At 34.5% G+C, this 72,089-nt stretch overlaps 4 protein-coding genes and 1 pseudogene across 4 annotated transcripts; 1 reads left to right on the top strand and 4 right to left on the bottom strand.

The window, feature by feature from the left end:
• Positions 1-13,416: 13,416 nt before the first annotated feature.
• LOC145010189 (uncharacterized) lies at positions 13,417-14,533 on the top strand. Its single transcript, XM_078968761.1, has 3 exons — positions 13,417-13,843; positions 14,175-14,239; positions 14,297-14,533. The coding sequence occupies exons 1-3, from the start codon at positions 13,417-13,419 to the stop codon at positions 14,531-14,533; spliced, it is 729 nt and encodes a 242-aa protein (XP_078824887.1).
• Positions 14,534-26,170: 11,637 nt separating this feature from the next.
• LOC145008014 (putative serine/threonine-protein kinase PIX13) lies at positions 26,171-30,305 on the bottom strand. The gene is made up of 6 exons (XM_078966623.1): positions 30,077-30,305; positions 29,515-29,834; positions 28,531-28,666; positions 28,309-28,451; positions 27,554-27,677; positions 26,171-27,128 (listed from the first exon to the last, which is right to left on the bottom strand). Exons 1-6 carry the CDS (start codon positions 30,168-30,170, stop codon positions 26,797-26,799), a joined length of 1,149 nt encoding a protein of 382 aa, XP_078822749.1. The 5' UTR covers positions 30,171-30,305; the 3' UTR covers positions 26,171-26,796.
• Positions 30,306-47,425: 17,120 nt separating this feature from the next.
• LOC145010188 (uncharacterized) lies at positions 47,426-47,986 on the bottom strand. The gene has a single exon (XM_078968760.1). It carries the CDS (start codon positions 47,984-47,986, stop codon positions 47,426-47,428), a length of 561 nt encoding a protein of 186 aa, XP_078824886.1.
• A 2,590-nt stretch (positions 47,987-50,576) lies between these two features.
• On the bottom strand, positions 50,577-52,272 carry LOC145011760 (uncharacterized). Its single transcript, XM_078970492.1, has 6 exons — positions 52,254-52,272; positions 52,125-52,169; positions 51,831-51,944; positions 51,398-51,505; positions 51,040-51,106; positions 50,577-50,831 (listed from the first exon to the last, which is right to left on the bottom strand). Coding segments are annotated over exons 1-6 (447 nt in total). The 5' UTR covers positions 52,256-52,272; the 3' UTR covers positions 50,577-50,720.
• A 12,273-nt stretch (positions 52,273-64,545) lies between these two features.
• Positions 64,546-65,489, bottom strand: LOC145008599 (ubiquitin domain-containing protein 7SL RNA1-like; annotated as a pseudogene).
• Positions 65,490-72,089: the final 6,600 nt, after the last annotated feature.

Genomic DNA, 72,089 nt, shown 5'->3' with positions numbered 1-72,089 from the left:
TATGTTTAACATCACAAAATATGTTATACTTGAATAAACATTAAAAAATATGTTATAACCGAATAAGCATTATTGTAACTTACGTTCTTAAAATAAGCACTACCGTCACAGGCGGATCCATAAGGTATCACGGGATACCCCTCAAAAACAATTTAGTAGTGTTAATTTTTTTTTTCGGAAAAATCGTTTTATGTTGTGGTTTTATATCAGAAAAAAATTAGGCTACCGTAAAAAATTCTAAGTTATTTCTAAAGGGACCAAAATACAAACTATCCCAAATGGTCCAAAATTTTTAATCCCACGCCAATTAATTTATTGAAACAAAGAGGTATTAAACCCAATAGTCCAATTAAAAAAAAGACATAATCACGATTCACGTAATTGGATTATTCGATCGTCACTTCGTGCGTCTTCTCAATTGCCAACTTCAAAATCGGAAATCGTCTTCTGCCTTACGGCCTTGCTGCGATCGTGGACATCGGACTCGGACATCAAGCATTCTCAATTGCAAAATTTCGAGCACATCCTCCACTCCTCGGATATTCCATCACAATGAAACAAGTTAGTATAACCAAAATACTCATCCCTATTATGTATTTAGGTTAATTCAAATTCAAATTTTTTGTTATTATGTTTGAAAATTTAGAAATTAACAATTACCTTTGTTAAATTATCTACTTAGGGTTAATACTTAATGATTATTTGTTGTTGAAACTTGAAATCAAGTTATGGTTGATATATTTTTATTGAAGATTGTTATTTGTTCATTTGTTGTTGAAACTTGGAATCGAGATTATAGTTGATATATCTTGATAATTGATAATTTGACTGTAGGTTATTAGGTTGTTATTTGTTAACTGTTGTTGAAACACGAAGTCAAGTTTATAGTTCATATATTTTGATTATAGGTTGCTATTAAAAGTTTTTTCAAAAGACATTTAGATGTTGGAGACAACAATGGTGAAGGAACTTTCAAAAAAAATAGGGCTAATGAAAGTAATCAAGTTCCACAAACTAATCAGCCAATACCAAAACCACAAGAAACACAATCTAATGAACCTACTCAAGTTCCACAAACTAATCAACCAATGCCAAAACCAAAAGCAACACAATCTTTTGATTTGAATGATCTTCATTCGGACCCAGGGGATAGGCCAAAGATTACTGTCACACCCCCAAACCTGAACGGCGGAAACGTTCGGGGGCGGATGACTTCATGTGGTAGCGTAACAAATGAATACATAGTAAAGAAAGCAATACAACCATCATATATATAATTGAAAGTTTACATTTGTCAAAAGTTACATGTTCAAAACCAATTACAATATGATGTCAAAAATATGAGATTAAACTGACTCCGCAGCATCTCTTCTTCAAAAGCATACTAGTACCTGAAATTTACTGAATCCCTGGGACATACAAGTAATTTTGAAAGAGTTGATCAGCATTTAAGCTGGTGAATTTCATAAGTATTTAAATGACAATGTTTAAATGAAATGAAATGTTTTATCTTTGTTTGTATGTATTTTAGAAAATCCTATATTTTCTACTAGCATAAAAGTAGTCTTCATTCAAGACCAATGTTTGTTTCCAAGATATATGTAAAGGTAAAATAATAAATGAGTTTGAAAACCTTGTAAATCAATGCGTTTTTAATACCCCTTGTGAGTTTTATAACCATACTATTGACTCGAAATGCCTATACATAACGTTCTTCAGGCGTTGGAATGTTATGACGTTTGTCACCCCAAACGGTGGACTGTAGCTAACAGTCAGGGCGCGGGTTGTCAAGCCCGTATAGATCTATACACAAACACCAAGCTCCCCCTCCAAGGGATTCTGGTATATAATATAGGACTTGAAATGTGTACTCGAACGTACATGAAGTTAGTGTCTCACAATCCCGTGGTATAAAAACAGATCTACTGGTTAAAATGTTACGTTTGTTCTTGTATACGAAAGTAAACTTCTTGAAATATATGTTTCTAGTACATAAGAGTTAGAAATCTGTTCGTAAAACTATACCTATTATAGTTTTACAAAGTGTGCCTTGTTTGTTTTTAGAAATACGTAGGAAAAGAATCATTTGTTTATGAAAGCATAGATTTTTGGTGTCGATTCTACGATAGAAAAGAATAATTTAAGAACAGTTTAGTTTTATACCTGCATTACAACAACTTTATACTTTAAAAGATTGAATGCTATTGTAACGTATGATATATATTTATATAATTAAAAGTTCATTTAAAGGTTTATAAATCGCATGTGATTTGAATATTTAACAGTATATAAAAGAGTTTCTTTATATAACACACGATAATACTCGTGTGTTTTACTTGTAATCCCCCCCTTTGAAAGCATATAAAAGTATTTAGAATAATTAAAACGGTTGATTAAGGGGTATGAAACTCACTTGAAAGTTTTGGAGATAGCGAGATGGAAAACCGGACAGAGTTTTGTCTCGGGAAACGGATTTTCCTCGGGATTCTCGGGAATCTCGGGAGTAAAATCGACCTTCGGGACTTGAGCCAAAAAGACCAGAGCTTCGGGTTTGAAAGGGCACGGAAAACGAGGCAAAGTAGAGTGAGAGAGAAGAGAAATGAGCCCCTTCTTTGGAAACCCTCGCATGCTATTTATAAGGAGGCTGGTCTGCCTCGGTATGCGGGGCGTACGCTAGTACGCAGCGCGTACGCGTGCGTCATGCGTGACCGAACCCGACCGCCTCTGCCTCGGATGGGACGGGTTCCTGGGTTCGCGGGTCGGATGGGACGGATCGCTGGCACGCGGGTCGGATGGGACGTCGGGTCGGGTCTTCGGATCGTGCGACGTGGACTGTTTGAGACCGAGCGTTCTCGGGTACGCGGGGCGTACAGCAGTACGCGGCGCGTAACGCGTATGCTGACTCCCCTTCGGATAATATCCGAATATTGTTTTAAATAAATAATTAATTTATTTAATAAACTTCAAAAATTCATATCTTCTTCATACGAACTCCGTTTTCGATGGTCTTTATATCCCCGCGTAGGTGAGACTACGCTCTTCAACTTTCGTTTAGACTCCGTCGGCAAATTCCAAAATTATTATTATTTTTTTATTAAATATAAATCTATCGTGTTTAAGGAATTTCTTTGAAAATTCGTAACTTCTTTATCTGATGCCGGTTTTTGCCAGACTTTTTATCGCTAGAATACCATTGTCGAGACCTTCGATTCTCGTTTAGGTCATTCCGGTCAAAAGTCACTCGATTTCCGATTCGAGTTTTTAGCTGTCTGTTGCTGAGTCGAATTTGGAAAAATCATAATTTCGCTAAATGAAGTCGGATTTGGGCGTTCTTTTCACGTACGATCATGGTTCAAAGACATTTAATCATAGAAGGAAAATAAATAGGACTTATTTGTACATTTATTATGAAAGTAAATTTTATTACTCATAAGTGGTTACAATACTTGACCCACTTTGATCGTTACAAAGAGTTGAAATATCGGGTTGTCACAATTACATCTTATAATCCTACTCAAATGGATGAAATAAGGAGGGCATATTTGATTAAAGGGCTTTGTCAACCAAAGGGGCATATTTTTTAATATACATTATTTAGTAATTGTTGGATTAATGTCTAAGCCCGTAACCATATTTGGTAAGTACTTGACTCGGTTGTCCATGGTCCTTTTGGGTTGCCTTCACCAAAGCAACTTGATTGGAGAAATAATACAGAAATACATTATTATGATTTATTAATATATTATAGGAATAATATATTAAAGGAGAAATCATATTTGTTTAATTAATATTGGTCAATAGTTAATTAAGAATTAATTTTGTGATCAGATGTAATTAATTAAACTACAGTGGATGAATTGTAATTATATGATAGTTGCAAAGTAGGGCAATTATTACCCTAGAGATAGGTTGGATGAATTCAAGGGATAAGGATCCTTGAAATCGTCCAAGGATAAGGCTTTCAAGGCTTATCTTATGGTTACTTGGTGGGCATGCAACTAGATAAGGATAAGGATTGAAACCCTAATCTATACCCTATATAAAGACCCCTAAGGCTAATGAAATTGACCACTTGTTCCCTAGGTTTCCTAGAGCCAATTTCATCCTCTCCTCTCTCTCTCTCTCTCTCTCTCTCTCTCTCTCTCTCTCTCTCTCTCTCTCTCTCTCTTTCCTCTCCAATTGCTTGTGGTGTTTGTGAGCCATTAGAGGTTCTACACTTGTGGTACTTACTTTCAAGACTAAGATATCGAAGATTAGTGTTGTTATTGCAATATAACAAGAGGTATATGATCTACTATTCTATATAAATTTCAAAATATATACCTGCTTGCTAGGGTTCTTATTGTGTTCATAAAGTTGTGTATCTAATAGAGAAAACATAGATCCAAATCTAGGGTTGCATGCACACATAGGATTGTTTGTACAAAACCCATCAGTGGTATCAGAGCCTTTGGTTGAATTGTTTTCAATTAGTATTATACAATTGTATGAATTTGACACTTTAGGGTTTATGGCCAATAAACCCTAGGAGGCAAGGATTTCGATTTTAGGGTTCTTGAACCCTTGTGTTCAAAATTTTGAAGGGTTTTCAAACCCTTTTCATTATTGCCCAAGATTTCGAGATCTAGGGTTTGCAAACCCTAGATTTTCGAGATTTGCCTCCTCCCCAAGATAAGTCCCTAAAGTCTAGGGATTTGAATAATCCCATATCTTGTAATTATCTTTTAATTGTTAAATATGGTAATTAAAAGATTTTGAATTATCCACTCCCATATTTTTGAAATTTAGAGGGATATAAGGGATTAGGATAAAATTAATTGTTTAATTTAAAATAATACTTTATGATTTAGTAATTAAAATTAATTGTTTAATTTAGATAATTATTAAATCAAGAGTTTTAATATTTAAAATTTTAATTTAAAAGTTATAAATTTCAAAAAATTTAAATTGAGATTAAAACCCTAGTATTTTTAAAATGTTTAAAATACACCCTATACTATTATATTATTACAAGATTTATATATATATTTATATATATATATATATATATATATATATATATATATATATATATATATATATATATATATATATATATATATATAACTAAAATGTTAGTCTTACCGTTAGTAGGCCTCATTCACGAAGCTGATCTATAAGGGGGGTATAAGGTTATGGTCTATAAAATGGCCGTTTAATGGGTCTCCACTCTTACCCACCGCTTCCTTGATTGGTAGAGTGTCGTTAGCCGAACGGGTAGGATAAGGTAATCCTCTCTTCATTAATAAGTATAATGAAACTATATAAAGTAACTGAATGTTTTTACAAAATTCTCAATCCTAGTTACTTTAGGCAAAAGTGAATTGATGCAATCCCATGAAATTACACTTTACACCCTTGCTAAGAAGTTAGTGGAGCATGTGTGGTTAACCGACACTCTAATTGGTTCTAAGCAAAGGTGGCAAAGGGTGACTCATTTTTTATCATAGTTCGATGGAGCGTGTGTGGTTAACCGGCACATCGAATAAGTGACTATAACAATGAGGGCAACATGTATATTTGCATGGTTATTCACACCCGCTTTGTGATCCTCAACATCCCAGTCATAAATAAGAGGGGCATATCGAGATTTAAACATGTCATTGAAAAGTTCAATGAATCTCAAGAAATCTAGGAATTCTCAATACATTTAAAACCTAAGACTTATGTTTTTCATGGTGAAGAATTAGTGAATCGCCATTCACTTACCTCCAAATTATTTGCATGTTGGATTACGGCATCTTTTTTCTAATGTGTAAATAATGTTGTTGGATCCTAGCCCTAATTTCTCATTTTGGGTGTTTAATTAGGGATTCAATTCTAATCAAACTTTATTCTTTTCTATTAGAGATGTCTAACGCAAACGCAAACAACGTTGATGCTGGTTCATTCTCGTTAATGGACCTATGTCAAAAGGTGACATTCGACGGATCGAATTTCAACAAATGGATAAGATACATTCACATGATTGCTCGCTACGAGAACAAAGAATATGTCCTCAAAGAGAAGCTTGAAAGGATCAATTCGAAAATCGCTACTCCCGAAGAAATGGCCGTCTTTGAGACCCATGAGCCTGATCAGTGGCGGATCCCTTTGGGGGCCGGGAGGGGCCATGGCCTCCCCGGTTTTTTGCCTGCTTTTTATCAAATGCTTAGCCAAAATATGTATGTTTTAGTTTATATCAAAAATGAAGGAGGAATGCAGACATTAAATAAAGAAATTTAGAAGATACTTAAAGTCTTCTAAATCAAAACAAACCCCGTAGAAATTTGGAATGGAAATCGAATCCCAACAAATCTTAATCATCTTGTTATTTTGAAGCTGTATCGTATCATCAATATAACACATTTAGTTCTTTTGAGAAACAAATCTCAAGAAAGTTCAAAAACAAAGAAAATAAGTTAGGTTCGTTGCCGGAAACCGTTGTTTCTGACCTCTTAGAAAAAATGTCGGTCGAGCGTCGCTACCGGAAATGACTGCTATCCGTCGTCTTAGAAGCCATGTCGACCTTTGTTGAATGTTATCTCCATCGTCTCCAGGTATCTGTGGCATTTACTCTCATACAACCTTCGTTCTTACCTTTTATTTCTATGGTCTCCGCTCTTAAATTGATCCTTTTTCTTATTGTGATTTTTATCTATAAGAAAATCTGATTTTTTACTATATTTTATCTACAATCATAGCCCCTACATAATATCACTGATAAAGGTAACTAATAGAGGTACGTGTGCTGTCAAAATTTTGAAAGAAAGATGATGCTCCGCTGTCAAAAAAAAAAAAAAAAAATATTTGTTTGATAACTCTTTTATTTTTTATTTTTTATGATTTCATTATTTTATAAACATAAATTAATTGTATTTCTTGGTCACTGTAATATAATTCATATTTATATCTTTCACTTTTCCAATATCTAATTATATACATTATTTATAAAAAAAAAAACCTTTTGCAAGTTCTAATTAGTCTTTCGATAACGACTTAATATATTTTTATTTGGTTCTATTATAAAGTTTTATTTCGGCCCCTCTAATTTTAATGTGTGTGTTCCGCCCCTGAGCCTGATGCAACGAAAGTCCATTGTATTATGCTGGCCACTATGAATCTTGAATTCCAAAAGTCCTATGAGGACATGTATCCCTATGAAATGCACCAATATTTACTGGAGAGGTACCACCAAAGTGAAAGGCAAGAGCGTTACGAGATCATTACCAACATGATCACCGCTAAGATGAGAAGTGGAGAATCCCTAACCTCGCATTTGCAAAAGATGCAAAGGTATGTTGATCGTCTTCGCAAGTTAAATGTTAACATTGGGGAAGACTTAGCTATCGACATCATTCTCCATTCTTTTCCCTCATGCTACAACCAATTTAGGATGACCTACCACATGAACAAAGAAGAAGTCACCATAAGCAAACTCCAAGGACTCCTAAGGACTGCTGAGAGCAACCTCAAGGACAAATCTATTGCACCAACTCCCTCAGAGGAAAAAAGAGGAAGGCTCCTTCAAAGAGCCACCACAAGGGAAATCCCCCAGATGGTTCCTCTACTAGTGGAACCAAAGTCGGTCCTGCTAAGCCCAACTCAAACCCTAAGGAGGCAGAATGTCACCACTACCACAAAATAGGACACTGGAAGAGAAGCTGCCCGGAATATCTCCAATCCATCAAGGATGGGAAGATGAAGCCGTCTTTCACGGGTATTTACACAATTAAATCTAATGATTCATCACGTACTATTTCTTGGGTTCTTGATACAGGATGTGGTTTTCACATATGTTCTAATATGCAGGGACTAAGAAGAAATAGAGATGTAGAGCAGGGAAGAATAAATCTAGTCATGGGAAACAGAAGATCGTCGCCTGTCACCAAGATTAGAGTGTATTCTTTAGCGCTTAGTAATGGATTAGGTTTAGATTTAGATAATTGTTGCTATTCGACAGATACGGCAGGAAACATCATTTCATTTCATGGTTTGTTTAGACAAGGATTTAGATATTCGTTTGATAATGAGAAAGGTTCAATTTATGCTTATCTAAATGGTGTCTTATATTTTGAAGCATTACCTTGTAATGGAATTTATGAAACTGTTATGGTTGTAGATAACTTAGGAAATGATGTGTTGTGTGTGGATTCTTCCAATGGTTTGGATAAAGCATGCTTGTGGCATTCTCGTCTTGGACATGTCAACAAGAAACGCATAACCCAACTCCAAAAGGATGGAGTGTTGGAGTCATTCGACCTTAGGGACGATGACATGTGCGAGTCTTGTTTACTTGGAAAGATTACCAAGTCACCCTTCACTGGCACTTGTGAAAGGGGTGAGGGTTTATTGGATATAATACATACCGATGTGTGTCGGCCCTTTAGATCCACCACAAGGGACGCGGACCACTTCTATGTGACTTTCACCGATGATTATAGTAGATATGGGTATATTTACTTAATCAAGCACAAGTCAGAAACCTTTGAAAAATTCAAAGAGTTTAAACAAGTGGAGAATCAATTGGGCAGGAAAATCAAGATGCTTTGATCTGATTGAGGCAGAGAGTACCTAGGTCTTGAATTCCACGACTATCTTAAGGAATGCGGAATAGTTTCGCAATTGATGCCGCCTAGGACACCGCAGTTGAATGGTGTGGCTAAGAGACGTAATCGAATCTTGTTGGATATGGTTCGTTCCATGATGAGTCGTGCTTCACTACCTATCTCATTCTGGGGGAATGCCTTAGAGACTGCCACCCATATCCTTAACTGAATCCCAACAAAGAAGGTTACCAAAACACCTCACGAGATGTGGACAGGGAAAGCTCCCTCGTTGGCACATATCAAGGTTTGGGGTTGCGAGGCTTTCGTAAGACAAGAGACTCACAACTAGCTCGAACCTCGTAGTGAGCGATGTATTTTCATCTGCTACCCGCAGAAATCCTTTAGGTATCTCTTTTATAGACCGAGTGACAATGTTGTCTTCGTTGCGAGGAGAGGGGTTTTCCGAGAGCGAGAACTCATAAACCAAGGAGACAGTGGGAGGCAAATCGATCTTGAAGAGATTCAAGAGTCGAGCGATGAAGGAACCTCTAACGCTGGCACTCAACCCGAGGAGGAAACTCTGGTTGAACCAAATTAACGAATCCTTACCTCTTAGACATTCCAAAAGAGTTAGAGTTCAACCCCAGTTGTATGGTTTTCATATTACTAACGAAGGGGACATGTATATTAGTGATAGTACACTAGTAAATCTAGATGAACCTAACAGATATAAGGAAGCCATGGCAGGCCCGGAGTCTGCAAAATGGAAAAAGGCGATGGACATCGAGATTCAGTCCATGTATGACAACCAAGTTTGGAATTTGGTTGACAATGTGCCCATTCGTAAGACGGTTGGGTGCAAGTGGATCTTCAAGAAGAAGACGAACATGGATGGGAATGTGCACACGTACAAGGCGCGATTGGTTGCGAAGGGCTTTACTCAAACTCCCAGAGTTGACTATGATGAGACCTTCTCACCAGTTGCTAAAATTAAGTCTATTAGGTGATGCTAGCCATTGCTTCATTTCATGACTATGAAATATGGCAAATGGATGTCAAAACCGCTTTCCTTAATGGGATGTTGGCTGAGGATGTTTACATGGCTCAGCTAGAGGGTTTCATCGATACGAAGCATCCCAATAGAGTGTGCAAGCTTGAGAAGTCCATTTATGGACTTAAACAAGCATCTCGTAGATGGAATCTTTGCTTTGATGAGAAAGTTAAAGCGTTTGGATTTGTACGAAGCGAAGATGAATCATGTGTATATGTCAAAGGCAGTTGGAGTATAGTTAGCTTTCTCGTGTTATATGTCGATGACATATTACTCATAGGAAACGACATCCCGACACTGCAAGAAGTTAAGTCCTGGTTCAGGAAGTGTTTCGCTATGAAGGACCTTGGAGAGGCTTCCTATATTTTGGGAATAAGGATAGCGAGAGACCGAAGTAAGAGACTAATAGGACTTAGTTAGAATACTTGCTTGGACAAGGTACTAAAACATTTTAGTATAGAGAACTCGAAGAAGGGAGAATTATTGATCCAAAGTAATGCCAAGTTGAGTAAGACTCAAAGTCTGAGTACCGAAGCCGAGATAGCTGAAATGAGCCGAGTACCTTATGCTTCCACAGTAGGCTCAATCATGTATGCTATGACTTGTACTCGCCCTGATGTGGCCTTCGCTTTGAGCATGGTCAGTAGATATCAAGGGAACCCCGACAGAGCACATTGGACCGCAGTCAAGAATATCCTTAAGTTCTTTCGGAGGACCAAGGAATGGTTTCTAGTTCTCATAGGGAGTGATGATTTAGAGGTGCGAGGGTATAGTGACACCAATTTCCAAACTGATAGGGGCAACTACCGTTCACAGTCGAGATGGGTCTTTACATTTAATGGAGGAGCAGTGACTTGGAAAAGTTCAAAGAAAGAAATCATAGCTGATTCAACGTGCGAATCAGAGTACATTGCAGCGAGCGAAGCATCAAAGGAGGCAATATGGTTAAAGAACTTCACTGGAGACCTTGGAGTTGTGCCTACCATAACGGAGCCTATTGAAAATTTTCTATGATAATGAAGGAGCGGTTGGTAGATCTCGACATATCGATAGAAAATATCATTTTATTAGACATCGGGTTGAAGAAGGACTCCTCATAGTTAAGAGGATATCGTCAGAGGATAACCCAGAAGATCCGCTTACGAAGGGACTGATTAGGGTTAAGCATTTGCAACACGCTAGGATCATTGGGCCGAAGGACGATGTTAGATTAGATTAGATAGTTTAGAAATGAGTAATAGATAATTGTAATTGACATTTAATGATTAAATAAAGGAGTGTTATTTATTAGTATAGCTACTGTCTTATGTTAATTGGTTGACTATTATTTTGCTTTGCATGTTTTGACTTCCTGAATAATTGAGTTAATTAAGAATAATCGAATTATTCAAACGATCCACGGTTGTTCATATGTTGGAAGTAGATATGAATGAAGACTATCATGAATTGGTGTGTAGATTGTCTAAAAAGTATTAGACACAACAAAGGTTTGTTACAACATTCATGAGTGCTTATAAATAAGTTTTGAGCATTGGAATGAACCCGCGCTTGCTGGAATCACTTCATGGAATCTATCACGAGTGATCGCAAGACGATAATATCATATGGTCTTAAAACCAATATATATGGTTTATTGGTTGCTAATTAATTGTACATTGATAATGCGAAACCGCATCAGTAAATTGATGTCATAAAACACATTGTTGTGTATAATTAATTAGTGAGTAGTAAATGCAAATAAGTCGAAGTTTATCTGTTTCTTTTATCCTAAGAGGGTAAAAGCGATATCAGGGCTCTTCGATGATTTTGATTCGAATTATGTGTCAGGCCCGGTCATGACTGAATTGATGTGTTTAACTAAGTTCTATGTCAAATGAATTTGAGATCGAAAAACTAGCTGCTGGACAATAAGTATGACTATGTTCCATGAGATTGTCCGCATGATATCTAAAACAGAGGACTGTATGATCCCTTATCTAAAGGACTGGTTACTAATAAGACCAGAGTTCGACAGCATCTTTGAGAGCTACGATTGCTAATCGAGTTATACTTACATTTGTGGTTACTAGACTTATCCAAGTGGGAGACTGTTGGATTAGTGTCTAAGCTCGTAACCATATTTGGTAAGTACTTGACCTGGTTATGCATGATCCTTTTGGGTTGGCTTCACCAAAGCAATTTGATTGGAGAAATAATAGAGAAAGAGGTTATTATGATTTATTAATATATTATAGGAATAATATATTAAAGGATAAATCATATTTGTTTAATTACTATTGATCAATAATTAATTAAAAATTAATTTTGTGATCAAATGTAATTAATTAAACTACAAGGGCTGAATTGTAATTATATGATAGTTGCAAAGTAGGGCAATGGTTACCCTAGAGATAGGTTGGACGAATTCAAGGGATAAGGATCCTTGAAATCGTCAAAGGATAAGGCTTTCAAGACTTATCTTATGGTTACTTGGTGGGCATGCAACTAGATAAGGATAAGGACTGAAACCCTAATCTATACCCTATATAAAGACCCCTAAGGCTAAGGAAATCGGCCACTTGTTCCCTAGGGTTCCTAGAGCCGATTTCATCCTCTCTCATCCCTCTCTTTCTTGCCTCTCCAATTTCTTGTGGTGTTTGTGAGCCATCAGAGGTACTACACTTGTGGTACTCGCTTTCAAGACTAAGAGATTGAAGATTAGTGTTGTTATTGCAATATAACAACAAGAGGTATATGATCTACTATTCTATATAAATTTCAAAATATATACCTGCTTGCTAGGGTTCTTATTGTGTTCATAAAGTTTTGTATCTAATAGAGAAAACATAAATCCAAATCTAGGGTTGCATGCACACATAGGATTGTTTGTAAAAAACCATTAGTAATAAGCCAAGACGTTTTGTTGTGCAATGGTTTACTGATTTTCCATGGTTAGAGTATAGCATAAAAATAAGAAGGCATATTGTTTTTTTTACTTGTTTGGAGATATTCTAGGGGAACAAGGTGGAAGAGATGCACTTAGAATCGAAGGCTTTGACAATTGGAGTAAAAAAGGCTCATTCTGGAAACATATGGGTAATATTCAAATTTATCACCATAAGGCTCAAGAAAAGTGCGATTTGCTATTGAGAAAAAACCAATCTATTAGTAAAGTCTTGCATAAGTAAACATAACTTAAGAAAAGTAGTTATGAAATTCGATTACGTGCCACAATCCGTAATTGTAGATTTTTATTGAAAAATGCATTACCATTTCATGGACATGATGACATAGAAAAGTCTAATAATAAAGGACTTTTCATTGAAGTATTATCTCGGATTAGAGAAGATAATGAGAAGATTTTTAAAGTTACTTTAGAAAATGTTCCAAAACATAAAAAGTTGACTTCTCCCACGATTCAAAAAGAGATTGTCGATTGCTTTCATAAGAGATAATCAAGTTTATTTGTGATGAAATTGGTAAAGATGTGTTTGCTATTTTAGTTTATGAGTCTAGTGATGTTTTCAAAAAAGAACAAATGGTTATAGTTTTAAGATATGTTGGTAAACTTGGGATTGTAAAGGAAAGATTTTTTTGGAGTTGTTCATGCGTTGGATACATCTTCTTTGACTCTTAAAGCCACCATTGATACCATATTTTCCAACAATAACTTGAGTATGTCCCAGGTGAGAAATCATAAAATATTTATTCCTTTAAATTTTTATACGATATTAGTTTCATTTTTATTTCTTATAGTTTTTTTTATTAATTTTTTTAAATATATATGTGAGGGGACAAGGTTATGATGGAGTAAGTAATATGAGTGGTGCATTCAACGGTTTGAAATCTTTGATTCTAAATAAAAACAGTTATGCACATTATATACATTGTTTTGCACACCAACTTCAATTAGTGGTTTTGGCAGTTGCAAAGAAACATGATGATGTTGATGAATTCTTTGAACAACTAGCTTTGGTGGTTACTATCGTTTGTGGGTCTTGTAAGAGAAAATATATGATACAAGAGATGCAAAAAGAAATAGTGGCAGCTGAAATTGGTACTGGTGAAACAGAAACAGGAAGAGGGTTGGATCAAGAGATTTCTCTTGTTCGAGCTAGAGATACTATATGGGATTCACATTTTAGAACAATTGTAAGTTTGGTGAATTTGTTTGCAGAAGTTTTTGTGGTACTTAAATATGTTAAAGAGGAGGGGTCTACTTTATCTAACTGTAATCAAACAAATGGTATTTTGTCATATTTCAACACACTTGATTTCGTGTTTCTTTTACACTTGATGTTGGAAATTCTATGCCTCACGGATACCTTGTCAAAGCATTTAAAAAAAAGATCAAAATATTTTGGAAGCGACTTCATTAGTAAAAGGGACAAAGAAAGCATTGTTAGTTTTTAGAAAAAATGGGTTTCCGCATATTTCGAAGAAGGTATGTGCTTTTTGTGAAAAACATAGTATTGGAATTGTGGACATGTCGGAATATTATGTTACCTCATGCAAGCATGGGACCAATAAGACTAATCAACATCATTTTGAAGTTGTGATTTTTAACACAATTTTAGATATGCAAATTCAAGAAATTAGGGATAGATTTAGTGAAATTGGCACAGAGTTGATAGAGAACATGGCAACACTGAGTCCTTGTGACTAATTTTCTAGTTTTGATAAAGTAAAATTGTTAAAGCTAAGCGAGATATACAAAAACGATTTTGACAATTCAGAAAGGGCGCAACTTAATGAACAACTTGATATCTATTATCATTCTTTGCTCCATGATGAGAGATTTTTCAAATTGAAGGGAATTGTAAACCTCTCTCATTTGTTGGAGGAAACCAGGAAGCACCTCTCTTTTCCTTTGGTTTATAGATTATTAAAACTAGTTTTGGTTTTGCCCATCGCAACTGCAACCATTGAACGGTGATTTTCTGCAACGAAGTTCTTGAAGACCGATTTGCGTAATAGAATAGGTGATGATTTTATGAATGGTGCTTTAATTTGTAGTGTAGAAAAGGAAGTACTATAGAATGTCAAGACTGAAAATGTAATTACCCGCTTTCATAAAATGAAAGATCGAAGAGGTGAAATTTAAAATGTAATTTTGTTATGGAAGCACCTCTTTATATCTAATGAGATTGCGGTTTTTTTTCTTATTGTATATTACACAAAAAAAAATCGGGATGCCCCTTTAGTTTGACCCTGGCTCCGCCACTGACTACCGTAGTTGCACCTCCCTCCACGATTCTAAACTACTTGCTTCTTCTAGCATTCTTTGTTTTCAACAGATTTTTTGATGCTTTTCTGTTAAGAAGTTGTCAATAGAATCACTCCAACGTTGCAGATCCATACCCTCATGGGATTAAGCCCTTGCTGCCTCCATATCTCCTTCAAACCTAGTAAAATAAGTTTTTGCAATATTTTTGCAGCCTCTATAACGTGCACATATCAGATTGTTCAGTGACCCCCAATAAACTAATGCCATGGGATCATTTGAAATCACTCCAAAATCAAACCATATCTACAAAATATTAGAGAAATTAATAATAAATCAAAATTAAACATATTAAATTTATAAATTTATAAATAATTTACCGAAAGATACTGGAACATGCCAACCCTTTCGGCTTTAGAAACTTCTTTCCATGTGTCCTTATCGAAAATGATGTCGCACCACATATAGCTCCCAACTTACCGAATGAAACATTCGTATACTTCCCCAATTGGCATGTGAGTATTTATGCTAAATATTATCTTCAGAGTTTGTTTGTCATTAGCTGCAAATAACTTGTACATTTTTTTGTTTACTGTCATGCCTCTTTGTTGTGGAGGCACCGCTGCATAAAAAAATATTAGTCAAAATAATTTTTTATATACATAGAATATGAAATAAAATGAATTAGAATAAATCTCAATTACCATCGATCTGGTGCACACCAAAACCTCCATGGAACGGATGTGGTGGCTCGTGTCTCACACCCGGCTGTCGGCGGAAATGCCAATGTGCGCGACATAAACCAGTAATCACAGTTATTGAACATACATTAAACAGTACAAATATAATCTTCTATTATTACTACAATAGAATTACATTGATAATGACTATTGCTAAATCGAGACACACGTCTAAAAATTTGGCATTTACAACGGTATAATATAAATAACGAAGAGTCTGTGAGTGAACACTTCTGACGTACTAAATAACCTAAGAATACATGCATTAAGATACGTCAACAAAACTGTTGGTGAGTCCTATAGGTTTTGACATAAAGTATTTTTATATCCAAAAGTGTTTTATAATATTTAGCAAGTTGACCAGCTTTTATAAATACTTACTTTTCTATCAAAAGTATAAAATAGATGAGTTATAAAAATGTATTTGGTCTCATTTAGAAACATCATACGTTCAAATTTAAAAGTACAAAATTTGGCAAGATACATCTAATAAGTCAAACTTATATAGAAAATATGCATTTTAATTTAAAGATTTTGAATACCAAGTTATATAAAAATGAGGTATATTACCCTTTGTGAGAGCATAAAATAACCAATTTTACTCCTGAAGTCTCATACATGAATTGGTATGGCTTATATGTAAAACTCATAGGTTTTGAGTTTATACAACTTGTAAGATTGTGTCGTTGTGATTATTAAGTATTTTCTTACTTAATTTATGAAACTGAAACTTATTATTTTGAGTTCCAAACTATCCCACTACATACAGTCTCTGTCAACTAGAGTAAGTGAACAAAAACATTATATAAACCAAATATCGATTATATATGGTAACGAACAAAACTGGGATTTTATGATGAACTCGTAATCGAACTAATGACAACACATTTTTTGTACTGGCTCCATAATATGGCATGCTTAAGTCATTTACCCCATTATAACACGTGGTAATGTTCAATGGTACTAACATCAACGCCAAAATTTGCCTTATAAGATGTAGTTGTAGCTAACAACTCCAAACAGACTGTCTAACCGTACAATATCAATAGTATGACACTTATAATGGGGTATTTTATAATATCATAACGTATGTGAAAAGTAAACAGATCCTTAGTAATAGGTCTATATCCCCTAACTAGATACTATAAAATTATATATAACTTAGAGATCATAGACTTAGAATCTGTGGTTATTGCCTTACCTCCTTTTCCTTGTTTAGATGTGGACCTAGGGTAGGATCAGTTATTTGAAGGTCTATCATATCTTATTATATATAATTAGTATGCACTATGTTATGATAGAAGTAACTAATGAGGATCAAACCCCTATAAGTATTTCTAGGAATACGACTAATATATGCTTCCTCGCACGTATATCATGGAAAGATTCTACTTACCATGCGACCCCTACTTTGCCAACCAGGGAAATGGTAGATGGTTAGGAGAAGAACCCGAAGAAGACCCTAATGAAGATGAGGAAAAATTAGAAGAGGAATCGAAGATGATCAACCCTCCATACATAGCCAGGGTTCCCGCGAACCATTTTGACTACATCGAACCTGTGCCCCGTTGGGCAACCATGATTGAGGGTTATAGTCGACAACAATGACATCGATCACCATTTGGAGTCCAACAAGGTTGCCACGACCTCAAACACGGGGGACCGACTGACAGATCGTGAACATCAGGGATCAAAACAGGGAGACTGCGAATCAAGTCCGAGAACTGCATGCTACTATGGATGCTACCATCTCACAAACCCGAAACTTGGGAAGAAACTATTATTTCAGAGACCAACTTCATAAGGACTTTATCGCCACTCGGGCGAACGCAAGAGAGCGTCAGGATATGCACCCAACACTCGAAGAGAGAATGGTCGCAAACAAGCGTCAATTGGTAGAACTGCAAGGTGCATCGACTTTGTCTCAGGCATCAAAGGGGATGGATCGTTGTTAGTAGAGTTCATACTGCTCACAAGACCTTGCAGATTAGGTTCAGGAGTATGCAAGGATGCTACTCTATTCTATATGTAAGCTCAACCCTGCGATTTAAGTGGTCACACTAATCGGGGGATTTATTTGCCGACAAAACTTTTCCCTACAATGATGTGGTGTTGACCTGCATCGAGGTCAAAATTTTCTCTAAAACCAAAAATTACTAGAATCACATTAACAAAAGGGGCTTACGGCAGGCCCATTAGAATTGAAGGTCTATTAAGTCTTACTCATACAACTGAGCATACATCAAGTGGTCGTAAGAAGGACTTAGCTTGGATCACATTACAAGGTTTCACTTGGATACAGAACTACTAAAATACATGGGTTTATTATGAACTCTTAGTAAGAATTGCTTTCAGAACACCATAAAAATCGAAATACAATACACTTATAACTAAGATAAACGTAGTTAGATAACTCGCGACACATAGCCCTTCTAATGACTCATTATCGTTTCACCTTTAAACATTTTAGTTGAAAGATGCTTTTTTCGTGGGCATATAGGGTGCGATCATAGTAACACTAATGCATCAGATTCCATCAGAACTCCTCAGCTAATCATATTTGGACAAACATAATCCTAGGATGGGAAAACTTAACGCTCGTACAAAACCTACTTCTACCCACTACCATAACTCCGTCTCAGGAATGTTAGCAAAAACATCGAGAATAGTTCAGTAAAGTGTGAAATTTATATATGTGTATATAATTGGTAAGGATATAACTAGAAATAATCATCCCCACTCATAACATCGTTTCTCCCCATGCAACATGATTATGTCTTCACAAAAAGGTAACCAACCAATAAGCAAGGCAACAATCCTGCAGATAGACTCTGCTACTTTTCAAGATGCGGTCACGGAAGCTGTGACAGCCGTCATGGCGCAACTCAATGCTAACAACGCTCACAGAGGTGAAGATGGTGTCGCCAATACTAACCGCAGTAACATTCAAGGACACTAGCGGGTGTCCACCAAAGAAGATGTCTTAGACCACAAGCCAAAGAGCAAAAAACGAAAGTTTTGGGACAAAAAGAATCGCACTCTAACTCAAAAACTCGCTAAAAGACAACAATACGTGGCTGCCCTACGATTAAGCCAGCGATCACGACGCATTCCTCGACCTTTGCCACAACACCTATCACTCAAGCACTAGCCAAACGGTATATTGGAAAACTTCCAAAGTGTAACAAGTGTAGCTACCACCACAATGGGGCTTGTCAGGTATTGCACTGTAAAAAATGCAATAAGAATGGACACACTTCCCACTCCTGCAGAACCCAGACCCGACTCATCGCCTCAAGCACCAACACCGATGTAATTCCAGTATGCCACCTATGCAGCAAGATGGGACACTTCAAGAGAGACTATCCGACTGAGAAGAATGATGGGGGAGCAGGAGGAGTGTGATAAACAAACCAACAGGAGCAATAAGGAATCTTATTAGGACTTTTGTAATGTTTCCAACAAACAAAAATGTTTAAGTACCATATGGTTGTAATAAATTTGGTATGTTTGCGAAAATTACCGTCTTTCAAAAAGTAGTTAAAATATTCTCTCATTCAATCAAATCAAGGACACTCATATATGACCTTAGGATCATTACCGGCGAGCTGTGATGAATTGATGTATGCATCAGGATTAATTATAATCAAAATACTATATAATTAAAGCGAATAATTACGTCCTAATTCCTGTTCCATGTCAAGTGATGGTATTCGGATAGAGCGATTCACCTGTCGATTTCATGAATGTCAAATGACATACGACTTGCATATGTCGATCGATCATGGAATGATCGGTCGGGGATTACAATATAAAGTATCATCACTAGCTACTAGAACACACTTACTACCAGCACCAGCTACGGTGGTATAAATCATTTGCAGTAACAATAACATCGATCAAAACCAAAACACTAAAAAGAAACACATGATGCACTACCACTCTAACGAATGCCTATTACGAATATGACTAATACAGGTGTTATCGAGAAAACTAGGGTAGTCATTCAATATGGATTGGTTTGGATCATCACCTTATTGATTTCATATGTTACGAGAAGACCCTCCACCTAACCAACTGGATATCGAAGCCCTCGTCTCTCATAACCTTAAATCTAATTCTAACCCTCAGGTCATCCTTCGTTGCAAAACCCTGAAGCACTCTCTGGAGGTGTGTTATACCTTTTGTAACCTTTTCAATTTATTCCTAGTAAACGTTTCAAGGATATCACTCGTATAACAGGTTAAGATCAAGCATGGAAGCTTGGGACGAATACGGTTAGACTATCACTACTGAGGGTATATGTGAGGATAATATGTAATTAAGATTCTACGGGCATTGGATGCGTGCTTCCGCCCTAATTCCTGTTCCTTGTCAGGTTGTGGACTTGGGGCAGAGTCACCCATCCAACCGTCCTACCAACCCTAATTATATACAACCTATATACGCAAGTTAATGATAGAAGGACCAGGTACGAGTCCTACCAGGAGCTTCGGGACAAGGCTTCCTAGGAGTGTAAGTGGATGTTCTACCATTAGAAGTAATCTAGTCATGTAAATTGAACCTATATGCTCCCCCACCGATCTAAACGACAAACGAGAAACACTACAGCAGGCCCTACACAACGCTCCGAGGAGAAGGTATTACTTATGACTTAAGACAACTAAAAGACATACGGGGTCGGCTAGGTCACGCATGACCTCAAACTAGGAGCGGTATTATTCGCCCTAGAGATCTAGAGACACCACCTCTATGACACAAGATGTACAATCTTTACCAATCATAAAAACCTAGAAGGCAAGAGCGGCAGGGCATGTTATCTCATGAACCGGATCTGGACACCGAGGTTGATGGATTCAGAAATAATATCACAAAAGAAGCACATGAAAACTCTTTACTCCCTTCATCCAGGCTCGGACAAGATGTGTCTGGACCTCAAAAAGTAACATCGATGGAAAAATGGGAAAGCTGACATCGCTACACATGTGGGTAAGTATCGGACTTGTGCCAAGGTCAAGGTAGAATAAAGGAAGCCTTCGCATTTCCTACAACAACCAGTGATACCCAAAAGGAAGTGGGAGCGGCTAACCATGGGATTCATAACTAAGCTCCCTAAGACAATGGATGGTCTCGATACCATTTGGGTAACCGTCAACAGACTGGCCGAATCCGCACACTCCCTACTAATCAAAGAACTGACAGGATAGAGGAATCGACTTGAACATACATCAAAGAGATTATGCGACCACATGGCCTGTCAATATCTGTTATCTCGAATAGAGATAGTAGATTCATTTTGAGACTCTGGCAACCCTTACGTGGAACTAGGCTATACTTGAGTATGTCCTACCACCAGCAAACCGACGGGCAGAACAAAAGGGACAGTTCAAACTTGGGCGACATGTTAATAACTTGGTTGATTGACTTCGATAAAGCGTGGGAATGCTCACTTACCACTCGGTGAAATCAAAATGAACGAGAGTCTCCACTTTGTAGAGGAACCGGTTGAAATCATGGATCGGGAAATCAAGAGAATGAAACAAAGTCGCATTTATATGGTGAAGGTCCGTGGGGATGCTAAACGAGGACCCGAGTACACCTGGGAGTGCGAAGATCAGATGAAACAAAAATACCTGCATCTTTTCCCCAACCCTTGAAGTCCCAGTCGGAACACTAATTTCGGGATGAAATTCCTTCTCAAGGGGGGATGATGTGACAATCGTCAATTTCTGGTCAAGTCAAAGTCATATAAAGTCAATGGGTCAAACCGATCAACTCATCTAACCCTTGTATATTAGGTTTTTCCTTATGCTTAAAGTTGTTCAACTCGCTATTTTAATAAGAAGCTATCACTTGGAAAGTTCGTATGTTCAGAAATTCTAAACCCTAATCAGAGCAAGTGATGGATCTATTCGATAAAACCTTATTCCTTAACCCTCGGTGGCATATAACAATCATAACGAGACTTAACGGGATGTACAAACCTTGTGTTACGAAGCCAGACACTTAAAAAGGCCGCAAATGAAGTCTCTCTCAATCTCTTTCACACTATCTCTCCAAGTATGTGAAATCTCTCCCAAATCCCTCCAAGCATGTGAAATCACTCCCAAATCCCTCCAAGCATGTGAAATCACTCCCAAATCCCTCCAAGCATGTGAAATCTCTCCCAAATCCCTCCAAGCTTGTGAAATCTCTCCCAAATCTCTCTCTGAATGAGAAATCTCTTCCAAATCTCTCTCTCTCTCTCTCTCTCTCTCTGTATGAGAAATCTCTCCAAGTATGCGAAATCTCTCCCAAATCTCTCCCGTATGAGAGATCTCTCCACATATGTGAAATCTCTCCCAAATCTCTCTCGAAATCTCTCTCAACTTCTTATAATCACTCGAGGCATCCCGACCCTCGAATTAGACGAAAACCGCTTGAAAACGGAAGTCTACGTGAAAAACAGTCTTAAGGAGCCGAGCCCTCTTAAGGAGCTGAAACCACCTCCTGAGAACCGAACCTGCTAAGGGACCGAGAGGTCACCTTCGGTTCGAGAACTTGACCTTCGGTCCGAGATTGCTACTTTCGGCTCCTACTCCACTTTCGATTCCCTCTACTTCGGTCCTCAGACCACACAACCGAACCTTACCTTCGGTTCTATGCTCCTAAGGAGCCGAACCTTCGCACCTTCGGTCCTGAATTTCGGATTTTGGCAGTTTTTGCCCGGTTTTCAATATTTTTTAGCGTTTTGAGCCCGTTTTTCATTATTTTGACGCGGGATTTTCACCTAAACTCGTATTTTAACATAATAAACCCTAAATATTCATATTCTAATTATATTTTGGGGAAAATCCTTGCCTAAGAATAAAATCTAGTAGGTAAGATTTATGGGTGGAGTGTCGACTTTGCCTTAGTGTATGACACAAGCAACCACCCCATACCCACTAAATGACCAGCCATTGTCCTTCCATTATACCTGGTTATTTCATTGTCCTTTCCCACCATTTTTCCAACTACACTCTTGGTCAAAGGCTAGAAACTCCCCTCTCTCCTCACATTTCTCTCATTTTCCACCATAGAACAAACTTCATTCTCTCTCACATTCTCTCTCTAAATTTCGAGATTCAAGGTTATTCTCCAAGCTTTTCTTCTACTTTTGGTAAGTACTATATCCTCCATATGATTATTTCACTCCTTTCTACTCAAATCATAGGTTTCTTACACAAACTTCATCATATTTGTGTTAGAACTTCAAATCTTCAAGCATCATCTAAGTGTTCTTGAGTTGAGCACTTCTTTCCTTCATCATCCATCCACTGAAATCACACAAGGTGAGTTCATACCTTTATATTTTCATGTTTTTCTCAAGTTTTAAGAGGGGAATACAAGTTAAAACCACCAAGAACATAACTAAACTCATCTAACAGCTTTCATCAGAAAAGTTTAACTCCATTCACAAAATGTTTTGGTCAACTTAAACATTTTAGTTTTCAAAACTGTATTAGATGAAAATAGTTCAGGTTTATACCTTTAACATAACTACTTGCACATGTCCATACGATTTTTCTATAATTTATGGCGATTTTTACAAAACTGTCTGTCACTGTAGCTACGAATTCGGACCAGTTTGTGAATATGGACATTTTAACACAAGTTAGAGACATCTAAAAATCATAATAAAATTTATGAACAAACTAGACAATTTTCTAAACATTCAGAGTTTACGGATTTAGTTTTTAACTTCGTATAATTATTCTGCGATTTTTCCAAAACAGTGCAAAAATGTCAAAAAAAAAACAAGTTAACAGCTTACAACTTTCATCACACTTTGTAACATGTTGAGCAAAGTGTTAATCTTTGATGATTTCATATTTAACGGTGTTTTCCATTGTGCTATAATTATGTAATAGAAAATACTCACTGATTGGTAAGAGCCCTTTATCATTACAATTAATACAAGATAAGGCATGATAAACACGATTATGTTCTTACTATACATTCGACTCGCATAAAATGGGGTTCATTTGCATTACAAACGTTTTGGATAAACTATAATAGGTATAGGTTATGTTACATATACATTACAAATAGTTATGTTAAACTATAATAGGTATAGTTTATGTATCATTTACATATCAAGCTCATTACCAAAGGTTTTCAGTTCAGTTCACATAAATCTGTTAATGAATAAATTTGTGAGACATTCGCTTCGCGTTACATTCAAAGTAACGAAATCAAAAATCCTGTAAATTGTAACCAGAGTCTCTTGTAGGAAGAACGTGATAATTGTGTATAGATCTATATTGAGTCTGACAAACCCACATCTGAGCTGCATGAAACAACTAGACCGACAGGTTTGGGGTGATAAGTGTCATTTAACTGGCGACGCCTAAAGAACGTCGTATTACGAGGTTGATTGGGTCATAGTATGTTTATAATAACTCGCATGGGGTATTAACAAAACATAAGATTTACGGGTTTTATTTTTAAATTTAACAAGTTTAGGTCGATTTAAACTTACATAAAATTACTTTAAGTATGGAAAAATACTTGTACATTTTAGTCTTGAATTTTAAGACTACAATGCATTTCAAAAGGAAAATATTGAATTTTTCTTGAACAAACATCACTTTTACAAAGAAAAGGATTTTAACATCACATTCAAAAGCTTATGAACTCACTAACTTAATTGTTGACACATTTTCAAAAATAATTGTATTCTCCGGAAATCAACGAAATCAAGTAACCACAAGCTTTTTAGGATGGAACACTACGACGTTGAACATCTATTTTATTATCGTGTTGTAATCAATCATTGAAATATGTAACACTTGAAACCATGTAATTCTTTTTCGATTATATTTATGATTGGTTGTATTGCTTTGATCAATATTATACTTGTTGTTATGATACTATACATGAAGTCCACCACCCCTGACCGATTTTTTTGGAAGTGTTCACATATGACCATTATATCCGGATGTAACCTGCTACAGTCGGTCATAATGGTCATATGTGAACATTTTCAAAAAGTTCGTTACTTAGATGTATACAAACAAAAAAGATAGTTACTCAGATGTATACAAACCAAAAGTTAATTATATTAATAAGTCTATTTCTCAAACATAAAACACAAAAGTTATAGAAAATTAAGTCTTCTTTATGTAGAGTTGTGAATCACCTCAATCGTGCTTACAATATGCAAGTTATGCTTGGCAGTTAAGTAATGTATCACAGGTGGTGTTGTGTGTGTGTGTGTGTGTGTGTGTGTGTGTGTGTGTGTGTGTGTGTGTATATATATATATATATATATATATATATATATATATATATATATATATATTCTTTCAATCTTTTGACCATTAAAGGTATTGATGTATCGATGTGGAGTCTTATTATGATGATAGATGCCTATGAATTCACTCTAGAGATAGAAAAATTAAGAGAGCATTTAAGGTGACTATTGTTGTAAAACAATGTTGGGGTGTTGCAAAGTTGTGCATATCCTCCACTAGAGTCTTACTTGAAATTCCGTGTCGAGGGCCTCACAATTGCAAGAAGTTTTGGAGGTGTTGAATTGTTTAATCATCGTGTTGTTGATGATATCTCAACCTATATGAAAACCGAGGAAGAACACGAAACACAATTGCAAGAAGTTTTGGAGTTGTTGATAAGGAAACGCTTTATGTGGAATTTTGTAAGATTATTATTATTATTATTTGAGAGGTGTAGTTCATGGGTCATACGGATAACAACAAATGTATCAAGGTTGACCCGGAAAAGTAGAAGCGATTATAAACTGGGAATCATTTAAAAGTCTTTGCAACTCGTAGGGTTTAACTTTTTACGTTTAGTTGGCTTATTATCAAATATTATTCTAGAATTTCTCATCTATAGCAAGACCTTTGACTGGAAAATGGGCTTTGTTTAAATGAACAAAAAATAGGGAACATACTTCGAGTGCTTCAATAAACTTTGACCAACAAACTCCCCCTAAATTTCTTCATTTCATGCATCATTTTTATCCATCAAATAGCAAGTTAGCCATTCGGAATGAAATATGAGTGTATGGGTATAAATTATAATACATATAGTATAGTAACTTAGAAACGTGAAGCTCTTAATCTTCCCTTGAAATAACGAAATCTCTAAACTATGGAATCGACTTTTGAAAGTATTCAATGTTTCAATGTTGGGCGTCTTAGTAATTTTATGAACTTATCTGCCTTCACAACTATATCTATAACTATTAACTAGCTTCATAACTCGTTAAAGCTTTGAAATATATTCTTTTCTCCCCCTATTCTCCTCAACTTATTCTCCCCTTAATATCTCTGATTCCTCCTCGTATAATCCATCTTTTGTATAATCCTTTTTTTTTTTTTTTTGCATCTGATTGATTATTTTTTTCCCCATCTGACGTTTATACATCTTGTATGCTTGCCACGTTGGCAAGGTCAAACAAATTAATTATTAGACTTTGTAAATAATTTGTAACAATCTAAAATGAACAAGTGGAAATTGGAATAGTTCGTTGTAAAAAAAATATATATTTAGTAACACTACCAAGTTATACAAGACTACAAGACATCACCAAAATACCATATAATTCTATTCACAACAGGCGCACTCGTAATAACCACATATATTATATAATCATTCACAAGAAAACATATAAAAAGAAACTCCCAAAACAACAAACAACTGGGGACCCAAAAAAAAAACACAACACAGCTGCAACTATCTATGCAGTTTTCCTGAGACAATACCCAAAACGACACAGTTTTGGGTGTTTAATTCTCTCTTTGTCTATGATCATGGCTATAAAATAATGGACAAATTTCAAAATAGCCCTTGCATTTTCAGTCTTTACCTGAAAAAGCCATTATGATTTTTTTTTTATTTATTTTTTTTTTTTTTGCAGAAAAACTATTGATAATTCGGATTTTTTTATTTTTCATTTAAGTTATTATTTATCTACTAAAATCGGTTAACAGTCTAAAACAATCTAGCACGATATACCTTATGCAGGTTAAATTATTGTAACATGCTAACCAATATTAGTAGGCAAATAACGATTTAAATGAAAATTAAAAAAATTAAATTACTAGTGGTTTTTCCGCAAGAAAAAAAAAATTGCACTAGCTTTTCAGGTAAAAGACAAAAAGCATAATTTCCCAAAAATAAATAATACAAAAAACCCAAAATGCTACAAAAAAAATTTCTATAAAAATAGGATGAATGAGTAAAATTTTAGGCCTTTCCTTTGGACTTAAGCTTCATAGAATTTATATGCTCTAGGGATTCGGTTACTTCTTTCATGGAAGGCCGTTTTCGGGGTTCGGGTTCAAGGCAATGAAGGGCAAGTTGGGCAAATAACATTGCTGCTTTACTTGAATATTGGCCTTCTATTCTTGCATCCATTAATGTTTTTATTTTCTTTCTATTTGGGAGCAATGGTTTCGCCCATTCCACTAGGTTGTGTTCTGGGCCCGCACGCTTTGTGTCAAGCGCCCGTAATCCAGACATCATCTCGAGTAACACAACACCGAATCCGTACACATCACTCTTCACATATAAATGACCTGAAATTTTCATATAAATATATAACTTTTAAGTTGATTCAGAGTTGATAGCTAGTATATAACTTTTAGTTTGGGGTGATAGCATTTGTATCACTCACCCAAAAACTGAAAGTTACATAATAGTTTATAACTTTCAGTTGTAAACTAGTTTGGCTAGTTTATAACTTTCAGTTTTGGTCAAACTGAAAGTTATAAACTAACTCTCAATAACTCTGAAAGCAATAGCCTAACGAGATGCGATGAGTTGAAGACTCGTGCATCTGTATATATGGGTATTGATTATAACTAAAAATAGGTAAATTTTGGTTTGTGTGTATTATTTTGGTAACAGTTAAATGGGTAACATTACAATTTTAGCTAAATCGGAACTTTTTAAAATAAAATTTGTGTTGTTAAAAATTACATAAAAAGAAATGAGAGGTTACCTGTAGCAATGTACTCAGGAGCCGCATACCCGTATGTCCCCATGACTCTTGTTGTTACATGTGACATTCCACCCGAAGGACCCAATTTTGCCAATCCAAAATCCGATAACTTTGCATTGTAATTCTACAAATACTCAAAAGATAAAATATCAATAATCAAGAAAATCTCCATACCACAAAAGATAAATCGCATGCTATATTTTCCAAACATGACGCTAAAAGAGGAATATTTCATATTTTATTATGCAAAAGGTACACACTACTAAAAAGATTTTAGGACGAGACAAAACATGTTGTACTGCATTTGACATTCATTGTAGGAATAATGTCAACGAGACAAACATAATAACTTTTTGTCCCACACAAAAACGGTGGGACAGGTACATGCGATCTCTTGTTTGTGAAAAAGACGTAAATGTCCTCCTCATCCTCATCCCCAGAAATAGCCCTAGAAAGCTTGTCCAGTTCAACAAAGTCTCATCTTGTCTTTTGTACAGGATGAGACTAGACAAGCTTTCGATTCCTATTTTCGAAGATGAGGATGAGGAGGGCATTTACGTCTTTTGAACAGATAAGAGATCGAGAGCAATTCCATGGTCCACCTTTTTGGGTAGGACAAAAGATAGCAATTTTTGTTCAATTGACATCAATGTCAGTGGATGACCTAAAAAGATGCAATCAAAAACCTAAAAACGAAAGAGTAAAAATTAAATATAAATAAAGTATGAGATTTATATAAATTATAAAACTCTTACCCCATCAAGCAATATATTTGAGGCCTTAATATCTCTATAAATCACATTATCATCCGAACTGTGTAAGAAAGCTAGCCCTCGAGCCGCACCGATGGCTATTTTAAGCCGAAGATCCCAAGAAAGCGGTTCAACCACCGAACTTCCTGCAAAACCAAACAAGTTTCAGCATTTGACGAAAATGACCCTCGGTTTTTGTTTTTCATCTCATGTCAAATTCCTTACGTCTAAAAAGATGGTTTTCCAAGCTTCCCTTTTGCATGAATTCATATACAAGCAGAAGGTCTCTATCCTCCCTACAATACCCGAGAAGCTTCACCAAGTTAGGGTGTGAAAGACGCCCCAAGAAGTTCACTTCTGACTGCAATTTATTTCAAGAAAGTTATGTAAATATATAGATAATTGAAATTTTCTTTTTATTTATTTCAATTAATATCATTTAGGGTAATTTGGTCTTTTAATAAGAAAAAAAAAACAATGGAATTGAATTTATCCCCATCCAACATGTAATTTGAAGGATTGCGACGGAACTGAATTCTATCCATTTGGCAACCAAACTCGCCATGGAATGGAATCTCGAATTCCAATTCCATTGGCATCTGTGAAAGCGCCAAAGTTATCAATGACATAAAAATAGAAAGGAAATGAGAAACAAAAAAAGAACTTAATGGAAAATGTTAGGGACATGAGACTTTTCACTTATTTTCTAATTTCATTAGTGGACTTAAGATGTTTACTAAAAGTCTAAAACCACCCAACTTTCCAAAAGTCTTTACAAAAACCCATCCAACTTCCATAAAACCACTATAAAAATCAATGGCAGTCAACTTTGTAAAGTCAGTGGGTTGACTTTTGACTTTGAGTATCGATTTTCATAGTTAAGTAACAAAATTAAAATGAAAAAAAAAAAAAAATAGTGAGTGTATGTTGCTATCTATTTCAAATTCATCATAAGGAAACCTAGTTGCCTTTGGCTTTCTATGTATAGCCTAAACCCTAAAAATGTCTTTCAAAGTATTATCATGTTTTTACCAAAAATGGAAAGAGTTTCCACATATTCACAAAAAGAAAAGACGCAAGATCACATCTTTTTGAGATTTTTAACACAACATTGTGGGAAACAAATACCCTTTTAATGCCAACCTTTCCTTAAATAGATTTCACTACAACTAGGAAAAAACTGCAAATTTTGTTCCCAAAATTACACACCTGCCATTCTTGAAAGCCTTGAACACTTTCATGATTCAATTTCTTGATAGCAACCATTATTCCTGTACCATGTTTGGAGGGCAACATTGTCTTTTCCTCCACCCAACCCTTGTAAACTGTTCCAAAACCTCCAACGCCCAAAACCATATCGGATTTGAAATTTCGAGTGCAAGATTTCAAATCTGAGTACGAATACACCTTCAAATCCGCCGCCGGCAACACTTCACCGTTTGGTGAAGTATCCTCCCAAAACCGGCTGTGGCCGGCGCTGCTACTTGTGGCTGAATTTCCAACACCATTACTCGTACTAATCGAAGTCCCTGAATAACCCAATTAAACAATCAAATAATCTTGGGGTTTTGAATTTTGATTGTGTGAGAAATTCCCAAATATAGAAGTTACCGAATTAAGTAGAAATATAAGATAAGGAAAGTAACATATCTAAAATCTGAACATCCTATTTGAGCAATAAATGAATAAACAGACAAAAACCCATATCATAAATTTATCCAAACAAGGAAATTGAAGATACGATAGCATCAATAAGCGAAATTAAACCAACCTGTAGTAGAAGAAGGTCTGGTGTTGGAGCTTTGATTAGCAGAGATGGTGGAATTAGCATCTGCAGCAGCAGATGCGTTCATACAATTTCCCATTATTGATGAAAATTCAGTTGCTATCTTTCCATGATGATATGGTGATTTAGTCTTCGAGTCTGCCTAATTTTGGAGAGAGAAACTGGGTACGTTATTTAAATATTGGTTTGTAAGGGTATATTTGCTTGGACTTTGGAAAGCGATGTAAATAAACAGTTATGAATACGGAATTTTCCAAGAAAATGAATTCGTTGTTTCACGGTGGGTGTCAAACTCTCAATGTATGGTCTTAGCTGGCCAATTGCCGTCACTTTTCTTTGCTCAATCAAAATGTGTTATTTTACGGATAATGATTTAAAAGGGTTGGTCAATTAAGTTTTTTTTTTTTTTTTACTCCTTCAATTTGTTCGAAGTATACATATTCAGTTTTTATAGCCGGTTATTCTAGATTATCCGGTAAAAATATCTTAATAAAGTAATATATTTTTTGTTTTATATACATTTAGTCATTAATATTTTTTATATGTATTTAGTTCTTATTTTTTTTTATTTGCAAAATAGTTTTTTTTTTTTGTATTCATTTAATGCTTATGAATGATTCCTTTAGGTTTTACTCACAACATCTTATGTGAGACAATCATTAACGAGGTGTTTTAGGCTTTTGATGTTTATGTCCATCGCGATCTTGACTACTTGGTTGTTTAGGTCGTGTCTTTTGAACGTCATAAATTTTTCATACTGTCTCGGATTTTAATGATCTTTATATCTATGTTTTTGTATTTTTAGTCTACTACAACTTTCGTTTAGATTACTCCCGTTAAAAAGTAATATATTTTTTACTTACGATCTTTATATCCATACGTTTTTTTTATGAATGCATGTATGGATATTTTTTTTATAAAACCATAAGTAAAAATATATTATATTTTAACGGGGGTAATATTAATGAAAGTTATAGCAGATTTAGAAAACGAATACGTTTGGATATAAAGATCATTAAAATCAGATATCGTATTAAGATGTTACAACTTCGGAACACAAAACCTAAGCCAAACCACAATACCTATGCAACCAAACAGTCGAGGCTGTGATGGACATAAGCATCACCAGCCCCAGACACCTCATCAATGATAGTGTCGTGAGAAAAATCCTAAATAAATCATTGATAAGTACTGAATTGGTACAAAAACAAAAATATATTTATTTTGAAACAAAAAAATATATATATATTAATGATAGTGTCGTGAGAAAAAAAAAACTCTAAATAAATCATTCATAAGTACTGAATTGGTACAAAAACAAAAATGGATTTATTTTGAAACAAAAAAATATTAATTGACTAAATGCGTACAAAAATATTAAGGACTAAATATATCTAAAATTAGAAATATATTACCCTAATAAGTCATTTTTCTGGCTAACCTGGAGTAACCGGTCATAAGGACTGAATGTGTACAGTTTAACAAGTTGAAGGGTAAATGTGGACGAAAAAAAAACTTAGTGAGCAAATGTTTACAAATCAAAAAAATATATTACCCTTTTAAGTCATTATCCCTTACTTTTATTCACTCGTATAAAAAAAATTACATTATTGTGAAAAAAAATATTTTTGTAATCCAATCATTCTTAAGGATTTCGACCCAAAGAAAATTTGAGGGTTTTTTTTATGTAATATTAATAATTAATCCAAATACATATCATATCATATGATATTATACTTATAAATTAGGTATTTTTCCTATCTTGTAACCCCCACACAAAATTTCAAGCATCTCATCATTTGAAACCCTCATATCTTTTCACCTTCAAAGTAATTAATCACACATCATGAAAAGTTTTATAACTTATATAATATGTTTAATAAGCAATTAATTGATAGTCTAGTATAAAATCTTATTCTCTTTTAATAGACACACAAATACAAATCATATATAAAATTCACAAAGAAAACAAGTTTAAAGGTTTTGTGTTGGTTTGAAGGATTTGAACTATTTTTCGAGCCATGTTATTATGTTAAAGTTTTTAATTTGTATGTTTGTTATATATTAATTTTTTTCTTATTTTTTTTCTTGGTTTAAGTATTCTTTTAAGATAATTATAGTATTTTATGGTTTAAACCTTAATGTAAATTAGATTAGATTTATGTTATCGACAGTAATATAGATGATATCTAATTAAATATTGTATATATGTTTGTATATTTGTGTTGCTTCAAAGTAATAATTAATTAAAATCATGGATATACAATATTATCATAGTATTCATGTAAATCTCTTTTAAAATGTAAATTTTCTATCTTATCACTTTATATTTTAATATATGTTTGATAGTTTAATAATAATGATATAAGTATCTTTTAAAAGTTTTCTTTCATTTATTAATAATAATAAGTTGTTTTAAAACTAATGAACTATAATTATAAATAATAAAATTAAATTATAAAAATCATGGATATATCATATCATCTATACAAGTCTCTTTTAAAATACAAATTGTCTACTTATCAGTTTATTATTGAATGTATGTTTCACATTTTAATAGTAATATTAAGTGTTTCTTAAAAGTCTTCTTTAACTTATTAATAATAATAAGTGGTTTAAACTAAAGAACAATAATTTTAAATGATAATAACATCAGTTTATAAATTACATCACGTTAACAACAAATAAATTATATTTAAAGTGAACATTATTATTAAAGTTAGAAAATAATCGCATAAGTAAAAAAAAAATTAATCAATTATAACAATTGTTATATTAAATAGATAATTATATTTGATTTTATTAATGAGGAATGTGGGTTGATGTCAATGAATAATATTATTCAAAATATCATGTCAAAGTTAATGTCAACTAGGTGAGTAACCCCGTGTTGCGGGGTCGGATACGAGTTTTTTTTTTCAGTTTATTCTTTGTAAAGTCTACGTGTACATGTTACAGATCTTGTTCCATCCAGTATGAGAGTTCCCTTTGAATCCAATATATGTCACTCCTCATGTTGCTCCTGTTGCTACAGTCACAATAGCTACACCAAAGCCATTGATTTCAAGTTAATTCACTTTTTACAAAAGTATAAATACATTTGTTCGACCACCTAGGCTTACATGACCTCAATTGACAATCTCACACCTAAATCAGAAAAAATTAACTCATATGAAAAATTGATACGTAACATTTATAACACTATATACCATTGATAACATAGACAAATTAAAGAAATTGTAATATTAATCAGAATATACACAAATAAAGAAATTAAAAGCAAAATTCAAATTGACCGACATGTGATGCATCAAAAATTAATAATGTATACCCCTTTGGAAGTATTCCCAACAAAAATGAAATGAAGAAATATCGATATTCATGTTGAAAAAAGAAAATATTCAAATAGTCTAAAATTTGATGGTAACAGAAACAATCTTCTTGATCATTGAATTTCTCTCAAATAAAAAAACATCATATACAGGGAATAAATACTTGAGATAAAACAAACTAAACTAAACAATAGGAAGAGATTATTACGATAAATACAAAGACTATCATTATCATATATTATTATTATCCTATACTCCCCCTCAAGATGGAGCATAAAGATTCTTTATACCCAACTTGCCAAGAAGAAAATGAAATTGGTTCGTACCAAGGCCTTTTGTTAGTAGATCTGCAGCCTATATTTTGCAATCGATCTTCTTTAAGGTGATTTCTCGTGAAGCAACTCTTTCATGAACGAAGAAACAGCCCATCTCAACATGCTTCGTCCGTTCATGATAAACAGGATTGCTCGCAATGTGTCGAGGTACTTGATTATCACAAAATAAGATTGTTGGGGAATCAATGACAACTTGTAAGTCCTTGAGAAGCCATTTAACCCACAAAATCTCACTCACGGTGGAAGCTATGGCTCGACATTCTGCTTCAGCAGAAGAACGAGACACTACTGATTGTTTCTTGGACTTCCAGGAAATTGGAGCACCTCCAAGCATAAGAAGATAACCTGTCCTTGATCGCTTCGTGTATAGACATCCCAGCCAGTCAGAATAAGAAAAGGTAGTTAAAAGCGGTTCTCCATCATGTGGAAAAAGAATGCACTGTCCTGGTGTTCCTTTCAAATAATGTAGTACTCTCATGACAGCTTGCATATGACTAGTTCGAGGATCACCAACAAATTGACTTAAGATATAAATACAAAAAGCAACATTAGGACAAGTGGCCTGAAGGTAAAAAAAAAAAGTCGACCAACAAGTCTTCTATACACACCAGCATCAACTCGAGCTTCTTCCTCCCGTCGATCCAATTTTAAGTTATGTTCAATAGGAAACGCACTCGGCTTACAACCCAACATCCCACTGTCCTTAAGAATATCTAAATTATATTTTCTTTGACTTAACACCAAGCCACAAGGAGTTTTTGCCACTTCTATCACGAGAAGGTATCTTAGTTGCCCAAGATCTTTGAAACTAAAAGCTTTATCAAGTTGAATTTTTGTTTGTTTAATATGATCTAGATCATTCCTAGCTATGATAACGTCATCTACATAAATTAAGATGCTAGTGTAAACTCCTTCTTGATTTTGTAAAAATAAGGAATGATCCGCTTTGGATTGGCGGAAGTTGATGCTCAAAAGAAACTTCATGAACTTGTGATACTAGTTACGGGAGGCCTGTTTCAAGCCGTATAGTGACTTATGCAACCGACAAACATGAGTTTTGCCTTCTTTAGAGAATCACTGTGGAACTTTCATGTAAACCTCTTCGTCCAAGTCTCCATGCAAGAAGGCGTTGTTAACGTCCAATTGGTGTACAAACCAATTCTTATTTGCATCAAATGACAATAAAGTTCGCATAGTGACAAGTTTTGCCACCGGTGCAAAAGTATCGTGATAGTCTACACCCTCCATCTGTGTAAACCCCTTTGCCACTAGTCTGGCTTTGTATCGTTCGACTTTGCCATTTTTCTTGTATTTGATCTTATAGACCCACTTTAAGTCTATGGCTCGTTTGCCATTTGGAAGGTCAGTGAGAGTCCAGGTCCCATTTTTCTCCAAAGCTCGTATCTCCTATTGCATGGCATGTTGCAACCTTTTATCCAGTGCAGCTTGTTTAAAAGATTGAGGCTCATCATTTGAGGTGATGGTTGTCAAGTAAGCTTTATGATTTTCAAAGAAAATTTCATAAGAGACAAAATTAGAGATAGGGTGTACCGTTGAGGCTTCTTGATTGGAATCGGTTTGCTGCTGGTTAACCGAATGGGGTAATTTGACAATGTAATCTTTGAATTTTTGTGGCTGCGATTTTGTTCCAGCGCTTCTTCTTAGACTCTGTCTTTCAGATTCATTACCACATGAGTCCTGTTGCGTGAGTTCTGTGGTATTATCTTGCGCATTGGTTGTATCATGATTCAACTCCCCCCATTGGACATCTTTGTTATTATGCTCATCATTTTCATGTCCAATGGAATCAACATGATCATTATGGATGTGAGCCTCATAAGTTGGTTCATTCATGGAAACAGATTCTAAAGTTTTGCTTATGGTATGTTCTTCGCAACACACATCGTTGTGAAGTTTGATCGGCTCTTCATCTCCACCATATTGACTAAGCTTCTCATTCTAGAATGGGAGAGTGCTTTCATGAAATAAGACGTCCCTGCTGATGATAATTTTTCTTGACTCAATGTCATAAATTTTATATCTTGTAGTACCTTGTGGATAACCCAAGAACACACTGGGCCTTCCCTTTTTCTCAAACTTGTCTCCTTTTGTATCCGTATTTCTATAATAGGCTAAACAATCCAAGACCCCCATGTGATCATATTGAGGCTTTTGATTCCAAACAATTTCGTAAGGAGTTTTATTCTTAATGACTTTAGATGGAAGTCTGTTGATTATATAGGATGTTGTTAAGATGCATTCTCCCCAAAACCTTTTTGGAAGATTGGCTTAAAAACGAATTGCACGGGCTGTTTCAAGCAAATTTCTATGTTTCCTTTCAACCTCACCGTTTTGTTGTGGTGTATGGGGACAAGTCGTCTCCAACAAGATTCCCTACTCATTGTAAAACTGAAGCACGTGGTTAGAAGTAAACTCACCACCATTGTCACTTCTAACCCTCTTAATGTGTTTTCCAAATTGAACTATCACCATTTTGTGAATGTCAACTAGGCACTTACTAGCATCACTTTTTTGTTTGATAAGGAAAACCCAGACTGCCCTACTAAAATCGTCGACAATAGTAAGAAAGTAGTTTGCTTTTGCATAAGAAGGTAATCGATACCCACCCCAAATATCACAATGAATTAAATCAAAATTTATTTGGTTTTGATTGAACTAATAGGAAAGGGTGTTCGGGCAAGTTTTGCCTTTGCACAAGAATCGAAAACTTGACTATTAAAATTGATGGCATTATTTCTAGCTAAAATGAATCTAGAGAGTTTATCTTTGGAAGTGTGACCCAATCTCTTGTGCCATGTGTCTACAACAGTCGTCATAGCTTTCCCGATCTTGGTCATCCCCATTCGATATAAGTCACCATCACATTTACCCTCTCCAATCAAGTTCCTCGTAAGTAACCCCTACATGAAAAAAAATCAGGAAAAAATGCCACAACACATTGAAGGTCCTTGCTTAAACGAGTAACTGAGAGTAAATTGCATTTAAATTTTGGTACGCATAGAACTTCATTCACTTTTACTCCCCGTGGGTGTAACGACCCAAAAATCCATACCAAAAATTCCATTTTTAATTTGATAAACAAACCACAAATTGTCAACCATTCATAAAAATATATCACGTCAGAGTATCATGACCAAAACATTATTTTATTTTATCAAAGTAAACATCCCAGGTTGAATAAAAAATGGTGTGTGTCATGCGATCACCCCGAGCTCTTCCTTCCGCTACTGGAAGTACCTGAAGCCAAAACTAAAAACCGTAAGCACGAAGCTTAGTGAGTTCCCCAACCTACCACATACCATGCATAATCACATACTGCAAGCACTAGGCCACGTCCGCTACATCGGGCCCTGCTCGATCCCAGGCCCCGCCTGGCTTCGAGCCCCGCTCAATATACAGATCTGTTTGACTTTAGGCCCCGCCTGTCTCTGGGCCCCACCCGCTAAACGCATGCAAACATATAACCATAGCACATAACACATAAACTGAACATACCCTACTGCACTACTGTCCTAAGGCCTCACCCATGTCCTGCTACTAGTGAGCCATGGAACCCCATCCAAGCTCCTACTGTTAGTGAGATATGGGCCCCCACCCACACTCACCTTCTTCTTATCTCGGGCCTCGCCCCTGCTCTACTACTAATGAGATATGGAATGCCATCCACACTCCGCTAATGGTGGGGTACATAACCTCGCCCACACCTACCTCCCTTCCAGGCACATACAAGTATCACACAGACAACAAGTATAAATTATCATGCATACATTCCTTAGGCACCCGCCCGACATCAGATCTTAATCTAGAATCACATACTAGCATACAGTGCCGAGGGATAACCCACAAGCTTTCCTACTCATAAACTACATGGGTCGGCATTGTGGCCGTAGACCCATTCACATAATCAGGAGACTCACCTCGCACTGCTGAAACCCTGCTCGTACACTTCTGGCTGCTATCTGACAAACCCCGCACTACTGTTCCTCTAGCTCCCCGAACTATCAATACCAGAATAATACTTAGCCCATTACAATAATCCTTCATAGGATAGAATGAACATTCTACCCCTCCTAGTCTAACTTGATACATATTCAAAGTCCAACACTAGGTAAGCTTCCTAAGCCCACTAGTGACCCACTAATGCCCCAATTTGCTATATTGGGCCCAATCCCTTAATAGGCCTTACCCTAAGCCCAATTATATATTCTTTGGCTCATATTAATTGACTCTTGATGGCTCATAATGGCCCAAAGGCCCAAAATCCAAAACATAGCCCATAGTGAGGCCCAATATGCACAAAGCCCAACTGGCAGAGTATGCGGTGTGTACTCCTAGGTACGCTAAGTGTACTGGCTGATGGCTTGTACGATGTGCGCACCTCCTTGTACGCCCAGCATACAGCCCTGTTAAGCCACTTTTCCATTAAGTGCTTAATACTCTGATCCAAAGGCTACAAACTCAGATCCAAGTCCTCTTCCATGTCTTAATTCGTAAAGTCACTAACTTGGTGACTTGCAATCCACCAAATAAGTCCAAACTCAAAATGTGACAACATACTTTCATTCCAAGGGCTAGATCTCAAGCATGAGCACAAATAAGTCCTAAAGGTTGGAACTTTACTACTTATAGGACTCATATGACTCTAAGGGAGGCAAACCTGGTCTTAGAAACGTGCTTGAGTCCGAAAGATCCAATCTTGGGACCAAAAGAGTCCATAAACTTGAACTAAAATAGATCTAAGAGATTAATCATCAAGTTTAAAACTGTATACCTTAAAAAGGTCTGAAATGAAGAAAATATCCCAGATCTAAATCTCCTCCTTCAGCTCACCACCTTCCTTGTTCTTCACTTGTTGAGAAAATGGCTTTACAATCACTAGAATACTCTCTAAAGGCCTCCAAAGCTCCAAAAACACTCAAAGGAGGGTTAGGGATTCGTAGCAGCTCTTTAGGGTGAAATGGAGGCTGAAACTTGAGGATATAACATTCCTTATATTGTGGCATGCGCTGAAATTAGAGTTCCTGGACACTGAGCGTACGCTGGGCGTACGCCAAAAAGCTCCCGCATCCACCACCTTAATACGTTGGGCATAACCCAACTTACGTTGGGCGCACCCACGCACCACCTACTTTCCGTGCATGGCCCTTCTTTGCCAACTTTTCCATTGAGGGGCCATAAATGACAACAACTTCAAATTGTTATAACTCCTTCATCCTAAGTCTATTTCCGACGAACTTTATATCCACGAAAAGGTGGCGAGAAGCCCTACGCTTCTAGCAACACACCCCGACCCGAAATCTTCTTGACTAAGACTCAAAGCCCATAAATGACCAGAACGCCCCTAGCCTTGGCTTCTAAAATCCCTAAATGAATATTTTCAGAACATGGTGTTACACTGGGAGTGTGCAATCCCCTCTCCCCTCAACAGGAATAGAATCACCATTAGGTATGACCAATGGTGACTCAAAAAGTACTTCCTTCTTTCTTTCTAGTAGACTAGGCAAGAAAGTAATGTGTTCGGTACAACCAGAGTCAACAATCCACTCACCTTTACTTTGTTCTTTACCTGTCATGTTTGTGATGGGTTTTGGTCATAAGACATCCTATGTGATCATACAAACCCTAATGCTTGGATATAGGTTTCTCTATTGTACATGCTTTGAATCCAAGACTATAAACCCTAATTCTAGTGTATGAAATTGATATTAACATATGAATGGGTTTAAGAACATACCTTGATTGTTATAGAGTAATAACAATCCTAATTCCTCCTTGAATTGACTTTGGAATGCTTAGAGTCACAAGTGTCACTCCTCTAATGGTTCACAAACACCATAAGCAAATGGAGAAGGTATAAAGAGAGAGGAGAGAGATTAGAATTCATCCTTAGGGCTCCTTGGGAAGGGATACACGAATTCATGAGCCAAGCGGTGTTTATATAGGTGTAGAGATAGGGTTTCAGTCATTATCCTTATCTAGTTGCTTATCCACAAAGCAACCCATAAGATAATCCTTGAATCCTTATCAAAGTCGAATTCTAAGGCCTTATCACCTCAACTTCGTTCACCATATATTTAAGATAATCCTTACCTTATTTTGTAACTATCACATAATTACAAATCAGCCCCTCTAGTTTAATTAATTACACTTGATCACAAAATTAATTTCTAATTAATTATTGACCAATATTAATTAAACAAATATGATTTCTCCTTTAATATATTATTCTTATAACATATTAATAAATCATAATATCCTGTCTCTCTTTATTTATTTCTCCAATCAAGTTGCTTTGGTGAAGGCAACCCAAAAGGACCATGCACCATCGGGTCAAGTACATACCAAAATAGTTATGGACTTAGACACTAATCCAACAGTCTCCCACTTGGATAAGTCTAACAACTATTCTGCGTATGACTTCAGATCCTGATCTGCAATCGTAGCTTTCCAAAGCCGTTGTCAACTCTGATCATATCAGATACGCGTGTCCTTAGATAAGGGATCATATATTCCTCCATTCTAGATATCGTATGAGATATGATTTTTAATCATTCTCTTTGTACTACTTCTCGATTTCTGATTTGTGGCGACAGACTAATTGAACAAATCAAATTAGCCCTAGCCCGGTCGAGCATTTACGTTTGTCATCACTAAACCATCGAGGGGCCCAAAGATATCGCTTTTATCCTACTTGAATAAAAGGAACGGATAAACTTTGATACAATGCTTGCTTGCACTCACTAACCAAATCACACACAACAATATGTTTTATAACACCAAGTTACTAGTGCGTTTACATATTATCAATGTGCAACCGATTAGCAAGATACAACTCACACATCTCGGTTTCAAGAATATAAGATGTTATCGTCTCATCAATCACTTACAATTCATGGAGTGATCCAAGTGAGCGTGGGTTTAATCCAATGCTCAAATCATATTCATAAGCACTCATGAACGTTGCAGCAAACATTTGCTTATGTCTAATACTCTTCTAGACAATCCACACACCAATTCACGACAGTCTTCATTCATATCTACTTCCAACATATGAATGACTGTGGCCCGTTCGAATAATTCGATTATTCTTAATAAACTTAATTATTCTGGAAGTCAAAACATGCAAAGTGAAACACAAGAATAATACTAATCCCATATGGCCTCAAACCTTTGAGCATAAATAAAACCCATTTTATTTATCACCATATTGATTACTCATTATTTGTCGTTTCGGGTAATCAACTTCTTACTTGAATTATTACAGTTGTCCCATGCTCCTAGCATGCACACAATGTTTACCTATGGTTCTTACTTTGTGAAATAGATCACATTGAACACATTTCCAATCATTCTCATTTCATAACTGCAAATCCTTTTTCATAAGTGAAAGAATATCAAATTCTTGCTACTTATAGAATATGCTAGATTCTAACACTTTATGCAAAGATCCTTTCGTAATGTCACTGCACCAAAGTCACAAAGACTATTGGTAATGATGTTACAAAATCTTCTATCGGAGATTGTTACAAGACAATTCCTTAGATACGATGTCTCTCACTCAAAGTACATTCCTTTGAACATCCTTTTGCATAAAAGTTTCTAATCTAGTCATAAATTTTCAATATTTACTTCCCAATATGGACACGCTTCCATATGTTCCATATGACGACTCATTTCTTAATAGAATCTTATCTATTCATAATAATGTCAATATGGTCCATCCAATACCATGCTTCCAACTACTCACAAGCAACCAATCCTCGTCGAACTTTGGATTGTCCTTTGATAGTTGTTTAATTATTTTAGTCAAAACTGATTCTAGTCCCTTTTCCCTCTAAATGCGCTAGTCATTTGGAAAATTTAAGAATGGTCAAACATTAAAGCATTTGCAATCGATCCTATACCCGAAGCGTATGGGACACGATGCACAATGTTTTATTTGCTATGTTCTCAAAATTCGAATTGTGAAGAGGAATATCGTAATCATAATCGAAATTTTAAGAACACACTATGTACCTTTGACTAAATTTATTAACATTTCTCAACCTAAGCCTTTAGATTTGAAATGAAGCATAATATTCTCTCCCTTAATTATAGCAAAACAACTTTACAACCCTTACGACTTTGCAAGGTATAACTCTTGTTTTTCTATAATTAATATTGCCAACTTGCAATACTTTCCATAATAATCATACAATCATAACTTTTATGCTCCCACTATCATGATGATTATTATAAAACATAACACTTATGCTCCCACTAGCTTCGACATGTATTCATAAACATCTTAACTTTCAGAAAAACAATACCTATTGAATTTCTTAAGTCCATGTTTCTAATACTTAATGCTTTGATAATCTTTTATCAAGGCTTCTTGAACTTATACACCTTTGCCTTTAGATAGTTCATATGTGTGTCTCAACAATTAAGACTAATTGCCAAACCTCACAATTCAAACTATGGAAAGGGATATCGTAACCATAATCGAATTCGAGAATGCAATTTTACAATCACTATCTTCTTAAAATCTTTCTTAGTGAAAGCATTTCCTCACAATCATTTTCATGAAAGAGGAAATCTTATGACACTTAGATTTAAAGCGGTGTATTTGTTCCTATCCATGTGAATTTGTTAAAACCAGAGTTTACGAAAAATTCAAATTCATATGGACCGAACGTTCTTAATCTTGATTTCTTGCCTTATGGTAGCACAGCTGCCCACCACGTCTTCCAAGTAGTTAAGCAGCTCACCCTTTCCTATCAATGTACCTTTCATTGATTAAGGTGCTTTGCCTTTTATGCGTTCAAAATGACAACTCATAGAACTCACATGCATAATTAACTCAATTGGAATAGCACAGAAATAAAATAATGTCAACACGATAGGTTGTAAACCTCAACTCGTGAGCTAGTGATGATCGATAAGGTTTATTTGATTTGTTCTTGAAACCTTTCAAGACCATTAAGACTCCCACTGACTCCTTGACATATAATATTCTCTTGTCAATAAACATTTGTTGACAACCAAATATTCAAGAGTTAGTGTAGATTTTATCAAAACACTTCATAAATTGGTCCAAGTTGGTCTTTGTCTTATCCAAGACATCACAACTTTCCACATTTGATGAATGTTATAAACCTTTAATACTTTTCACTCATTGTCACAATCTTAACTTTAAGACTTGTTATTGGAACGAAGTATGATAGACTTCTTGATTTAACCATTTCTTCAATCCTTGATTCCTCTTCTTAAACATACAATTGTACTAAGACTCACTTAGAGGATCAATTGAGATATGGTTCTTAATCATTAAGATCTATCATAAAGTATAAAAGCTACTCTCCCTTCTTCTTAGAATGGAGAAACTTTTATTTTTCTGCCTACTTGATTCTTCTTATTCGTTCTACTATTGATCTAAACCCTTTAATCAATTCAGGATTACACTTAATCTTGTAAGTATAATCATATTTACTAATCCTTTAGTAAATCATGATGAATATCTTTGTTACTCTTATGGTGAACTTGATCAACACACAACTTTGTGTACTCGATCTCCTAGTCCTTCACTTGACACTTTGTCAATGAATTAGTCTAATTTCCAAAATATGAAATTTCTCATTCATCGTGCAACCAAGTTGCATGATTCCAAGTTTCTGTCCAATTGAAACTTGGGCGATGAGAAACTCTCCCTATTTGGTAAATTTTCGACATTTCCATAAATAACATAACTAAGAATCATATCCATTCGTTGTAGAAATATGCAAACATCAATTTTCATAACAATTTCATTGCAAGGAAGTAAACAAATAAATAAATAAGTCAAACAAAATTTATTTTATTTATAAAAGCAGCGGAAAAACATTTGTCCTTACAATGCAAAATCTATTGAAAACTATGTAAAAGGAAAATTTCTAACAACTCTATCATAACTATTTAAGCTCAAAATCCAATCTTCAAGTACATGCGATCGAGATCCATCTCTTGTGATTAGATTCATCTTGCTCTCTTATCAAGATTCCTTTCTTTTCACCGATCCTTTAAAACATTCAAATGTAATATTATCACATCATGTACTAAGAATCAATGAATAGGAACTTAACGAAGTTAGATAGTGGATTTTACCTGAAGCGTAGTCATACTTTTGACTCTCCCATCTCTTAGATCTCTTAGGTAAATAGGGCAACTTCGTCTCCAATGCCCCTTCTCTTGGCAACAAAAGCAAATTGACTCTTTTGGAACAACACATGGAACTACTTCAGACATCGCCTTTCTCTTATGATCAAAATTTTCGATCATTGCATGTCTTTCATTCCCATTGTCTATATCCATAGACGTCTTGAAGGCAGATTCACCAATCAACTTTGCTTTTCTATTGCGCCAAACCATTGCTGATTCAACATCAATAAGCATATAGGTGAGATCAATAAGGGTCATGTCGTGGTTTATCATATAGTACTCTCTTACGAACTCACTATACGAGTTAGGAAGTGACTGAAGAACCCAATCAACAGCCATCTCTTCACCGACAATGGATCCCATCATTCTTAACTTATCAATGTGTGACTTCATCCCTAAGACGTGTGCACACACCGACTTTCCTTCTTTATGTTTATTTGCCAAAAGGGTTGAGTGATATTGAATCTTTCAATTTTACAATCTTGTGGGTTAGGGAGAATAATTGGAGGGGGAGGAGGAAGTGAAGCATGATTTTTTGTTCCTCGATCGAATCATGGAATATCATCTTCATGTGGAATGCTTGTTCCACGGGATTTGGGAAGACCATAGTTGTTGAACTTTGACATCTACAAAACGGGAGAAAACAAATTCAAGTTAGTTGATCGATTGAGTCCTTAGTAAATCACCCAAATGAGATACCAAGGCTAGGACCCAACACAATATGCTACAACCTAGAAAAGGGATGCCGTAATCTAGTTGCAGAATATTTGAAGGTAAGTGAATGACGATTCACTAATTTCCACCATGAAAAACGAAAAAGAAATTTAAGTTTTAAATCTATGAAAACGCCTAGATCCTTTGAGATTCATTGAACATTTCAATGGCATGTTTAAATCTCAATATGCCCCTCTAGTTTGTGACTGGGATGCCGAGGATCACAAAGCGGGTGTGAATAACCATGCAAACTTACACGGTGCCCTCACATGTTACACTCACCTATTCGATATGTCGGTAAACCACACACGCTCCACCGCACTATGACAAACATTGAGTCACCTTTGCTACCTTTTCTTAGAACCATTTAGTGTGCCGGTAAACCACACACGCTCCACTAACATCTTCGCAAGGGCACAAAGTGTAATTTCATGGAATTGCCTCAATTCACTTTTGCCTAAGTAACTAAGATTGGGAATTAGAAAAACATTTAGTTACTTTGTATTTCATTATACTTATAATGGAAGGTTTCGTCCTATCCTACCCGTTCGGCTAACGACCCTCCATTAGTCAAGAGTGCGGTGGGTAAGAGTGGATACCCATTCAATCGCCATTTTATAGGCAATTTCCTTAAACACCCCTTATAGACCAGCTTCGTGAATGAGGCCTAGTAACGGTAAGACTGACTTTTACTCATACATACATATAATGTTAGACTTTTAATGTTATATATATATATATATATATATATATATATATATATATATATATATATATATATAGTATAAGGTGCATTTTATACTTTTAAAATACTATGTGGTTAACTTTAACAATTACACTTTTAATTCAATTAAATGGTTAACCTAAACTTTTATGGATTTATTAAATCTCTTTTAATTATACTCCTTAATTAATTAATAAAACCATAAGGGTGTATTTGAACTTTTCAAAACATTTCTAGGGTTTTAGAATTTAACATTCCTAATTAACTTTTAATCAACTTTTAAATTCCAAAACTTGAGGGCAAGTTTTGAAATATTTCAAAACATTACGGTTAGAATTTAAATATACATCAAAATTAAACTTTTTAATCAAAATTTAAATTCCAAAACTTGAGGGCAAGTTTTGAAACTTTTTTCAAAACATTAGGATTTTAACTATTTAAATTTCAAAACAACAAAACTTTTGGGTTCAAATTTAAACTATAAAACCTAAAGGGTAAAATATGAAACTTTTCATAACAACAAGGATCAAATAACAAATAATCTAAACTAACATTTAATTACATAATTATCCATATTTGATTTGTTTAATGATTTCTTGCAAAACAATTTATCAATTTACTCAAAATAATTAATCAATTATCTTATAAGGAAACAATCATCTTATTAATAGATAAATATCTTCAATTAGATCAAAAATATAGTCAAATATATCATATAATCGGATTAATATTGATCTAACATGATAAGGTAACTATCCATATGCAAAAACAGCAACAAATCCCGAGATAAGCATTATCTGACGAGTTGACTCGTCGAGTCACCCTGGACTCGGCGAGTCCAGCCTCTAAAACATCAAAAATTGAATTTTTTTTAGGTATACAATGTATCAATACAATTGAAACCATCCTAGGCTCTGATACCACTAATGGGTTTTGGTCATAAGACATCCTATGTGCTCATACAAACCCTAATGCTTGGATCTAGGTTTCTCTATTGTACATGCTTTGAATCCAAGACTATAAACCCTAATTCAAGTATATGAAATTGATATTAACATATGAATGGGTTTAAGAACATACCTTGATTGTTATAGAGTAATAACAATCCTAATTCCTCCTTGAATTGACTTTGGAATGCTTAGAGTCACAAGTGTCACTCCTCTAATGGTTCACAAACACCATAAGCAAATGGAGAAGGTATAAAGAGAGAGGAGAGAGGTTAGAATTCGTCCTTAGGGCTTCTTGAGAAGGGATACACGAATTCATGAGCTAAGGGATGTTTATATAGGTATAGAGATAGGGTTTCAGTCATTATCCTTATCTAGTTGCTTATCCACAAAGCAACCCATAAGATAATCCTTGAATCCTTATCATAGTCGAATTCTAAGGCTTTATCACCTCAAATTCGTTCACCATATATTTAAGATAATCCTTACCTTATTTTGTAACTATCACATAATTACAAATCAGCCCCTCTAGTTTAATTAATTACACTTGATCACAAAATTAATTCCTAATTAATTATTGACCAATATTAATTAAACAAATATGATTTCTCCTTTAATATATTATTCTTATAACATATTAATAAATCATAATATCCTGTCTCTCTTTATTTATTTCTCCAATCAAGTTGCTTTGGTGAAGGCAACCCAAAAGGACCATGCACCATCGGGTCAAGTACATACCAAAATAGTTATGGAGTTAGACACTAATCCAACAGTTTGCAACATGTGGAGTGACTTCATGATCGTTATTTTCAGAAAAATGCTTCACGAAAAGTGGATACTACTCATGTGTCAATTCTCGTAATGGGCTAGATTGTGGCTCTATATGGGCTGCTCTTGGTTTTCCTTTTTTCTTTCTTTCTTGGCCACCACTCTGGGTATCCCACCAGCCTGAAACACCCTTCTCTCTTGTGTCCGTTCTTTCCATGAAATGTGCAATGGTCATTTTCTTTGCCTTTCTTGTTGTCTTTAGTGGTCCTGGTCAAGTTCCTCTCCTTGAACGTGTTGTGATTTCCGTCTTTCTTCTAAAATGCCTTGAATGTTGCAGCCTCTGGTTGGACTCTCTTATCATTAGATATTGACCTTTGCCTTTCATCTTTTGCCACCAGATGATATGCGTTACCTAAAGTAGGAATAGGTTTCGTTGCTAGGATTTGTTTTTTGATGACATGAAACTCAACATCAAGTCCCATAAGAAACTGATACAGACGCTCCTTTTCTTGAAACTCATCCATCCTTTTTCCGAGATCACATGAACAACCATCACAAGCACAACGTGGGAGTGGTTGAATAGATGCATTCTCATCCCACATAGATCTAAGATTCGTGAAGTATGTGGAAATGGAGGCCCCATCTTGTCGAGTTGTTGCTATTCTTTGCCTCGGTTCATAAGCTCTAGGAGAGCTTTCTTTGCCAAACAGTTCAAGAAGGTCTTTCCAGATCTGTGAAGCAGTGGTTGCATATTTCACGCTGTTACATATGTTCTTTTCCATTACAGTCGTAAGCCAAGCCTTTATCATTGCATCACATCTCATCCAAGCCATGTAATTTGAGGTTCCTTTTTTCTGGTTTCTTGATTGTGCCATCCACGAATTCAATTTTATTTTTGGCAAGAAGGAATCCATCTCCTGGGACTAGTCAATGTAGTTGATATCGATAAGGACGTTATTCACATGAAGTTGTTTTGGGGAATCTGAGGGGTGAATGTAATAGGGAGAAATATGATCGATTACAGAACTCTCTCCTGTGTCTTCTTTGTTTTTGGGTTCGTCTCCTGCCATTCTTCAAGATCGAAGCTGGAGGGGTTCTTGTGTTTAGTATCTTGAAACCTACTCTGATACCATCTAAAATATGATGGTAATAGAAACAATCTTCTTGATCATTGAATTTCTCTCAAATAAAAAAAATGTCATATACAGGGAATACATACTTGAGATAAAAGCAAACTAAACTAAACAATAGGAAGAGATAGTTACAATAAATACAAAGACTATCATTATCCTATATTATTATTATCCTATAGTTATCTCTTGTTTACACATTGAACTATAATTTGAAATCAAGAAAGTCAGACGAATCACCCGCATAGTTCTGTTATGGTATTTTTAAATGATGTTATAGCCAATAGTACCAAGAACCATGCAATTAAATCTTTCACCGCTGCACCGCCAAATGACAAAATCAATAACAAAGGATGCATTTTGTTGCACGAATCTGAAATGAGGTTGTAAAATCTTCATATGTAAGAAGCATACATGAGACAGAAGATAGGCAACATGAACAGTATTAGCCACCTCCAACTTCATCAGAAATGGCTTATATTTATGGAATTCTTAACATCATCTAAATAAAATAAATCAGAAAATAAATACTCATTTTAAGATCATTTTAGATCGTGTCAAACTTATTGTATCAATCTAACACCGTCCATACACTTTCTTGATAGAGCAATCTTATTCCATTTTCATAAAGAAACATACATTATTTGTGTGTATATATATATATATATATATATATATATATATATATATATATATATATATATATATACACACATAATATAACATTTTGTCGAGTCGCACTCCCATGATTTTTTACCAAAAAACATTATGTATGGACAGTTTGGGCAAAAAGTGTTGAAATGAATAAATTTTTTACCAAATTAATGGTATTTAGGGATACTTTTGTCAAAAACTATTAAAAAAAACTATGAAAACAGTATGCATAGACAGTTTCATCCAAAATTGTTAAATTCAAACTTTTTTAACTATAAAAACATTATGCAGGAGCATTTTGGTCCAAACTGTTAAAATCAAAAATTTTAACTATAAAAATAGTATGCGGGGGCGGTTTGGTCCAAACCTATTAAAATGATTCTTTTTAAGTTTAAAAACAACATGTAGTGGCAGTTTGGTCCAAAAATCTTAAAATCAAACTTTTTAACTATAGAAACAGCATGCAGGGGCAGTTTGGTCCAAAAATGTTAGAATCGAAAATTTCTAATATAAAAACAGTATGTAGGGGTAGTTTACAGAAGTGTTTACCAAAAAAACTTTGTATTTGATTTTAACCAAAAAAACTTTGCATTTAGGAACTGTTTATAGAACCCAGTGTCAGAAATTACTACACTATGTCATATTTGAGTACAGGAGCTGTATCCAGGGGTATTTTAGAATCCAAAGACATTTATATAAATACAGGTCAATTTGATTTATATTTATTGACATGGGTCAAATAGGTAACATTTAAAAAATAGCTATAAAGATGACCGCCCAAATAGTTTGAATTTCACACAATCAATTTTAAAGCATTAACAAACTTGTAAATTGTTTTTGTTAAAATCACTGGACCATTAGTTTAATAGTAGCTTTTATAATTATACTTGATATACTACAAAAATTACAACTTTTTTATTCTTGCTTTTTCTTTCCCTGTAATGAAAAGATTGTAAAATGTGAAGGAGAATAGCAGTCTAACAAAATAAAGGAACGTATTCAATCAATTGAATGCTACAAATATTTCATACAGATTAAAAGATGATAGATTTCACCTCAAATCTAGAATTTTCTTCAATTGTAGTCTTTTGATCCATTGTTGGTGCTATATGCATGATTTAAAACCCAAAAGACCCGATGAGTTGGTTAAGACGTCCACAAAAACCAACAATCACCTAACCTTTACCCTTGTGTGAGAAAGGAGTATATTCTCGAGAATTACCATATGGACCATAACAATTATGATGTGCGTGAAAATGTAATTCTACCAAAAAAAAGATTTTACTGGTAAATATAATGACTGAACACTAACTGACACAACATGCATTTAGTCCATGGAAGCAGTTAAAAGAAAAGAGAAGAAAATGAAACTCACCTAATCTTTCTAAATAGAACTCACCTGATTCATGTGGAAGAGCAAAGACTAGTCAGAAAAGAAAAGAAAATGAACAAACAGACATAAACATACAGACAACATGCAGCACAATTCCATCACTATCTATAAATGATGTTCAATTTAGCATAATTCAAATCAACAGAGATTGGATATCAGTCATAAAAAAAAGGCTTACCTGATGTAGAGAATTTGTAGATTCTTGTACTTAGCTGCTAAAAAAAATTAAAAATAACATACATATTGTTGCCCTATTTCATAAATCCAACAAAAAGAAAATTAATAACACACAAAAAAAGGATTAATAATAATAACCCCATTAGAGCCATGATTCATACATCCAATAAAGTTTGTACATGTGAATCTTATTATGATAGAAATTGAAATAGTCACGAAACAATAAAAAGTTCTGATTGTTATTCTACAACAAAGTCAATGATAAATATGACATGTCATGGCGATTTCATAGTGTGTTTTCTTCTCGATAACTCTGTAATTCTCCACTTTGTTGACTGTTGCCATCTCATAATAAGGACCTTTCTCCTATGTACAAAGATAATTAATATACTCAACAACATTACACAAGTGCTATATATGTTTGAAAATAAAGTGGATGGAAGTTTTATGGTGATTATATATTTAAATTTTGTGAAGAGATGTTACTGAGTCAGAAATGGTCACCCACTTACAATTTCGTTTCATAATACATTACATGGAATACAATTAGATCCAAAATATATTTAAGTCATACCTTTAAGTCTAATTCCATTGATTTATTGTCAGCAAAACGTTCCTTGTATTCCCTCTTGAATCCGCACCTGTAATATTATAAGAAGAAAATGTAAGTCATAATAAACTATTAAAATTGAATCAATCTGATTCTTCTATAAGTAAATAATTAGATAGGAAGCATGAAATGAATAGTCCGTTGAATAGAAAACCCATGGGATAACGATGGTGTCGTCTTTTCTCCTAAGCACAAACAGTGGAGAAAGAGATACTTGGGTGGGACAACGATTGTGTAGGCTACGTTAGAAGGGAGAGATTGGTGATGGTGAACTATAAAAATCAAAAGTAAAAAAAATCATTTTCTAGGGCAGGATTGCAACCCAAAATGAGGGATTATGTAACTTTTATTCCAAACATCAGAGTGTCCCAAAAGTCTGTAAGAGAGTGCACACCGCGCAATCACGCCTTGCCCTTGGAATCTGAAGTACCTGAAACCATAAACAAACATGTAAGCACGAAGTTTAGTGAGTTCCCCAGAGCATATCCCACACAACAACCACATAACATGCAAGCTATAGAATCTACCTCTACCACATACAAATATTACTTAGCTATAAAGCTACCTCTACCACATACACATATCAATTAGCTATAAAGTTATCTCTACCCTTAGCCACAAGGCTATCTCTACTCTTAGTCATATAGGATATCTCTACCATTAGCCATATGGGCTATCTCGGTCTTGGTCTGCACCAAGGTTTATCGAATTCACATATCGATTGTGGTTTACCCCCGATTTCTGTTTTCCCTTACTTGTGTCTTGTAGGTGAGGAAGAGTGGATTGCGTCAGGTATGGCCGATATGAAACCACCACCGGATCCCAAAAACGTTATTGCCTTGCGATTTTGTTGGTTCTGCGAAGCCCACCTACCAGAGAACCAAAGCCGATAGATGGTGATGGTGAAGAAGCAGTAGCATATGGTGAAAAGTAGAAAGATAAAAGCATCGACAAATAGACAAACATATGGAAGTAACCCGAAGGAGAGTAAAACATCAACGATCGGAGAAGGAAAAGCGGCTAAAGCCGACAAGTAGAAGTAGACTGACCGACAGAGGCCGCGACGGAAGTGGTGCCGTCCGATATGCTTGTGCCTGAAATCGAAAAAAGAAAGGTTAATATGACTGTAATGCATATGGAGAAAAGAATCAGTAGAAGTAAGAGATGGAGACGGTCACATGCAATATTTCAGAGAGGCGATATGGAAGATCTAGAGACTGATGAAGATAAGGTAAAGAAAAAATAGCAAAGGCAGAAGCAACACGTGTCCATAAAAAATATGGATATTGATAGAAAATGACCCTAAATATATATATATATATATATATATATATATATATATATATATATATATATCATTATTATAATAAAAACCTTGTTTTTCTCATGCCGCCTACACCAATATCACCGGTTTCCAAAGATGCCACATACCCTATCTTCCGACTGATGTCATATGCATTGATATCGATCCAGAACATTGCATCTTCAAAAGGAGCCATTGACACACCACCACCTCCATCGATTCTCAATTTCACTGCCGCCGGTCTACACTATCAACACCGACTCATTTCATAAGTACCGTTTCCCTTTCTCCCCTCCTTGTCTTCTTCTTTGTCTGTCAAGAAAACGAAACCAAATCCGCATGTTAGCTTCGTGTCCTCCTATCTCCATCCTTTAAAGAGTTATCGCTTACACTTTTCTTCTTCTTCTCTGTTTCAATTATTAAAAAAAAAAACATAAGACCTTTTATTTTGGTGCCTTCTATATGATATTCATAGCGTTCAAGTTCCTCCGCGTACCCCACTCCCGGAATGACATAACATACAGAAATATAAATTAAATCTTCCTGATCATCGCATAATACACCTTTTCCAGTTCCGATTACACCTCGATTCTACACATCTCCGAACACACGCAACGGTTCATCATCATAAAAACCCGAGCATATTTCCACAAAACGGATTGTTATTATTACGCGACGAACATGCATTTGCCCCATTCTTCACCGCAAATATTAGGAATACTGAATCAAATAAGAACGCCATCATTGATCCTTGTCGTATCATCATCTTCCCACTGGTTTGTAATCTATATGAACCCTAATTTGATTTCAATTCTTTTCTACTTTTTACCGTCAACTATCAACGAGTGGACATGGGAAAAGAGATTCTAGAGAGTTTCAATGTTTTCCAATTGTAATTATCATGGATGATTGCAACAGGGGAAATATTGCTAAGAGTTTTTTCCATTGGTTGCTTTTACATTGTATACACCCTTGAGATTCAAGTATATAAAAGTGTAGAATATTTTTTTTCAAAAATGCATATCGTATTGCAATCTATTTTTCCTTTTTGTTTTCAATCGTGTAAAAAAGGGAATTGAAATTACTTCAAAAAATATATGAGAGATTACATTTCCATACACCTTAATATCCACATCAATTCTAAATTTAGGTTTCTCTCTTATCATAGATAACTACTGTTTTCTTTAATCTTCTCTTAAATTTATTATTTTTCTTATATTTTGTTCTTCAAGAATATAGATTTAGTATTGTTTTCGACAAGTATGAAAATTGCAATGATAAAAACATGTAAATGACTTGTGTTATTGGCCTCAAACTTCTTTTAGTAACTATATTTTTTTAGTCCAGTTATAACTAATGCTATCTGCTGATATACTTACTGATATGCAGTCTACCATTTTTATTTTTAGATAATATGATTATTGTGGGCTCAACTTATCTTTTTGTTGTCATCTTTTAGTTAATGGTTGGATTGGCCTAATGTCTCTTTATTGATAAATGCTTTACATTTGTAACAGATAGCTTATTGGCAATTCTCGCTTGTTAACAACTTGCATTTTGACTTGGATTTTTTCAGCTTCTTCATGGCTGTTATGGCGTCTAAAATATATTGACCAATAGAGGGTTAGCAGTTCATTAGTTTTGTGGAACAAGTAATGGATCAATGAACCATATGAAATATGTTGGAAAAAAAAGAATCATATAGCCATATGAAATATGTTAATAAAAAATCAATCAACTTTAACATGTTTCTATGCTTTTGATTTGTGAATATACAATCTGCTGTTGAATATTTTGGAAAATATTTCCTATTTTAACTTAGGAGATGAATATTTCATTATTATATATGTTAATGGAAAATTTCAACATCATACCCTAATATAAGTTTTAGTAGTCTAATATCTCTCATAAGTTTAGGCTTCTACTGTTATTAAGGATGCATCACAAACCATTGAACCAAAACCAATAAAAATAGCAACACAGAATAAGAATATGTGGTGAAATAAGACGATAAAGATATAACATAGGACCTAAATCTCTTCACACATTTGACAGGGCTTTGACTAAATGAGATTTTTTTCGACCGTAATATTTCAATATTTTTTTCATTCTTATAATTGTTTTATCTTGAAAAATATTATAGTAATTGAATGCATTTTGTAGTTCTTGTTTTTTCTAATAATTGTTATACATTTTGTTTGTTTTCTTTTTATATAATTTTAATTAATAGATACGTGATGCTTAACATTCTATAAAAATGTAAAAGATCACAAACTGTAGGTAATTTATAATGTATATCAATTTTATACTGAAGTTACATAGAGTTATTTACTTTAAAAATGTCAGAACAAATAGGCCAGAACAAATAGGCCGTTTCCAACATTCCAAAATCACAACATACATTTGACATGCTGCCTTTGATCAAATTAGACCAGACTTTTTTGGACAGTCTGTGAGTCAGACTGTGTTAACCTCTATAGCTTTAGATTAAATATTTGTTTCTTTCTTTAATGTTATACACATATTTCATGTTGCACTTTCATTCTGCCAAAAAATTATGTTACTTAACCACAACAAAGGAGACAAAGCTTATCGGTTTTAGGCATTATTCTATTACACTGCAACCTATTGGTATCTCAAGTAGAGTTAAAAACTTTTGCATAAGCATTAAGTGTTTGATGTGATAAGTCTTCAAGACGTACTTGTATTTATTTTCATATTTTAACATCATACTTCCATTTCAATGTATTACAATATCTAACATTTAATTCTTCTTACTGAGGAATTGTTACTTTACAGAATCTACCCGATATTAACATTGCACTCTTTGTTTTCTCTTATAGGAAATTATACTCCAACAAATCTCTCGGTCGTAGCTGTGAAATTATTGTATTTTGAGGAGATTGCTATAAACTGTAGCATTTCAAAGTACGATGCCATAACTAAAAACTTGCTGGTGCAATTGAGTTGTATATTTCACTTTCTAACACTTAATAGTATTTTACAGTCTATCTAGCTAGGGCTACTTTTATTTTATGTTTCTGATGGAAACATACTTATTAACACCGACTTGTAATTGATTGGGATAACTTTGTCTATGTAGAGCAATAATATTTTAAATAATGATATGGAAGTGATGGAGGGTTACTACCATGTATATGTGATTACTTCAAGGTCAATAATAAAAGGGAAGATGTCACTTTTAGTAGATTTTCAACCCTTTACACAAGCAATGATGAAGCAATCCAATGATTTCTCTTCTTTAAAACAATTCTTTGGATAGTACTCAAAGCTCTGGTATGATTTTGGAATAAACAGAAGTTTAAAACAAAGATCTTGGAAACTTTTTGTAGAAAAGAGTAGGCTCAGTTTAATATTACACTCAATACTTGTCAATTTATAACCCTTCAGTTATGAGTGGTAAATCGTCTTTTTCACTAGAAATTTAATGTAAAAATAACATACAAGTATTAATGGGGTACCAATAATATAAATGTAAATTTCATTTTCTTAACTGTAATAAAAATCTACTTTCATCTCTTTACCAATATAATAGCAACATCTTCATTCTTTACTGATAATCGAAACGTACCTAAAACTCTTTATACATAGTAGCAATGTACTTCAAATTTAAACAATGTTGAAGGTAAAAAGGTGTAAATGCAAAAAAATGGCCACATACTTCCATTTACTTATTTATCATAGCATCCCACTTTAACATTCCTAAAATATATACTGAACAATAGCAATATCATTTGCATACAATGCAACTTTCACCGCTTAAAGTTGGTATATTTTTAAAAGTACAATACCCTGATGCGAAAGGAACCAAACTACAATGCGCATAATTGGATTGATTAAAAAGTTACTAAAATTTGAGTTAATATAGTACAATCCTTACAAAATAACAATGCTTCTAGCCAGATAACTTGTTATGTTATGAATTATATGAAATCAATGGTGGAGTTCAATAAAACAATAAACTCATTTTTGCTAGAGGCTGACATCATGACTCTCACTCTCTGTTCCTCGTTGGCTGATAACAAATAATTTATTTGTAATAACATTGTAATTTCATTTCCTTATCCCTAATATCAATGTAATTTACTTTTCTTGCCCACAATATCAATGTACTTCCATCTCCTTACTGATAAAAGCCACACGTGGAATTTATATATTAATGAAATATTTATTTATTTAGACAACGATAAAGGAAATACTTAAATTACCCTCCATGGGTCGTGCTTAGCACGGGCGACCATTTCCGCCAAAAAGGAACCAGGTTCACTATTGCAAAAGGTGGTCATCTTTAATATATATATATATATATATATATATATATATATATATATCATTTCAAACATATGTTTTTTTTAACAAATTAACAATATATTTTTAACCTACGCTGTGCAACGCGCGGGAATTTGTCTACTTTTATCATGTAACGACATAAATTCAAGCCAAATTAAACTTTTCAAAACCTCTCAATTTCTTTAAGTTTTTACAAAATGGTTTTCAATACATTTATTATCAGAGTATTCCCAGAACCATAACATAAAACATAAACATGAGGAGCGGTACGATCATGCCTTTGCGTTGCCACGGTCTCCTGAAGAACCTGAAAAACATTAAACTAAACTGTAAGCCCGAAAGCTTAGTGAGATACCCCCAAAATACCAACCACATATACCATACACACATAACATGCTATATCATAACAAATCACATAACAACCATGCATTTCGGGTCTACTGTGTGACTGGTCCGCTGTATCGGGCCTTCATTCCACCTGGTCCACCCTCTGAGTCTAGTCATGTCCCTTGAGTCTGAAGTGTGGTTGGTCTGCCCGCACTGGGCCTTCAACCCACCTGGTCCACTCTCTGAGTCTACAGTATGACTGGTCCGCCCGCATCGGGCCTTCAGTCGGCCTGGTCCACTCTCCGAGCCTCGACACGTCTGGTCCGCCCTCGTGGGGCCTACAACCTATCTGGTCCGCTCGCTGGGCCTTCGGAATAACCGGTCCTCCCTGGGTATGTTGGCCTACAGCACAAAGTAGGACCCGCCTCAACCCAACCCCAGTCAAACAACCATGTGCACATAAACATACAATCATATAATAATGCACATCCAATCAAACCAATCTAGCATATTACGTATCATATCATACTCTAAACAGGATACCGACCTAACAGGTCACTAGCATATACCATCCTAATACCCGGATGCAAACATAGCAAGGCAACAACATAACAACGTTACCCGGATTACAATCCGATAAAGGGCCGACCTTGGTGCCTTAGACCCTGTTGATATAGTGAGGATAACTCACCTCGCAATTGTCGAAACTCTGAACTTGAAAAGCAGACTCCCAAATCACCAACTCACCGAAAATCCCGAACTAGCCAACATAACAAAATAATCATTAGGCCAAACATATATCCACTTATTGGGCCAAGGCCAATGTCAAATTCTCCTACAAAGCCCAATATTGTCCCAATTTTCTAAATTGGGCCCACCTTTACAACCGGGCCTAGATCCAAGGTCCTTGATAATAAGTGGGCCCAAAATACTCTATCCATACTATTCAATCAAGGCCCAAACTTATTAGCCCAATGACAGCCCAAACAAGCAAGGACCAAAAATTAAAATGCAACAGAGTGGGTACGCTGGGCGTACAATGATGCTTCGCAAATTGGGATCGGGGCACTGGCCCGCTACGCTGAGCGTACACCCATGTTACGCGGGGCGTAAGTTCATTACTCAACAAGTCCATGAAACTTCTTAATGGCTTAAGCTCTTAAGCCCAAACTTCAGATCCTTAGGTCAAATACACCTAGGATTCATAAAGTCTTAAACTTTATTGTTTGGGACGTCTATAAAGCTCTTAACCCAAGGTCTTAATCCATTAAGACCTACTTATCTCACACATGGAACAACTACAGCCCTTGGGACCTCATTTTTCTCACTCAAGACCTCTCCTAAGGTCTAAAAGGATAGATAATCTCGAGCAACTCGAAACATGCAACAAGATGAGGACTATTGGGACAAGAATGGTGTCAAAACCTCACAACACATAGATCTATTCAATATAAATGTCAAGCAAGAAGCTTTATACCTCAAATAGGCTCCAAAGGATGATGTCTTTCTAGATCTATAAGCTCCAGCCGTTCCACTCCTTCTTTGCCAACTTTTCCTTTCTTCCTTTATGCTTTCCTTTGCTAATCCAAGCTTTCCAAGGCCAAACACACCCAAAAATGGAGGTAAGATGGATATCTAGGGTTTCTGAGGGTAAGAGAGAATCTATGGAGGCTGAGGGGGAAACCTTTATGTTCCTTATATAGTGGTTTCCCTTAAAATTAAGGTTTTAGGATTCTAAGAGTACGTTGGGCGTACTCGACCTTGCACCCACGTTCATTTACTCATTACGCTGGGCGTAACCCAGTCTACGCTGGGCGTACCCACGCGTGTCTCATGCATGCATGGCTCACATTGATAACCTTTTCCATTAATGGGCCATAAATGCCAAAATCTTCAAAGTGCCATAACTCCCTCATTCTAACTCCGTTTTCGATGAACTTTATATCCACGAAGAGGTGGCGAGAATCCCTACGCTTCTAGATATATGCCTAGGTCCGAAACCTTCTCGGATGAAACCCATTTCCCATAAAAGGACCAAAAATACCCTTCCTCTTAAATCTCAGGGACTCATAAATAAGTACTTTAAGAACGCAGCGTTACATATCATAAAACTATCATTTTGTATCATTAGAATATATTGCACTCCTTGTTACATAACATGTTTGGCTTTACATTTTCCAATATATATATATATATATATATATATATATATATATATATATATATATATATATATATATATATATATATATATATATGTTAAAACCTTGTTTCCTTATGAATAATAAACATGTATATTTTTTGTTAACTTTGTCTCTTATTTCTTAGCCATTTTAACACTTTTGGTCATTTCAATCAAAATTTTAATATTTTTAGGAACCTTTTAATATTTAAAGTTTGGCCACAAAACATTAAGGAATTGACAACTTTGATACTTTTTTCTAAAAACTTGCTAATTCCAACCTCTTTAATTCTTTAGCCATTTTGACACTTTTGGTCCTTACAGTCAAAACTTTTACATTTTTTCATAAAAAGCACAAAAAAAAAACCCGAGACGAAACCCGGATTTTTCCCGTAGTTAATATTAAATACTATATGGTATACAAATACATCTAATAAACAATCAATATAATTAACTCAATCATCTTTATTTTACAAGAATATTGTAAAATACTAATACAATATGAGTGTTGGAGTATTTTTTTATGATTTAAAATGTATTAACCCAATTTCTTATACATTTATGGAAATTAAGTTACTAGCTCACCTCTAGTTAACTCTTTGGAGGCGTTTGTGAAAAGTCTAAACTGCAATAGCACTGCTTACACATAATCTAATGGCCAAACTAAAGTTGTCATGGTTGGGAACTTGTTGTATTGCTTATATGGGAGAAAACCAAAGATATGGTTCGCATCGCTGGCCCAATCCAAATTCGCCTATAAAACTGATATTTAAAGCTCAACAGGTGCTTCATCAACTTTTCTAGTATACAAAACTCCCTCATGATAAGTTATTAATTTAGTTGAATTGGTAAGGAAGATCAACAACATGATTAACAAGCTTATTGAAGACATGTATAAAATTCATGAAGAAATGTAAATAAAGAATTTTCAATAAAATGCAGAGTACAAAGCAACAATCGATAAACATAGATGTTCAAAAACATTTGAAGATAAAGATGTGGTTACTTTATACCTCTTAAAAAAAGATTCTCGATTGGCACATACAACAAGTTTATCTAATGAAATTATGATCCTTACAAGACTTTGCAAAAGACTAATGATAATAAATATATTGTTGACCTACCAAACACAATTCCTATTTCCAATACATTCAATGTATTTGACATCTAAAACTAATACAAGCAAAAAGACTTGTCTATCAAGAGATGTCAAAGTCGAGTTCTTTTCAAGAAGAAATTGAAGGAAGCTTTCCCACCCTTTTAAGACACGTCCATTTAGACCTTCAAATTCAGTTTTCCTCCAACTTCAACTAAGGTGATTCTAGTTTATTATGTTTTTAAGAAAGAATATATGATTCTAAATTTATGTTTTTTCATGTTTATTTAGATGGTTAATTTCAAGAATTTTTTTTAGTAATAAGGTTCCAATATTTGGTTGTGCCTACCAAATTTAGATTCACTCTATATAAGGCCTTTTATAATACTTTAGAGACATCTTAAATTCAATAAAATTTATACACTTTTAGTTTTCCACGTTATTCAGGTCTGTTTACTTCCATTCTGTGGCAATAAGTAAATCATCGACTAATATGAAACCAAACATCATTGTAGGGGTAAAATGGTGCACTAAAATTGTAACACTGATTTTTCAAACAAAATTTTCGATTTTTATATTAAACATAATTCCACTAATATTCATAAAAACACCCATTTTACTTGTTCAATAAAACAGTACAAAATCCTAAGATCAACATGTAAAACTCCAAACGTGTGTGTACGGATCAAGCCGGCGCCTTCCCGCGGTCGTCACTAACACCTGAAACAAATAACATCAACACTGTAAGCACAAAGCTTAGTGAGTTCCCCAAAATACCACATAAAACACATATAAGCCACTCGAGGCTATAACTCTGTGGGTCCATGCATCCAAACTCTGTGAACCCTCAGGTTCTAGCTCTGATAAACATGCACCACATAAGTCACATATAAATCATGCAGTACAACACATAACATACATAGCATACAAATACTCTATCACATCACTCTGATTACCTACTCAAGGTAAAGTATAGTGAGGAGACTCACCTCGTGTGTCTCGGTAACTCGTAACCCTGAAATCACTAAACACTCGATCCGCCGAGCTGTAGCCCCCTATAGCACAATACATCTCTAATTAATACTCTCCCAACTAGGGTTGATCACACTATAACAATCACACTTGGTCAACGCTGGTCAACAGTCAATTCTGACCGGACTCGGCGAGTGCACTATAGCGACTCGGCGAGTCCGTGCGCATGCACCAATTTCCCTGGAACCCTCCCTTGACACGTCGAGTATTTCCCCCAACTCGACGAGCTCCACCTGGCACGAGTTGTGGGGCCACCACGACTCAACTCGCCGAGTCTCAAGAACAACTCGGCGAGTCCAGTTTGACTTGGTCCACCTGTCCATCCTAACTCTCCCTTGACCCACTGAGTTCACCTTTCCCAACTCGGTGAGGCCACTCGCTGAGTGGTCGCGCAACATTCATGCTACTCGCCGAGTCTGTTCTTCGGACTCGGCGAGTCCGTGCCATGCACTGACTCAATCTTGCTCTAAAGGTCAGATCCAGTCCACTAATCCCTAGATCCAGTCCCTCCATGCTTATTTAGCACGTAAAGTCACAATCTTGATGCATAAATAACCTCCACATGATCACAAATGATGTTTTTGACTCTATTACTTCAACACAAGGCCAAGGACTCCATTTCCACTCATAAAGCTTGATGAGTGAGGCCCTCTGGACCTCTATGGATCCAGATCCATGGTCTCAACTCAAAGAGGGAACAAAAGGGCACCAAATCACCCCATAAATGATCATATTAAGCCCTAACTTGCATCAAGTTTCACCAAACAGAAAATGGTCCGAAAATATTACCTCTAAAGTGATGATCCAGGCTCCAAACCCACGAAATAGCAACCTCCTTTGCTTCCTCTTGCCTAGAGCCTCCTTCTTCTTGCTAAACAACACCCACAAGGTCAAGATTTGCTCTCAATCCTTCACCAAACGCTCAAGAACTCTAGGGACACACTCTGGGGGTTGGATGAGTGCAAATGACGGCCATAAGGCCCTTTAAATAGGCCACAAACCCGGAGATTTAGGGTTTCATTACACAGCGCAGACTCGCCGAGTCCATACCCTGGACTCGCCGAGTCCAAGCGCGCATCATCGATCAGTTCCGCGTCCCTACTCGGCGAGTCTGAGCCCCAACTCGCCGAGTCCCTCACATAATATAACGAAGTTAAAACTTACAAGATACCTGGTAAAAATCCGGATGTTACAAAAATAATACGGTTTCATTAAATAACCCAAACCTCTCTATTTAATCATATGAAAAATGAATAAATTTGATTAAACAAACACAAGTGTTATAAACATTTATAACTAAGCTAGGATATAGTGTAGACATAGGTTTAGATATAGAATGTGTAATGCATGTAATCACACAACTTCATAAACCGCATGAATTCATATAAGCATAAATCACATGAGTTCACATAATTCCATAACCACAATGATTTCCTATCATGGAAACTAAGTAATCAATCCTCAATTAGAATCATACAGTAATTAGCATCAAATCATAAACCGTATGTCATTACTATCGATCGTAAATATAATATCATGTAGGAAAGTAATTGTAGATAGCCAATCAATACATATAATATCACATCGCATAGAAAGTAATAAAAGAATGTTTTTATGCATATGTGTGCTAAAAAAACTATGTACTCACCTATAATAAAAAACTGCAAATCTAAAACTATATTAGAATGTATGAAAAACAACCCTAACCATAACCTGCAATACTACAAGACTTACCTATGATAACTTATATCATTTAAAGTTATGAAATGTAACCCACAAACCACAAGCCTCACAAAGCAACAACTAATGCCTCCATAATGGTATGAAATGGCATCCTCAAACCACAACATTGTAAGAATCGTCACACGACAACCCATACCTTATATTGGCATGAAATGTCATCTACAAACTGCAGAATTGCAAGACTCATCGCACAAAACCCATACCATGTAATGATATGAATTCATATAATGACATTCTAAGTGATAAAACAAACTACCATGGAAAACCATGTTTTCACTAACTATAGTACCACATGTCATCAAATAACCGCATAAATCGTTTGAATTCACATAAGCTACAAAAATCACATGAATTCACATCACTACATAATTAAAATGATTTCCTAACATGAAAACTTAGTAATCAAACCACAATTACATCTATTAGTAATTAACGTCAAGCCATAAGCCACACAATAATATTATCAAGTACAAACAATATTAGTTCTTGACTAAGTCCTACAACTTGTGTTTTTGTCTAAATTTGTAGTCTGTTTTGTCAATGGATTTTTTATAAATTATAAAATTGATTAAAACATGATAGATCCACGAAATAATAACTAATTTATCATGATAGTTCCTTAAGAAGTTATTAATTAATTTAGGTATATGTATCGTTGATTTTCCACCATTGCAATCAAGTTGTTGTTATGTACTTGTTGGCGGTGAGTGTTGAGTATATAGTTTTTTTATCATACATCCCTATAAATTTTTAATATGATTCATTGAAGTTGTATAGGTCGTACCAACATACTTATAATATACATGTCAATGGGATGGTTTGGAGCGAATCTCCATTAATCAAGGAATATCCAAAAACCATTAATCTAATTATTTTACAATATTAAACTATCCAAATGCGTGCCACTAAGTAATATTTATCAAAAACAATAAATATCTACTAACAAGAATTACATTATTTAATACTCATAATAAGAAATTAAGGGAAATCAAAGAGTTTCTAGTCATGTCTGATAAGTATTTATAAGCGGAGTGAATCGACAATGATTCATACCCTACCCATTTAATAAAAAGGTTGATAGGTACGAGTTGTAAATGGTTAAATGGATCGAACTCTGAGATCTAAATCTATAAGATTTTTACAACTTTGAACTAAATCATGGTCAAATCCACTCCATTAACAAATCTACTTATAATATCGACAATTGGCCTTAAATAGAATCATACTTACAATATAGGCAACAAAGTTTAAATAACAATATAGTTGCAATTTACGCAATATATTTCAAATAACAACATACTTATATTTTAGATGATAACTAATATAAACGTCTAAAAGTCATCTAATAACAAAGGGTATGTTTCGCACCGGTGACACACCTGTTGAGTATCTCAATGGTGACACACCCTATGAATATGTATTCATATAAGAAAAGAGATTAGGTACGTAACAAAAAGACAAATAATCAATATATTCTCAAGACCCCCTGGTGACACACCCATTGAATATCTCAATGGTGTCGCCTTGTGTGACTTGATGCCATTTAAAAGATTGATCTTCTTCCATGACATTTTGTTTGTATATAAAGAAATATCCTTCTTTTGGTAAACGAAACCCTACCCTTTGACTCCTCACCTTTTGTAACTCCTTCCTTAATTGACCAACGTTACTCAGTGGATTCACCTTCGACATAATCTCATCCCCGCATTTTGACATCACATTTACATTCAATTTCTTTGAGTAATTATTATGTCCCATCAAATTCATGCATAAATTACAAAGTGTGGTTGTAGTTGTGGTTGTTGTCGTTGTTGTCATTGTAGGCGTAGGCATAGGTGGTTTAAGTGTAAGCTCAACTTCTGAACCATCAACAAGTTGACACTCATGTAATGTCTTACGATCATGTAATTCATTCCCATTTGCATGAACAATCATTATGGGATTCCTTCCATTTCGTTGATCTTCTCTTTCAACTTCAAAGTTCAATCATTCGGGTCTATTTCAATTGCTACTCCGAAGGTTTTCAAGAAAAGTTTGATCTTCTGGGAGGAAGAACAAGAAGACGGTGAAAACGTTTCTTCGATTTTGACCTTGGTAATGGTGGTGGCGGTGGTGGTTATGTGTGGTGGTGGAGGTGGTAGTGGTAGTGGTTGTTGAGGATCAATGGTGAGGCTGGTAGTGGTGGTACTTCTGGTAGGCTTGTTGATCATAAGCTTAAGGTGTGAGTTGTCAAAGATATTGGAGTTGTGAGAATGTTGAGATCGTTGGGTAGGATTATTCCTTTGAACATAAGGGTTTGTTCATGAACTGGAATACCATGATACTTTGTCACTTTTTGTTTGATTTTTTTTCATTGTATCAAAGTAGCCAACTTCAATGCAGAAAGGCATGCCTTTGTCGGGTTCAAAATACAAATCCATCATTCACTAGTGTTTGTGTTTAAAGGTTTCGAATGTCTAAAATGGAAGAGTAGAATTAGAACCATTAGAAATAAAAGAACAAATTCTTAACATCCTATTTGAGCAATAAATGAACAAACAGACAAAACCCATATGATAAATTTATGCAAACAAGGAAATTGAAGATACAATAGCATCAATAAGCGAAATTAAACCAACCTGTAGTAGAAGAAGGTCTGTTGTTGGAGCTTTGATTAGCAGAGATGATGGAATTAGCATCTGCAGATGCGTTCATACAATTTCCCATTATTGATGAAAATTCAGTTGCTATCTTTCCATGATATGGTGATTTAGTCTTCGAGTCTGCATTGATTTGTATTTTATGAGACATAATAATATGTTATAAAAAAATACATAATTGTGAAAAAAAAAAAAAAAAAATTGTAATCCATTTATTCTTAAGGATTTCGACCCAAATAAAACATTTTTAATTGGAGGGTTTTTTTATGAAAGATTAAATATCAATAATCAATCCAAATACGTATTTTATCATAAAACTATCATTTGGTATCATTAGAATACATTGCACTCCTTGTTACATCACATGTTTGGCATTACATTCTACAAGATTAATATTAAATACTACATGGTCTACAATATATCTAATAAACAAACAATATAATTAAATCAATCATGTTTATTTTACAAGAATATAGTAAAATAATAATACAACTATGAATGTTATGTTTTACGATTTAAAATGTATTAACCCAAATTCTTATACATTAATGGAACATATTTGTTGTATCTTCAATTCTACAAAAATATATCACATTCTATAATGCATTTTTTAAAGACTCGTATTACATATTATAGGCACTCAGTAAACATTTAGTAAAAACGAATTATATTTTTTTTAAATCAAACTTTCATCTTTATTCTATAAGATTTTGAATTAATTAATCCTAATTCTTTTTGTCATTATGATGGCAATTCACTTATTGTAATATAATGGCCTATTTATTTTGAATGCAATTCTTCCTTATTTATAAGATTTTTGACCTGTTGTAACAAATAACAATCATATTTGTTGAAACATGTCATGATTATTCTACAAGAAAATATCAAATATTGGTTTTAAAAATAGTGAATATTCATAAAACTGTCATGTATTATAATTTCATTTATCTTGCACTTCACGTTACATATCACATGTCATATTAAATTCTACAAGAATAATGTTACATACTATAAGGTCCATGAATAAATTTAGCAAAATGCAATATAATAAAAAAGTATATTGACCTTCTCTTCATAAAATAATTATAATGACAAGTAATAACCCCAAAAGGAATCGGGGTTACGTCCACTAAAACCTTAATTAGGGATCTCAAGAAGTATTATGCGACACGATTTTATATGGGTTATTTTTTTAAAAAAAATTAAGGCCAGAAACAGGGATAAGTTTTCTTATTCTGAAATCTCCATTAATATATCGTATGTTTGTATATTAATTATATAAATATATTAGATATGACTATTGACCGGATGTTGAACGATTAATATGGGCAAGAGAGAATATGGAGGTAGCGGGGACGAAAATGTTGTGGTGTACATGTTGTAGAAGTTTATTAAACACAAGGTGAGAGATCCGTATATTACACGGATTGATTTAAAAAAAGATTAAACATTAAATTAAAGTGTAAATAGAAAATATTTTTTAATGTACAACATTAAAATAAAAAAGTAAGAAACATATTTATTGCAATTTAATATCATATATATATATATATATATATATATATATATATATATATATATATATATATAATATTTAATACTTTACATATATAAGTATATAACTTTAATTTTAAAAATTGAAACAAATCAAAAATTGATAAGTGAATAATATTTATTTTAAAAATACCACAAAATGATAAATGTCAAATCTCATTAAAGATTGACATGTAACAAAAAACTTCATTTATTAAGGAGGATTATACTGAACAAATGAGTTATGACACCCTGAGACCTTAATTAGGGATCTCAAGAAGTATTGTAGGACCTGATTTTATATGACGTATTTGTTTTAAAAAATTAGGGATCTCAAGAAGTATTGTAGGACCTGATTTTATATGACTGATTTTATATGACGTATTTGTTTTAAAAAATTAAGGGTGGAGGCAGGCACAAACATTCTTATTCTGAAATTGCTATGGGGTCTTTTAATGTAATATATGTTTGTATATTAATTAAATAAATTTATTGGATATGAATATGGACTGAATGTTGAATGATTAAGATGGGCAAGCGAGAATATGGATGTAGCTGAGATGAAAATGTTGTGGTGGAAATGTTGTAGAAGTTTATTAGATATTAGACGAATACTCGTACGTTGTGAAATATAACAATATATTTGAAATCATTATATATATATATATATATATATATATATATATATATATATATATATATATATATATATATATATATATATGACGTTATTGAAAGTTCTTATATAATATAATAAATTGTTATAAATATTATTTGTTTTGAATTATATGATAATGTAAGCATCTTTTAAAATTATATAATCTCAATTGGTTTAATGGCCTTACATGCGAGTTATTCATGAATAAAATTAAATATAATATATGGTTCAATGATATTTATAGTTGTAGTCATGATTACTTAATTTTAAAAAGTTTATTTACTTAATATTTTAATTTTCATCATTTTAATTATTTAAAACCAAGGTTCTAAATAACGTAAGGTGTGGTTTGACGGCAAGGTAAAAGTTAAGCCATAATAAGCGTTGGCGAGCGATGACGTTTTTCAAGGTGTGACTATATTATATACATTAAAAGATATAAATCATATAATTATTGAATTTTATCAAATATATGATGTTTTTAGAAGTGTTATATTAATATCAAATAGAAAAAAATTAACAAAAACTCATTTATTTTAGGCCCGATAAAAAAAAAACAGCACCTTGAAAAAAATTCACGCCATAACACGATAAGGCACGCATTGACACGTTATTTGGGCGCCACGCTTCACAAACCCGCCTTGGATGTTTTCGTAACAAGTACATCACGCCTCGCCCCACGACATGCCTTGAGGCGTGTCATGGCGTGCTTTTTAGTACCTTGTTTAAAACATCAAACATTGTTTTTGTTTTTAAAGAAAACAATATAATTTTTGTCTACAATGTTACTTTTAACTATTGTTGTATGTTATTTAAAATAATGTATTTGGAAAACTATTAATTATTTTAATTTGGTTTTAAAAATTGAACTTTTTTAAAATTTATTTGATGAATATTGTTAGTTTCTTTGATTGTAATTATTTAAAACAACAAACACTGTTTTTGTTTTTAAAAATAACATTATAATTTTTATATAATATTACTTTTAACTATTTTTATTGTAAGTTATTTTTAAACTATTTATTTGAAAACTCTTAATGATTATAAAAAGTGAAAATGACATATATGCCCTATTATGTTTCTAGGGTTTACCCATTTAGCCATTTAACTTATTTTGTGGCTTTATAAGGGAATGGATTATTTGTTACCTACCAATATAATCCCTTTCACATATTATAGCCGGTTTACATTGCTATATAAGCCTAGCCTAACATGTAAGTAATGACATGGCAAGAATTCAAAGCGTCTAACAACCGTAATGACGTTGTATTGAATGTGAATCGTATGGAGCACGCTTCGACTATTTAGACGCCTCCATATAAAATCGCCACTTAGTTGCCCTAAATGGCACATATGCAAACTTCATTGCCCTAATTTTTTCCCAAAGTTACTCCAGAATTGGAAAATGTCTTCGATCGACATGCAGAACAAAGCTGGTCTCCAAACTACCACCGTCATATGGAGGAGAATCATTCCAATGGTATAACCAACGAAGACATTGCTATCAATCTACTACAAACCCAGCTGGAATTATCTCTCATACAGGAGGACTTCCAAGACCAGTTGTGTGAGTTCTGATAAGCTATTAATCAAGACTTGGATGTCATGAACCTTGAGGTCGATGACGTTCGTACTGGTCAACTAGATATCTCTAATCTCGTTGCTAGTATAAAGAATCATTTCATTTCTCTGTAAGGATCATATGTGAAGATGGTCTTCCAGCACAACAAATGTAAGAAAGTGAAGTATTGTCTTGGGATTATTGGTGTTGTTATTGTGGGTGTGTTGACATATATGTTCAACTAAAAAAATTTGTGTACTTTAAAACATTTATGTCCTGGGTTTGGATTTTTGTTGTGTTATTTAAGTTTTTTAGTGTCAATATTAGTAGTAGATTTTGTGACTGGTAGTGGTAATAGTTTGTGTTGTTGGTGTATAGATTTGGTGGTAGTGTTGCATGGGCTGCTGATGGTCATCATTTGATGACGGTTTTTGTCGATGATCTTTGTAATAGGTTATGGAATAGAAAAAAGTGATGTAAACAAACCCATTGCTGAAATGTTGGTTAATATATTATTATTAAAAAAAATTGTCTTATACCTGTTTTTGTGTCTGTGCATGAAGAAAAGAAACATTCACTACTAGAAAAATAATCTTTTACGACGCGCAATACGTGTCGTAAAACGCTCAGACGATGCGTAAATGCGCGTCAAGGAAGGCCCTGTCATAACAAGAGCCGACACGCTTTTGCGTTATATCTATAGACGACACACATTTACAACACGCATTTACGATACACATTTACGACGCGTAATGCATATAAAGAAGGCCCTATCATCAAGGAAGACGACATGTATTTGTGTGTCGTAACCTTACGACGCACGTTTAGGACATGCATTGTGTATCATTAAAGTCCCTTCGTAAATGAAGATGACAAGCATTTGCTTGTCATAAACTTCAGCAACCATTTACGATATACATTTACAACGTGTCTTCACGATACTCATTTAAGCATAATACAAAAATATAGAAACAAATATATACCAAAACAATCAATTTCATCCAATAACATCATGTCAAAAAATTAAAATACATTGGTATAAAGGGGGTCTAATTGTACATTGTTATTAAGAGGTTTTCTCTAACTATATAACCTAATACTACATTTCTATACTTCTTATTGTTATGCTTCTATTTCCACAGGATACCTTTTTTCATCATAACCACTTAGTATTCAGAAAGCCTTCAAGCATCATCAATCTATGTTTTAAAATATTAAAATTTAAAACACATGTAGTAAAATACCTTTTGCCAAGAATCCATGCTTCAATATAGGCCATACATGTATAAAATATTAAAACAAGAAGCATGTAAGATTTTTCAGCTTTTTACACACCTCCAATCCACTGTAAAATGTAAATACACCCAAATTTAATACGTTATGAATATTACACACAAGCTTTCTGAAGTAGTATTGATATAAATAAACAGTGTCATGGAACAAAAAGCTCTTGAGTATCCAAAAATATTGTTTAGTGGGACCTGAAACACGAAATATAAACCTCAAAATAAGTAAAACATATAAATATATTTATTTTTTTAAGTATTAATGACTGAGGTGTAAGGTTTGTTTGATACTTGATATGATTTACTTACAAGGGCATTGATAACAGAATCATCTCCATCTTCGTTATTTCCAACAATTATTCCTTTTCTCCTGTTAGGTATATAATACTATTAATATATAAATATAAATATGGTTAAACAAATAGATAAATGACAAAATGACCTTCCACCGTAATTTTACATGTTCAAGTTACCAACAACAACACCCTGAAATTCGGTTGGGACTTTCAATGATCCCATAGGTTCTCAGCCACTTCAGCCACCGACTCCATTACATAGAATGTGGTAAAGACTTCATATAAACTAATTCCCATCTAATACATGATTTAAAAAAAAATTGAATCTTCTACCTTTTCAGGATCATTTAAGGAAATCCAAATGTTAGGTGCAATTTCTACATCTTGAGCAATGTTCTAAAAAGCTCGCTACGGCTCCGCCATGGCGTGCCATGACTCCAAGGCTTGTATTTTCTGTCAATCTTTGACAAAATGCATCCTTAAGTTATGTATGTATATACAGATGAAAAGTAGTAGAAAATACATATAAAATTATTAATTATATACAAAATTGCTACATTGAGTTACGTTTTACAAACGACATGACTCGCCATGACTTAAAAAAGCTTGAGGATTGACATTGACGCCAAGTCACGCCTTACGTTATTTAGAACCTTGATCTTGAGGAAAAGATTGGTTGGATATAGCGGGGATACATTTTGCAGCATGTAAACAAGCTAGTCTAACATGAAGGTCTTTCGCATAAACACCAAATAAAGCATGAGGGTAGAAATGTCAAGAAACGTTAGGCTTATAAGGGAATCAAGAAAATATTAAAATGCTACATACAAGTGCTACTTCTTCAGCAGAATGTGTTGTAGAAGGATCATTATGTCAACTGTCAAGGCATAGTAGCAACTTAAGAGATTAAGTAAACAACTATTGTTGTAAGGAACCTCAACAATGCACTAGCTGCAACCTAAAAAAGAATTTGTTAAATATAAATATTTAAAAAAATGAGAGTATGATGCTATAATAAATAAATCAACAGACGTATGTTGCTATTTC

Source organism: Lactuca saligna, chromosome 8 (genome assembly GCF_052625555.1).
Source record: "Lactuca saligna cultivar CGN05327 chromosome 8, ASM5262555v1, whole genome shotgun sequence".
In the NCBI taxonomy this organism is placed as follows: Eukaryota; Viridiplantae; Streptophyta; class Magnoliopsida; order Asterales; family Asteraceae; genus Lactuca; species Lactuca saligna.
This window is presented reverse-complemented; position numbering and strand designations above follow the sequence as displayed.

Coding starts and splice junctions, on each gene's coding strand:
- LOC145010189 (XM_078968761.1), top strand. CDS start 13,417: ATGAGTGGTGCATTCAACGGTTTGAAATCTTTGATTCTAAATAAAAAC. Junction 13,844..14,174: donor TAACTGTAATCAAACAAATG/GTATTTTGTCAT, acceptor ACACAATTTTAG/ATATGCAAATTCAAGAAATT. Junction 14,240..14,296: donor CAGAGTTGATAGAGAACATG/GCAACACTGAGT, acceptor AAATTGTTAAAG/CTAAGCGAGATATACAAAAA.
- LOC145008014 (XM_078966623.1), bottom strand. CDS start 30,170: ATGGGAAATTGTATGAACGCATCTGCTGCTGCAGATGCTAATTCCACC. Junction 28,452..28,530: donor GGAAAACCATCTTTTTAGAC/GTAAGGAATTTG, acceptor TTGGTTTTGCAG/GAAGTTCGGTGGTTGAACCG. Junction 27,678..28,308: donor CAAATATATTGCTTGATGGG/GTAAGAGTTTTA, acceptor GAGTATTTGTAG/AATTACAATGCAAAGTTATC.
- LOC145010188 (XM_078968760.1), bottom strand. CDS start 47,986: ATGGCACAATCAAGAAACCAGAAAAAAGGAACCTCAAATTACATGGCT.
- LOC145011760 (XM_078970492.1), bottom strand. Junction 51,945..52,124: donor TTCCGTCGCGGCCTCTGTCG/GTCAGTCTACTT, acceptor GTTCTCTGGTAG/GTGGGCTTCGCAGAACCAAC. Junction 51,506..51,830: donor TCCTCACCTACAAGACACAA/GTAAGGGAAAAC, acceptor TTATGGTTTCAG/GTACTTCAGATTCCAAGGGC.